General features: G+C 41.6%; 1 protein-coding gene and 1 long non-coding RNA gene across 2 annotated transcripts; both read right to left on the reverse strand.

Moving 5' to 3' along the window:
* Window positions 1–16318: 16318 nt before the first annotated feature.
* On the reverse strand, window positions 16319–22909 carry LOC118939528. Its single transcript, XR_005036515.1, has 2 exons — window positions 17096–22909; window positions 16319–17011 (listed from the first exon to the last, which is right to left on the reverse strand). It is a non-coding gene; the product is annotated as an uncharacterized LOC118939528 (long non-coding RNA).
* Window positions 22910–41465: 18556 nt separating this feature from the next.
* On the reverse strand, window positions 41466–53509 carry LOC110491896 (TAR DNA-binding protein 43). Its single transcript, XM_021565720.2, has 5 exons — window positions 52469–53509; window positions 44639–44802; window positions 44390–44530; window positions 44096–44266; window positions 41466–43992 (listed from the first exon to the last, which is right to left on the reverse strand). Exons 1-5 carry the CDS (start codon window positions 52707–52709, stop codon window positions 43510–43512), a joined length of 1200 nt encoding a protein of 399 aa, XP_021421395.1. The 5' UTR covers window positions 52710–53509; the 3' UTR covers window positions 41466–43509.
* Between the last annotated feature and the right edge of the window lie 18580 nt (window positions 53510–72089).

Here is a 72089-nt window from a genome sequence, read left to right on the forward strand (position 1 = left end):
TATTAGACATGACCAGCTCTCCACACTGGTATCAGTCCCATAGATAACTATTAGACATGACCAGCTCTTCCACACTGGTATCAGTCCCACATAGATAACTATTAGACATGACCAGCTCTTCCACACTGGTATCAGTCCACATAGATAACTATTAGACATGACCAGCTCTTCCACACTGGTATCAGTCCCACATAGATAACTATTAGACATGACCAGCTCTTCCACACTGGTATCAGTCCCACATAGATAACTATTAGACATGACCAGCTCTTCCACACTGGTATCAGTCCCACATAGATAACTATTAGACATGACCAGCTCTTCCACACTGGTATCAGTCCCATAGATAACTATTAGACATGACCAGCTCTTCCACACTGGTATCAGTCCCACATAGATAACTATTAGACATGACCAGCTCTTCCACACTGGTATCAGTCCACATAGATAACTATTAGACATGACCAGCTCTTCCACACTGGTATCAGTCCACATAGATAACTATTAGACATGACCAGCTCTTCCACACTGGTATCAGTCCACATAGATAACTATTAGACATGACCAGCTCTTCCACACTGGTATCAGTCCCATAGATAACTATTAGACATGACCAGCTCTTCCACACTGGTATCAGTCCCACATAGATAACTATTAGACATGACCAGCTCTTCCACACTGGTATCAGTCCCACATAGATAACTATTAGACATGACCAGCTCTTCCACACTGGTATCAGTCCCATAGATAACTATTAGACATGACCAGCTCTTCCACACTGGTATCAGTCCCATAGATAACTATTAGACATGACCAGCTCTTCCACACTGGTATCAGTCCCACATAGATAACTATTAGACATGACCAGCTCTTCCACACTGGTATCAGTCCACATAGATAACTATTAGACATGACCAGCTCTTCCACACTGGTATCAGTCCCACATAGATAACTATTAGACATGACCAGCTCTTCCACACTGGTATCAGTCCCACATAGATAACTATTAGACATGACCAGCTCTTCCACACTGGTATCAGTCCACATAGATAACTATTAGACATGACCAGCTCTTCCACACTGGTATCAGTCCCATAGATAACTATTAGACATGACCAGCTCTTCCACACTGGTATCAGTCCCATAGATAACTATTAGACATGACCAGCTCTTCCACACTGGTATCAGTCCCACATAGATAACTATTAGACATGACCAGCTCTTCCACACTGGTATCAGTCCACATAGATAACTATTAGACATGACCAGCTCTTCCACACTGGTATCAGTCCCATAGATAACTATTAGACATGACCAGCTCTTCCACACTGGTATCAGTCCCATAGATAACTATTAGACATGACCAGCTCTTCCACACTGGTATCAGTCCCACATAGATAACTATTAGACATGACCAGCTCTTCCACACTGGTATCAGTCCCATAGATAACTATTAGACATGACCAGCTCTTCCACACTGGTATCAGTCCACATAGATAACTATTAGACATGACCAGCTCTTCCACACTGGTATCAGTCCCACATAGATAACTATTAGACATGACCAGCTCTTCCACACTGGTATCAGTCCACATAGATAACTATTAGACATGACCAGCTCTTCCACACTGGTATCAGTCCCACATAGATAACTATTAGACATGACCAGCTCTTCCACACTGGTATCAGTCCACATAGATAACTATTAGACATGACCAGCTCTTCCACACTGGTATCAGTCCACATAGATAACTATTAGACATGACCAGCTCTTCCACACTGGTATCAGTCCCATAGATAACTATTAGACATGACCAGCTCTTCCACACTGGTATCAGTCCCACATAGATAACTATTAGACATGACCAGCTCTTCCACACTGGTATCAGTCCCACATAGATAACTATTAGACATGACCAGCTCTTCCACACTGGTATCAGTCCACATAGATAACTATTAGACATGACCAGCTCTTCCACACTGGTATCAGTCCACATAGATAACTATTAGACATGACCAGCTCTTCCACACTGGTATCAGTCCCACATAGATAACTATTAGACATGACCAGCTCTTCCACACTGGTATCAGTCCACATAGATAACTATTAGACATGACCAGCTCTTCCACACTGGTATCAGTCCACATAGATAACTATTAGACATGACCAGCTCTTCCACACTGGTATCAGTCCCCATAGATAACTATTAGACATGACCAGCTCTTCCACACTGGTATCAGTCCCACATAGATAACTATTAGACATGACCAGCTCTTCCACACTGGTATCAGTCCCACATAGATAACTATTAGACATGACCAGCTCTTCCACACTGGTATCAGTCCCACATAGATAACTATTAGACATGACCAGCTCTTCCACACTGGTATCAGTCCACATAGATAACTATTAGACATGACCAGCTCTTCCACACTGGTATCAGTCCCATAGATAACTATTAGACATGACCAGCTCTTCCACACTGGTATCAGTCCCACATAGATAACTATTAGACATGACCAGCTCTTCCACACTGGTATCAGTCCACATAGATAACTATTAGACATGACCAGCTCTTCCACACTGGTATCAGTCCCACATAGATAACTATTAGACATGACCAGCTCTTCCACACTGGTATCAGTCCCATAGATAACTATTAGACATGACCAGCTCTTCCACACTGGTATCAGTCCCACATAGATAACTATTAGACATTACCAGCTCTTCCACACTGGTATCAGTCCCACATAGATAACTATTAGACATGACCAGCTACTTCCACACTGGTATCAGTCCCATAGATAACTATTAGACATGACCAACTATTCCACACTGGTATCAGTCCACATAGATAACTATTAGACATGACCAGCTCTTCCACACTGGTATCAGTCCCATAGATAACTATTAGACATGACCAGCTCTTCCACACTGGTATCAGTCCCACATAGACAACTATTAGACATGACCAGCTCTTCCACACTAATACCAGTCCCACATAGATAACTATTAGACATGACCAGCTCTCCCACACTGGTATCAGTCCCATAGATAACTATTAGACATGACCATCTCCTCCACACTGGTACCAGTCCCATAGATAACTATTAGACATGACCAGCTCTTCCACACTGGTATCAGTCCCACATAGATAACTATTAGACATGACCAGCTCTTCCACACTGGTATCAGTCACATAGATAACTATTAGACATGACCAGCTCTTCCACACTGGTATCAGTCCCACATAGATAACAATTAGACATGACCAGCTCTTCCACACTGGTATCAGTCCCATAGATAACTATTAGACATGACCAGCTCTTCCACACTGGTATCAGTCCCTCATAGATAACTATTAGACATGACCAGCTCTTCCACACTGGTATCAGTCACATAGATAACTATTAGACATGACCAGCTCTTCCACACTGGTATCAGTCCCATAGATAACTATTAGACATGACCAGCTCTTCCACACTGGTATCAGTCACACATAGATAACTATTACACATGACCAGCTCTGCCACACTGGTATCAGTCCCATAGATAACTAGTAGACATGACCAACTCCTCCACACTGATATCAGTCTCATAGATAACTATTAGACATGACCAGCTCTTCACACTGGTATCAGTTCCATAGATAACTATTAGACATGACCAGCTCTTCCACACTGGTATCAGTCCCACATAGATAACTATTAGACATGACCAGCTCTCCCACACTGGTATCAGTCCCACATAGATAACTATTAGACATGACCAGCTCTCCCACACTGGTATCAGTCCCATAGATAACTATTAGACATGACCAACTCCTCCACACTGGTACCAGTCCCATAGATAACTATTAGACATGACCAGCTCTTCCACACTGGTATCAGTCCCACATAGATAACTAGTAGACATGACCAGCTCTTCCACACTGGTATCAGTCACATAGATAACTATTAGACATGACCAGCTCTTCCACACTAATACCAGTCCCACATAGATAACAATTAGACATGACCAGCTCTTCCACACTGGTATCAGTCCCATAGATAACTATTAGACATGACCAGCTCTTCCACACTGGTATCAGTCCCATAGATAACTATTAGACATGACCAACTCCTCCACACTGGTACCAGTCCCATAGATAACTATTAGACATGACCAGCTCTTCCACACTGGTATCAGTCCCACATAGATAACTATTAGACATGACCAGCTCTTCCACACTGGTATCAGTCCCATAGATAACTATTAAACATGACCAGCTCTTCCACACTGGTATCAGTCCCACATAGATAAATATTAGACATTACCAGCTCTTCCACACTGGTATCAGTCCCACATAGATAACTATTAGACATGACCAGCACTTCCACACTGGTATCAGTCACACATAGATAACTATTACACATGACCAGCTCTGCCACACTGGTATCAGTCCCATAGATAACTATTAGACATGACCAACTCCTCCACACTGATATCAGTCTCATAGATAACTATTAGACATGACCAGCTCTTCCACACTGGTATCAGTCCCACATAGATAACTATTAGACATGACCAGCTCTTCCACACTGGTATCAGTCCCACATAGATAACTATTAGACATGACCAGCTCTTCACACTGGTATCAGTCCCATAGATAACTATTAGACATGACCAGCTCTTCCACACTGGTATCAGTCCCACATAGATAACTATTAGACATGACCAGCTCTCCCACACTGGTATCAGTCCCACATAGATAACTATTAGACATGACCAGCTCTTCACACTGGTATCAGTCCCACATAGATAACTATTATACATGACCAGCTCTCCCACACTGGTATCAGTCCCATAGATAACTATTAGACATGACCAGCTCTTCCACACTGGTATCAGTCCCATAGATAGCTATTAGACATGACCAGCTCTTCCACACTGGTATCAGTCCCACATAGATAACTATTAGACATGACCAGCTCTTCCACACTGGTATCAGTCCCACATAGATAACTATTAGACATTACCAGCTCTTCCACACTGGTATCAGTCCCACATAGATAACTATTAGACATGACCAGCTCTCCCACACTGGTATCAGTCCCATAGATAACTATTAGACATGACCAACTCCTCCACACTGGTATCAGTCCCATAGATAACTATTAGACATGACCAGCTCTTCCACACTGGTATCAGTCCCACATAGATAACTATTAGACATGACCAGCTCTTCCACACTGGTATCAGTCCCACATAGATAACTATTAGACATGACCAGCTCTTCACACTGGTATCAGTCCCACATAGATAACTATTAGACATGACCAGCTCTCCCACACTGGTATCAGTCCCATAGATAACTATTAGACATGACCAGCTCTTCCACACTGGTATCAGTCCCATAGATAGCTATTAGACATGACCAGCTCTTCCACACTGGTATCAGTCCCACATAGATAACTATTAGACATGACCAGCTCTTCCACACTGGTATCAGTCCCACATAGATAACTATTAGACATTACCAGCTCTTCCACACTGGTATCAGTCAAACATAGATAACTATTAGACATGACCAGCTCTTCCACACTGGTATCAGTCCCATAGATAACTATTAGACATGAACAACACTTCCACACTGGTATCAGTCCCATAGATAACTATTAGACATGACCAGCTCTTCCACACTGGTATCAGTCCCACATAGACAACTATTAGACATGACCAGCTCTTCCACACTAATACCAGTCCCACATAGATAACTATTAGACATGACCAGCTCTCCCACACTGGTATCAGTCCCATAGATAACTATTAGACATGACCAACTCCTCCACACTGGTACCAGTCCCATAGATAACTATTAGACATGACCAGCTCTTCCACACTGGTATCAGTCCCACATAGATAACTATTAGACATGACCAGCTCTTCCACACTGGTATCAGTCACATAGATAACTATTAGACATGACCAGCTCTTCCACACTGGTATCAGTCCCACATAGATATCAATTAGACATGACCAGCTCTTCCACACTGGTATCAGTCCCATAGATAACTATTAGACATGACCAGCTCTTCCACACTGGTATCAGTCCCACATAGATAACTATTAGACATGACCAGCTCTTCCACACTGGTATCAGTCCCATAGATAACTATTAGACATGACCAGCTCTTCCACACTGGTATCAGTCCCACATAGATAAATATTAGACATTACCAGCTGTTCCACACTGGTATCAGTCCCACATAGATAACTATTAGACATGACCAGCACTTCCACACTGGTATCAGTCCCATAGATAACTAATAGACATGACCAGCTCTTCACACTGGTATCAGTCCCATAGATAACTATTAGACATGACCAGCTCTTCCACACTGGTATCAGTCCGACATAGATAACTATTAGACATGACCAGCTCTTCCACACTGGTATCAGTCCCATAGATAACTATTAAACATGACCAGCTCTTCCACACTGGTATCAGTCCCACATAGATAAATATTAGACATTACCAGCTCTTCCACACTGGTATCAGTCCCACATAGATAACTAATAGACATGACCAGCTCTTCACACTGGTATCAGTCCGATAGATAACTAATAGACATGACCAGCTCTTCACACTGGTATCAGTCCGATAGATAACTATTACACATGACCAGCTCTGCCACACTGGTATCAGTCCCATAGATAACTATTAGACATGACCAACTCCTCCACACTGATATCAGTCTCATAGATAACTATTAGACATGACCAGCTCTTCCACACTGGTATCAGTCCCACATAGATAACTATTAGACATGACCAGCTCTTCCACACTGGTATCAGTCCCACATAGATAACTATTAGACATGACCAGCTCTTCACACTGGTATCAGTCCCATAGATAACTATTAGACATGACCAGCTCTTCCACACTGGTATCAGTCCCACATAGATAACTATTAGACATGACCAGCTCTCCCACACTGGTATCAGTCCCACATAGATAACTATTAGACATGACCAGCTCTCCCACACTGGTATCAGTCCCATAGATAACTATTAGACATGACCAACTCCTCCACACTGGTACCAGTCCCATAGATAACTATTAGACATGACCAGCTCTTCCACACTGGTATCAGTCCCACATAGATAACTATTAGACATGACCAGCTCTTCCACACTGGTATCAGTCCCATAGATAACTATTAGACATGAACAACTATTCCACACTGGTATCAGTCCCACATAGATAACTATTAGAAATAACCAGCTCTTCCACACTGGTATCAGTCCCACATAGATAACTATTAGACATGACCAGCTCTTCCACACTGGTATCAGTCCCATAGATAACTATTAGACATGACCAGCTCTTCCACACTGGTATCAGTCCCACATAGACAACTATTAGACATGACCAGCTCTTCCACACTAATACCAGTCCCACATAGATAACTATTAGACATGACCAGCTCTCCCACACTGGTATCAGTCCCATAGATAACTATTAGACATGACCATCTCCTCCACACTGGTACCAGTCCCATAGATAACTATTAGACATGACCAGCTCTTCCACACTGGTATCAGTCCCACATAGATAACTATTAGACATGACCAGCTCTTCCACACTGGTATCAGTCACATAGATAACTATTAGACATGACCAGCTCTTCCACACTGGTATCAGTCCCACATAGATAACAATTAGACATGACCAGCTCTTCCACACTGGTATCAGTCCCATAGATAACTATTAGACATGACCAGCTCTTCCACACTGGTATCAGTCCCTCATAGATAACTATTAGACATGACCAGCTCTTCCACACTGGTATCATTCACATAGATAACTATTAGACATGACCAGCTCTTCCACACTGGTATCAGTCCCATAGATAACTATTAGACATGACCAGCTCTTCCACACTGGTATCAGTCACACATAGATAACTATTACAAATGACCAGCTCTGCCACACTGGTATCAGTCCCATAGATAACTAGTAGACATGACCAACTCCTCCACACTGATATCAGTCTCATAGATAACTATTAGACATGACCAGCTCTTCACACTGGTATCAGTTCCATAGATAACTATTAGACATTACCAGCTCTTCCACACTGGTATCAGTCCCACATAGATAACTATTAGACATGACCAGCTCTCCCACACTGGTATCAGTCCCACATAGATAACTATTAGACATGACCAGCTCTCCCACACTGGTATCAGTCCCATAGATAACTATTAGACATGACCAACTCCTCCAAACTGGTACCAGTCCCATAGATAACTATTAGACATGACCAGCTCTTCCACACTGGTATCAGTCCCACATAGATAACTAGTAGACATGACCAGCTCTTCCACACTGGTATCAGTCACATAGATAACTATTAGACATGACCAGCTCTTCCACACTGGTATCAGTCCCACATAGATAACTATTAGACATGACCAGCTCTCCCACACTGGTATCAGTCCCACATAGATAACTATTAGACATGACCAGCTCTCCCACACTGGTATCAGTCCCATAGATAACTATTAGACATGACCAACTCCTCCACACTGGTACCAGTCCCATAGATAACTATTAGACATGACCAGCTCTTCCACACTGGTATCAGTCCCACATAGATAACTAGTAGACATGACCAGCTCTTCCACACTGGTATCAGTCACATAGATAACTATTAGACATGACCAGCTCTTCCACACTAATACCAGTCCCACATAGATAACAATTAGACATGACCAGCTCTTCCACACTGGTATCAGTCCCATAGATAACTATTAGACATGACCAGCTCTTCCACACTGGTATCAGTCCCATAGATAACTATTAGACATGACCAACTCCTCCACACTGGTACCAGTCCCATAGATAACTATTAGACATGACCAGCTCTTCCACACTGGTATCAGTCCCACATAGATAACTATTAGACATGACCAGCTCTTCCACACTGGTATCAGTCCCATAGATAACTATTAAACATGACCAGCTCTTCCACACTGGTATCAGTCCCACATAGATAACTATTAGACATGACCAGCATTTCCACACTGGTATCAGTCCCATAGATAACTAATAGACATGACCAGCTCTTCACACTGGTATCAGTCCCATAGATAACTATTAGACATGTCCAGCTCTTCCACACTGGTATCAATTCCATAGATAACTATTAGACATGACCAGCTTTTCCAAACTGGTATCAGTCACACATAGATAACTATTACACATGACCAGCTCTGCCACACTGGTATCAGTCCCATAGATAACTATTAGACATGACCAACTCCTCCACACTGGTACCAGTCCCATAGATAACTATTAGACATTACCAGCTCTTCCACACTGGTATCAGTCCCACATAGATAACTATTAGACATGACCAGCATTTCCACACTGGTATCAGTCCCATAGATAACTAATAGACATGACCAGCTCTTCACACTGGTATCAGTCCCATAGATAACTATTAGACATGTCCAGCTCTTCCACACTGGTATCAGTTCCATAGATAACTATTAGACATGACCAGCTTTTCCAAACTGGTATCAGTCACACATAGATAACTATTACACATGACCAGCTCTGCCACACTGGTATCAGTCCCATAGATAACTATTAGACATGACCAACTCCTCCACACTGGTATCAGTCCCATAGATAACTATTAAACATGACCAGCTCTTCCACACTGGTATCAGTCCCACATAGATAACTATTAGACATGACCAGCATTTCCACACTGGTATCAGTCCCATAGATAACTAATAGACATGACCAGCTCTTCACACTGGTATCAGTCCCATAGATAACTATTAGACATGTCCAGCTCTTCCACACTGGTATCAATTCCATAGATAACTATTAGACATGACCAGCTTTTCCAAACTGGTATCAGTCACACATAGATAACTATTACACATGACCAGCTCTGCCACACTGGTATCAGTCCCATAGATAACTATTAGACATGACCAACTCCTCCACACTGGTACCAGTCCCATAGATAACTATTAGACATTACCAGCTCTTCCACACTGGTATCAGTCCCACATAGATAACTATTAGACATGACCAGCATTTCCACACTGGTATCAGTCCCATAGATAACTAATAGACATGACCAGCTCTTCACACTGGTATCAGTCCCATAGATAACTATTAGACATGTCCAGCTCTTCCACACTGGTATCAGTTCCATAGATAACTATTAGACATGACCAGCTTTTCCAAACTGGTATCAGTCACACATAGATAACTATTACACATGACCAGCTCTGCCACACTGGTATCAGTCCCATAGATAACTATTAGACATGACCAACTCCTCCACACTGATATCAGTCTCATAGATAACTATTAGACATGACCAGCTCTTCCACACTGGTATCAGTCCCACATAGATAACTATTAGACATGACCAGCTCTTCCACACTGGTATCAGTCCCACATAGATAACTATTAGACATGACCAGCTCTTCACACTGGTATCAGTCCCATAGATAACTATTAGACATGACCAGCTCTTCCACACTGGTATCAGTCCCACATAGATAACTATTAGACATGACCAGCTCTCCCACACTGGTATCAGTCCCACATAGATAACTATTAGACATGACCAGCTCTCCCACACTGGTATCAGTCCCATAGATAACTATTAGACATGACCAACTCCTCCACACTGGTACCAGTCCCATAGATAACTATTAGACATGACCAGCTCTTCCACACTGGTATCAGTCCCACATAGATAACTATTAGACATGACCAGCTCTTCCACACTGGTATCAGTCCCATAGATAACTATTAGACATGAACAACTCTTCCACACTGGTATCAGTCCCACATAGATAACTATTAGAAATGACCAGCTCTTCCACACTGGTATCAGTCCCACATAGATAACTATTTGACATGACCAGCTCTTCCACACTGGTATCAGTCCCATAGATAACTATTAGACATGACCAGCTCTTCCACACTGGTATCAGTCCCACATAGACAACTATTAGACATGACCAGCTCTTCCACACTGGTACCAGTCCCATAGATAACTATTAGACATGACCAGCTCTTCCACACTGGTATCAGTCCCACATAGATAACTATTAGACATGACCAGCTCTTCACACTGGTATCAGTTCCATAGATAACTATTAGACATGACCAGCTCTTCCACACTGGTATCAGTCCCTCATAGATAACTATTAGACATGACCAGCTCTTCCACACTGGTATCAGTCACATAGATAACTATTAGACATGACCAGCTCTTCCACACTGGTATCAGTCCCATAGATAACTATTAGACATGACCAGCTCTTCCACACTGGTATCAGTCACACATAGATAACTATTACACATGACCAGCTCTGCCACACTGGTATCAGTCCCATAGATAACTAGTAGACATGACCAACTCCTCCACACTGATATCAGTCTCATAGATAACTATTAGACATGACCAGCTCTTCACACTGGTATCAGTTCCATAGATAACTATTAGACATGACCAGCTCTTCCACACTGGTATCAGTCCCACATAGATAACTATTAGACATGACCAGCTCTCCCACACTGGTATCAGTCCCACATAGATAACTATTAGACATGACCAGCTCTCCCACACTGGTATCAGTCCCATAGATAACTATTAGACATGACCAACTCCTCCACACTGGTACCAGTCCCATAGATAACTATTAGACATGACCAGCTCTTCCACACTGGTATCAGTCCCACATAGATAACTAGTAGACATGACCAGCTCTTCCACACTGGTATCAGTCAAATAGATAACTATTAGACATGACCAGCTCTTCCACACTAATACCAGTCCCACATAGATAACAATTAGACATGACCAGCTCTTCCACACTGGTATCAGTCCCATAGATAACTATTAGACATGACCAGCTCTTCCACACTGGTATCAGTCCCATAGATAACTATTAGACATGACCAGCTCTTCCACACTGGTATCAGTCCCACATAGATAACTATTAGACATGATCAGCTCTTCCACACTGGTATCAGTCCCATAGATAACTATTAAACATGACCAGCTCTTCCACACTGGTATCAGTCCCACATAGATAAATATTAGACATTACCAGCTCTTCCACACTGGTATCAGTCCCACATAGATAACTATTAGACATGACCAGCATTTCCACACTGGTATCAGTCCCATAGATAACTAATAGACATGACCAGCTCTTCACACTGGTATCAGTCCCATAGATAACTATTAGACATGTCCAGCTCTTCCACACTGGTATCAGTTCCATAGATAACTATTAGACATGACCAGCTTTTCCAAACTGGTATCAGTCACACATAGATAACTATTACACATGACCAGCTCTGCCACACTGGTATCAGTCCCATAGATAACTATTAGACATGACCAACTCCTCCACACTGATATCAGTCTCATAGATAACTATTAGACATGACCAGCTCTTCCACACTGGTATCAGTCCCACATAGATAACTATTAGACATGACCAGCTCTTCCACACTGGTATCAGTCCCACATAGATAACTATTAGACATGACCAGCTCTTCACACTGGTATCAGTCCCATAGATAACTATTAGACATGACCAGCTCTTCCACACTGGTATCAGTCCCACATAGATAACTATTAGACATGACCAGCTCTCCCACACTGGTATCAGTCCCACATAGATAACTATTAGACATGACCAGCTCTCCCACACTGGTATCAGTCCCATAGATAACTATTAGACATGACCAACTCCTCCACACTGGTACCAGTCCCATAGATAACTATTAGACATGACCAGCTCTTCCACACTGGTATCAGTCCCACATAGATAACTATTAGACATGACCAGCTCTTCCACACTGGTATCAGTCCCATAGATAACTATTAGACATGAACAACTCTTCCACACTGGTATCAGTCCCACATAGATAACTATTAGAAATGACCAGCTCTTCCACACTGGTATCAGTCCCACATAGATAACTATTTGACATGACCAGCTCTTCCACACTGGTATCAGTCCCATAGATAACTATTAGACATGACCAGCTCTTCCACACTGGTATCAGTCCCACATAGACAACTATTAGACATGACCAGCTCTTCCACACTGGTACCAGTCCCATAGATAACTATTAGACATGACCAGCTCTTCCACACTGGTATCAGTCCCACATAGATAACTATTAGACATGACCAGCTCTTCACACTGGTATCAGTTCCATAGATAACTATTAGACATGACCAGCTCTTCCACACTGGTATCAGTCCCACATAGATAACTATTAGACATGACCAGCTCTCCCACACTGGTATCAGTCCCACATAGATAACTATTAGACATGACCAGCTCTCCCACACTGGTATCAGTCCCATAGATAACTATTAGACATGACCAACTCCTCCACACTGGTACCAGTCCCATAGATAACTATTAGACATGACCAGCTCTTCCACACTGGTATCAGTCCCACATAGATAACTAGTAGACATGACCAGCTCTTCCACACTGGTATCAGTCACATAGATAACTATTAGACATGACCAGCTCTTCCACACTAATACCAGTCCCACATAGATAACAATTAGACATGACCAGCTCTTCCACACTGGTATCAGTTCCATAGATAACTATTAGACATGACCAGCTCTTCCAAACTGGTATCCGTCCCACATAGATAACTATTAGACATGACCAGCTCTCCCACACTGGTATCATTCCCATAGATAACTATTAGACATGACCAACTCCTCCACACTGGTACCAGTCCCATAGATAACTATTAGACATGACCAGCTCTTCCACACTGGTATCAGTCCCACATAGATAACTATTAGACATGACTAGCTCTTCCACACTGGTATCAGTCACATAGATAACTATTAGACATGACCAGCTCTTCCACACTGGTACCAGTCCCATAGATAACTATTAGACATGACCAGCTCTTCCACACTGGTATCAGTCCCACATAGATAACTATTAGACATGACCAGCTCTCCCACACTGGTATCAGTCCCATAGATAACTATTAGACATGACCAACTCCTCCACACTGGTACCAGTCCCATAGATAACTATTAGACATGACCAGCTCTTCCACACTGGTATCAGTCCCACATAGATAACTATTAGACATGACCAGCTCTTCCACACTGGTATCAGTCCCACATAGATAACTATTAAACATGACCAGCTATTCCACACTGGTATCAGTCCCAAAGATATAGCATAGGAGGTTAGCTAGCGCCGTTAGCATTAGCTAGCTAGCAGAGCTAGAGATCAGACTATCTAGCAAGAATGTCGAGGTCAAAAACAAAATAAACTATGTTAAGCCATGCTGATTTAGTCAAATAAGTTCAATAGGACTGAAATAATTAACAGGCTAAACACAAATGTATAAACAGTTTGGGTTTTTGACGGATATTCGCGATTTCACAGACTCCAAATATCTGTCATGATGTTGGAAAAATTGCACACAACATTGCACAGGACATTAATTCCCTTTCCAATTGTACAGACCAAGGTGATGTACGAATTTACGTGAGTTTACGTTAGTCCGTGGACATCCTTAACCTTGTTTGAGTCAAGTAGGTCACATGACCAAGGAGCTATTGAAATTCGAATGTAAAAAAAGTTTGTACTAACTAATTAAACTAGGAACACAAAATGCTGCTCCATTTCAACAATGTTGTATTCCTAGTTGAATTAGTTAGGGATCGTAAACAAAGTACAGTTTTTTATATTCGAATGTCTTTCCAACAGAATCAATAACATGAGCTCCACGCTGCACGTTTCTGCATAATTCAAGCAGGCAATGAGCCCTTTTTGAAAAATGGTGGATGGGGAAGCGAAACTAATGCGTGATAGTGAGAAGGAGAGATGTCATGTGGTAAAATTGCTTTTTTTCACTCGATCTGTCCAACTTATCACCTTATCGCCTCTAAAATGTAAATAAAACACTATAAAGAGTTTATATAATGTGTAATTACATACCTATTTGAAGGTTTGTGTCGAATTTGAATCGGGTTTTTAGGGCGGTGCTAAAGTGATCTTAGAAGTAAACAGCGGCTTTGAGAATGATGATAGCATGCAATGATGACGCAAAAAATGACTAGGTATCCCCCCCTTACCCCCGTCACTGTCCATTTCTTGTTTTTTAAGGATGAGAGAAGTGCTACACCTGGTGGAGAGAGATTGTAAGACAGAAATAGTTTCTTTATGCGTGCTGTACGTTACGACATGACACGCCACGATGCAACGGAGGGTCCGTTTTTTCACACCCCTGATTTTGAAGTCAACACAGTCGTTACAGTCCCATTAGTTTTCTTTGTAGCCTCGTTTGAGTGTTGCGGTTGCGCATATTTGTACGAAATGGGGTGAGTTTACGTTACCCTTCCATATTGCACACTCTTGTTTGTGTACTGTAAAATCACGCAGTGTAAGATACATTTTTCATAGTTTTAAATTTCAACAGCTCCTTGGTCATGTCAATTACACACATAAGAAGCATACAGTGGATATTCACCCATATGGCATAACCTCTAGTCATGTATCTTCTATATTGTTGTACATTATTATTAGTTTGACAATTAGGGGGTTCAGTTCAGTGTTGTGTTAACCCTTTTCTTTGATATTTATCTATAATAATTGGTAGTTCTAAGTACTTGTTTTCCCTGTTTTTTATTTTGCCACTGTATTTGACAGCGGTACACAATAGTAGAGAGACAGATAATATCTCCTTTCATTGTTAATATCAACCATAAAGGAAAAGGGCACGAGAGTCATGTTATTAATTGTCCAAATCAGGGATGGAGAGTGAGGTAGGCTGCAGTGAGTTTGCTGGACAATACATATACTGAACATGGATGGAGAGTGAGCTGGTGAGGTAGGCTGCAGTGAGTTTGCTGGACAATACATATACTGAACATGGATGGAGAGTGAGCTAGTGAGGTAGGCTGCAGTGAGTTTGCTGGACAATACATATTCTGAACATGGATGGAGAGTGAGCTAGTGAGGTAGGCTGCAGTGGGTTTGATGGACAATACATATACTGAACATGGATGGAGAGTGAGCTGGTGAGGTAGGCTGCAGTGGGTTTGATGGACAATACATATACTGAACATGGATGGAGAGTGAGCTAATGAGGTAGGCTGCAGTGGGTTTGATGGACAATACATATACTGAATATGTAACCACAGTAATGGTGGCCAGTAAATCAATGAATAAAAATGGAATATTGACAAATTAAACAAATTGTAGACCTTTAATCTTTTCCAACATGTCAACAGACACTTCAAATAAGTACAAAACATTTCACAGTGTTAACTTTCTCTTTATCCCTGGTTGATGTACATTACACAGTGTTAACTTTCTCTTTATCCCTGGTTGATGTACATTTCAGAGCTTCTTCAGTGTGGATGGGGAATAGCATACATTTTCAACAACAAAGACAGCACTTCCAGTTTGTGTTCTTTACTCTGTTGAACTCTTTTGTTTTCATTCCTAGACACAGCACATGGAACCACCGTTGGCATGCAAAACATTCAATCAAAACAAAGCCTAACATGTTATATATAATAGCAAATATCAATGCAGTATTACAAATTAGCCATCCATTGTGTTATATCATAAATTGTCTGACATGCCGTCTCTGTTGTCAAAAGATTATAAACAGGTTAAATAAAGTTACTAACCCATTCAGTCTTTGGGCTGCATTCAGGTTCTTTATCAGTGGCACACATGAAGCAGTTGTTGGCTTTGTTGAACTCATAGGCATGAACTGAACATATGGCTGTCCCACACAACTGCATAAAAATAAAGAATTGACATTTACTTTGAATTAAATGTCATTACATACCAGACATTTTTAGTAAATCCTCAGCCATTTCTTTTTGCAGTTGCTGCATGTGTTTTAGTGAAGGTTCTATATCCATTTGGGAGGGGACGTTGGGCAACTTCCTTGGCCATCTACACCAAAAAATAAAATAGAGTTTTTGACCTAATTGTCACATAACAGTTAACCATTCATTATTGAAAATATAACTATCAAACCTGCATTACAAAGACCCCACAGCTGAAGGTGTCCTGCTGCATGGTGGGAGTTATTTCCCCTCCTTTACACTTTATGTCCAACCAGTCGTCTTTTCCATGGCAGGATCTTCTCATTTTGAAGTATTCTCTTTTATGTAAACATAATGGAATTCTGATTATTTATAGGCAAATGAATACACAAGCCAAAACTGTGTGCTGTTTTCCTTATCACTATAATCTGGTAGTAGAGGTAATTTCCTTTATGCCCCATTCTACACACAGCCTAAATGATTGGCACTGAACCATTTACAGGAGAATAATAAAAGTAGCATATAGTATCCAACCCTATCACAGAGTGAATAAATGTTGAGCGTTTGTAGACTTTAAGAAAAAAATATTAAGTGACAGTTTCATCTGTACGTGCTTAAAGAAAGTCATATCACAGATGACAGTGCCCACCAAATCTATGACGATAGAGAATGAATTGTAAGAACCAAAGTGTGTTAAAGTGTGTTTGTCAAAATGATAACTGAAAATGTCAGTTGTTGAACTTAATACTTCTATTTGCAATAGCAATTTATGATATATGCAGTTGATGAATATTCCATGTTAGGACGTAAATAAAACACATACAGTACACACATACAGTAAACACATACAGTATACACATACAGTATACTCCTACAGTATACACATACAGTATACACATACAGTATACTCATACATAAAACACATACAGTATACACATACAGTATACACATACATAAAACACATACAGTATACACATACAGTATACACATACAGTATACACATACAGTAAACACATACAGTAAACACATACAAAGGCATTTTTCAGCTATGATTTTACCAGTCAGAATCCAGAATGGATATGACAATGGGACCAGCACAGGACGTACTACACCCTTACAACAATCTACTTTTTGATCTTCTTGACTTCTTATCTGGTAAACTGCTACTGTGTGTCAATAAAAAAGCCCCAATTAGGGGTTAGTGTACTCCAGTAAAGAAGGGCTGGTTTAGATTAAAAACTATTGCCCTGTGTCCCCGTTCATAGGGGAATGAGAGACTAGTCAGTGGTAGAATTGAGTTGGCACTTTATTGGCCCAAACACCCACAGACACACAAGGTTGAGGTTACTCGTGGACAGTAATTAGTAATACATTTTTTTTGTTGCATTGATGCATTGTGTCTAACTGTCCAAGAATAGGATCCAAAGTGTTAGGAAATATTTGTTCCCATAAATACAAAGGAGGATGTCTCTCCTCATACCTCTGGCAATTTAGTCAGACTGACAGACTGTGCACCACAGAGCCAATCAGGAGAGAATACGTACAGGTCAACAGTGCCAATTGAAAGTCAAGGGTTTTGTCTGTGCCTTTTGGATTACTCTCTCTTTACAGAGAACCCCTGTGGTTCAAGTCAAGAGCTACCCTTCCCCTTTCAGTCTGCTCTGCGCATGTCTGAAAGTGATAGAGCCAGCAGCCAAGAGTTTTTCACAGTATGTCCTAAAAAATTATTACACTTATGAATGTATGTAAAATGCTAATATGTATTAGATCCAGTACAATGGTCAACTGACTATAAGGGTAGTCAGTGGACATTCTGAACCTTGCTTGAAGTCAGTAGGTCATATGACTAAAGAGCTATTGAAATTCAAACATTTTTAACAGTTTTCCATGAACATAGTCAAAAATCATGTTTGACGCAATTTGAAAGCAAAATCTTGTACATTACTGGTAGGAGAGATGATAAGGACACCATGAGCCAATTTATAGCATGCTGCAACTGTGAAATATAGTTTTAAACAGTTTTCCATGAACACAATAATTTAAAATAGTGCGAGATGTAAATCGACAAAAAAAAGTATGTGCAATGTGTGTCGATGCCATTGGGTTAGCTGCAACCAGTTTCAAACGTTTTAGGGGTAATGGTTAAAGAGCTATTGACATTTGAAAAAATGGATTTGTCACTATGTTGACGGTCCCTAACTGCTGTTGGTGGACATAAGGAAAACTACAGGCGAATATCCGTTGAATATCCAACCTGAAACTGTCTTTACCTCGGTAGGCTGAAAGTACATTTCTGTGACACACTATCTAGCTTGCTAACTCAGTGGCTGCGTTTCAAAGTCATAAAAGACACACCCTGGTCCTCGCCTTATGTCCTTTTGGGAATCACCGCGGCCATATTTGTTGTCAGTCCAATTGATGAGCCAAGCAAGGGAAGTTTGCAACGTAAGCCCCTCAGCCCTTGTTTTAAATGTGGAGTTTGCGAGTGTACAATTATGTTCACTTCGGAGCCTGAAATGCCCCAACTTTTCAATTAGCGATGATTGTATATCCGCTAATAAAAGTCCACTAAAACTTAAAACCTAAACATGGAGTCAACATAAAAGTGTAAGTAAAAACGAATGTAAATAAGTTAGGAAGTGTGCTACTACTACACAAACACATCTTGTAAAAATAATTATATTTTTGTTTGATCAGCTTTTGGAAATTGTAGAAATGTTCCTTCTTCAGAAGTAGCTAGGCAGACTAACGATAGTTAGCTAATTAATTTGCTAGCTGTCATACACTAGTAGGCTGGACACATTACATTTTTAACAACGCCACGGCATCCGCCGTGAAGCCCAGTTTCATAATATGACCATATTTCCCAACTGCTTGCCGTCGTTTTGAAGTAATCACGAAAAAACAGGCCTTCTTTTAGTGCATTTTTCACCTTGCCAGCTCCTATTAGTTCTATTGAGTACCGTGGCACCAACTCGCCTTCCGATCGTTCCATTCCCAGCCCATTGTTCTAGTTCCCAATACCTGCTTCGCTATTGCTGGCAATGAGACCTGCTCACATTGTTTATAGTTCAAATGTAAATAACGACAAAAATCTACTGATGGAACTCTGAGGTCGGCCTATTGTTTCCTATTGGGCAAATATTGGCATGTCTGTCTATTTCGCCAAATATCTCGCAATGTGTATATTTGGATTTTTCAGATGCCATTTTAATCATGATAATCCTATCTTTCTAATTATGTAAGTCTGGTGAGTGAGCTTAGATGTCATCAAATGTTAGCCCCAAAATACCTTTTGCCCTTGGAACGCTGAGCTCCCCCCCATTGTTTTCCTATTGAGAGGCATGCCGGTCTATTTCGCCAAGTATCTCACAATGTGTATATTTAGATTTTTTCAAGTCAGACACTATTTTAATCAGGAGAATCTCCTCTTTGTAATTATGTAAGTCTGGGAAGCGAGCTCGTTTTCTATCGATCACTAGACCAGAAATAGTTTTCATTTTTCCCTACTGTCTCATTATGCAGACATAACCCCTGTTGACAATATTGAGGTGCGGATGTTACTTTGATACAAGCATCACGATGTTGTATCGAATCAGTAGTGCTTTGAAAACTGTGTCGGAGCTCTGATATCAGTCGTCCCATCACTAGTAATGGCTTTCCTTATATTTATCATGCAACAAATACGTACCATATGAGGATGATCCATGAGAACAGAAAAACAACTATGTGCTTGTAATATACCCATCCTCTGGCTGTGGTTCAATGTGGAGTAATACTCTTGAAGCAGGACTTTCATACCATAATAGCAGCTTGACATGTAACAGTCGCGTTTCCTTCACTTTTTCTTCAATTTCTTGAGGATTAATGATTAACCAGTGGAAGCATTGTAGAACAATTAAAACCACTGTTCTGAACTATATAAATACCAAACGTTTTAGGGTCCATACACAGATTGGCTATACACATCCATACAGGTCTTTTTATCCTCCACCACTACACAATAAGCAATAAAAGCGTTTGCTACGTTACTTCAGCTGAATTGCATGGCAAATATCTTCAATCTCTAACATTAGCGTTACTACAATAAAGAACAATGACAAGTGGAAATATTTTTGGACTATTGCAGCAGACAACCACTCCCATCAGCTAACAACAAGAAGAAGGGGCACCAGTGGGCATGCCATCACCAAGACTGGACCAAGACTGGAAAAACATCGCCTGGTCTGACAAATCCCGGTTCCTGTTGTGTCAGGACTTGGCGTATGCAGTCCATTTTTCTGTTTTCTTTAACCTTTATTTTGACAGGGAAATATTACTGACACTAGGGTCTCTTTTACAAACACAATTACAAAACATATTCAGAAAACCAGACACATTTACCAACAGAGGTCTCTGATCATTACTCTGAACTGATCAAGGGGGACCAGAACACCTCATCAGAGTTGTTCCACATAAAGGGTGCAAAAAAACTAAAAGCAGCTTTACCCAACTCTGGAGACCAAAGGGGCCTCCAGTGTTATCCAAGCCTGAGACCGGGTTGGATCATTTCTTATGTCTAAATTTAATTAATGATGATAGATGCAAAGGAAGTTTCTGCATGAGTGCTTTGTAGATAAACACAAGAAAATGCTGCTCTCTCCTTATATACAAAGAGGCCCAACCCACCTGGCCACGTCATGCCTGGTGTCAACGTTACAGGCTGGTGGCGGTGGTGTAATGGATGTAAAAAATGTTCTGTGTTTATGAAAAGAAAATGTTTCTCCTTGCCAATGTGAACAAACTGAATGTAAGCATGCAGGGGAAATACAAAACAATTCTACAGATGACTGACTGAATCGGCAAAATACTTTTGACTGTGATCCTGGCTAAGTTGACATGCTGGAAAGTGAAATTGAACAGCTGATTGAGCTGTTCGAATGCTGCAGACAACCAGTGGTGACCCGTCGTTCAGGGCAGGTGGGGCTTTTGTTTCGCATGTTATTTGCATGTTATTTTGGCATTAATACATGTCACATATCAGTTTGAATTTTTACAAATATATATAATTTGAGGTAATAAAGCCGCATAAAAACATGGTCTCTTTTTTTCTATTCTTGAGTAAGGCAGCTCCAAAATGCAGCTGTTTCAGCCTAGCTCAGTGCTTTCTGTGGTGGTGGGGCAAGCCAGCGGAAAATACAGAGCATTGCGCCGTGATTGGCTCAGTGTTCTGTCACTCATGGGGACACTACGTCACATCCAAGTCTAAGGGTAGAGCTAGAAAATGCCATAGACTTACATTAGAAGTGCCCATCCAAGAAGGCTCAAGGTCATTGGCAACAGATAAAATTACATCCAATCACACATCTACATTGTTGCTAACTGCAAGCATTGCAAAGCAATCATTAGCCTGCTATTCAGTGGAGTGGCTGTGTGGTCCCAAGTCTAAGATTAAGGGTCTCTTTTCATTGTTAAAAATTATAACATTCAACATTGGCCATGCTGTTAATGAAGCATGATTTGTGCCGTGCTCAAAACAATCGTTAACTCGGAACTGCAAAATCTGACTTTAGTGAGTTCAAGACAACTGGGAACTCGGGAAAAACGAGCTGCGACTAGGAAGAAATGTTTTGAACTTTCATCCAACTCGGAATTGTAAATTCGGAACTTGGGCCTCTTTCTAGAGCTACTACCTGAAGATCACTGACGTCATCACGAGTCAATCTTTTTTTCAGTTTCCAGTTGTCTTGAAAGCACCATCAATCCAGACAATGCCAGTCTTTGATGACAAAGTTTGCCCACAAAAATGTACTATATGCTGCTGCATAAATGATGTAATATGCCAGGGAGATATGTATACTGTAGCTAAGAAAGTAATACTAAGTGTATGTTGAGTTGTACGCTGTTAGTATCCCATGTGACTCGCCATAATAATTTGGTCTATTTTCACCTATTAATTTCGACTACTGTTCTGACTTGGTAGTGCACATGTAGCCTATAACCTGTTTTTGAGAAATGTAATCATCAAATATTTTAAGAGCTTTCATTGTCTGCTTATATGCCCCCTTTATTTATCCTACGGTTCTGACTTGTTGTACAGGGAGAACACTGTAAGAACTGCCCATGTTCTGAATTCTGTTGCTGTACATTTCAAAAGTGCTGAACAAATAGTTATATTGACTACGTCTGTCCTAACTCTCTCATTAATGTCTTAATCGAAATTACAGAATGCCTCTTATCCGGTTGTCGTCCCCTTATGCCATAGTTTGTACATCTCAATTGTGAGTACAAACCACATTTGTTTAAGCAAGTCAGCTATATCAGCTATGTTTTTTTAAAGGCATTCTAAAATGTATTAAATAGTTCCCCCCCTCATCAATCTACACAAAATACCCCATAATGACAAAGCAAAAAAAGGTTTTTAGAAATGTTTGCAAATGAATAAAAAAACAAACGGGAATACCTTATTTACATAAGTATTTAGACCATTTGCTATGAGACTTGAAATTGAGCTCAGGTGCATCCTGTTTCCATTGATCATCCTTGAGATGTTTCTTCAACTTGGAGTCCACCTTTGGTAAATTCAATTGATTGGACATGATTTGTAAAGGCACACACCTGTCTATATAAGTTCCCACAGTTGACAGTGCATGTCACAGCAAAAACCAAGCCATGAGGTCGAAGGAATTGTCCGTCGAGCGCCGAGACAAGATTGTGTCGAGGCACAGATTTGGGGACGGGTACCAAAAAATGTCGGCAGCATTGAAAGTCCCCAAGAACACAGTGGCCTCCCTCATTCTTAAATGGAAGAGGTTTGGAACCATCAAGACTCTTCCTAGAACTGGCCACCCAGACAAACTGAGTAATCGGGACAGAAGGGCCTTGGTCAGGGAGGCTACCAAGAACCCGATGGTCACTCTGGCAGAGCTCTGGAGTTCCTCTGTGGAGATGGTTGTCCTTCTGGAAGGTTCTCCCATCTCTGCAGCATTCCACCAATCAGGCCTTTATGGTAGAGGGGCCTGACGTAAGCCACTCCTCAGCACTCTAAGGCACATGACAGCCCACTTGGAGTTTGCCAAAAGGATGTTTTTTTAGTGTCAGGGACTGGGAGACTAGTTAGGATCGAGGGAAAGATGAACGGAGAGATCCTTGATGAAAACCTGCTCCAGAGCGCTCAGGACCTCCGATTGGGGCAAAGGTTCACCTTCCAACAGGACGACCCTAAGCACACAGCCAAGACAACGCAGGAGTGGCTTTGGGACAAGTCAAATCAAATGTATTTATATAGCCCTTCGTACATCAGCTGATATGTCAAAGTGCTGTACAGAAACCCAGCCTAAAACCCCAAACAGCAAGCAATGCAGGTGTAGAAGCACGATGGCTAGGAAAAACAACCTAGAAAGGCCAAAACCTAGGATGAAACCTAGAGAGGAACCAGGCTATGAGGGGTGGCCAGTCCTCTTCTGGCTGTGCCGGTTGGAGATTATAACAGAACATGGCCAAGATGTTCAAATGTTCATAAATGACCAGAATGGTCAAATAATAATAATCACAGTAGTTGTCGAGGGTGCAGCAAGTCAGCACCTCAGGAGTAAATGTCAGTTGGCTTTTCATAGCCGATCATTAAGAGTATCTCTACCACTCCTGCGGTCTCTAGAGATTTGAAAACAGCAGGTCTGGGACAGGTAGCACATCCGTGGAACAGGTCAAGATTCCATAGCCGCAGGTACAACAGTTAAAACTGGAGCAGCAGCATGGCCAGGTGGACGGGGGGCAGCAAGGAGTCATCCTGCCAGGTAGTCCTGAGGCATGGTCCTAGGGCTCAGGTCCTCCGAGAGAGAGAAAGAAAGAGAGAATTAGAGAGAGCATACTTAAATTCAGACAGGACACCGGATAAGACAGGAGAAGTACTCCAGATATAACAAACTGACCCTAGCCCCCCGACACATAAACTACTGCAGCATAAATACTGGAGGCTGAGACAGGAGGGGTCAGGAGACACTGTGGCCCCATCCGATGATACCCCCGGACAAGGCCAAACAGGAAGGATATAATCCCACCCACTTTGCCAAAGCACAGCCCCCACACCACTAGAGGGATATCTTCAACCACCAACTTACCATCCTGAGACAAGGCCGAGTATAGCCCACAAAGATCTCTGCCACGGCACAAGCCAAGGGGGGGGGGGGGGGGGGCGCCAACCCAGACAGGAAGGATCAGGTCAGTGACTCAACCCACTCAAGTGACGCATCCCTCCTAGGGACGGCATGAAAGAGTCTCTGAACGTCCTTGAGTGGCCGAGCCAGAGCCCAGACTTGAACCAGATCGAACATCTCTGAAGAAAGACCTGAAAATATCTGTGCAGCAACTCTCTCATCCAACCTGACAGAGCTTGAGAGGATCTGCAGAGAAGAATGGGAGAAACTCCTCAAATACATGTCTGCCAAAATTGTAGCGTCATACACAAGAAGACTCTATGCTGTAATTGCTACCAAAGGTGCTTCAACAAAGTACTGAGAAAAGAGTCTGAATACTTAGTGGGGAGAACAAGTATTTGATACACTGCCGATTTTGCAGGTTTTCCCACTTACAAAACATGTAAAGGTCTGTAATTTTTTAATCATAAGTACACTTCAACTGTGAGAGACAAAAATCCAGAAAATCACATTGTATGATTTTAGGTAATTAATTTGCATGTTATTGCATGACATTAGTATTTGATACATCAGAAAAGCAGAACTTAATATTTGGTACAGAAACATTTGTTTGCAATTACAGAGATCATACGTTTCCTGTAGTTCTTGACCAGGTTTGCACACACTGCAGCAGGGATTTTGGCCCACTCCTCCATACAGACCTTCTCCAGATCCTTCAGGTTTCGGGGCTGTCGCTGGGCAATACGGACTTTCAGCTACCTATTTTCTATTGGGTTCAGGTCTGGAGACTGGCTAGACCACTCCAGGACCTTGAGATGCTTCTTACGGAGCCACTCCTTAGTTGCCCTGGCTGTGTGTTTCGGGTAGTTGTCATGCTGGAAGACCCAGCCACGACCCATCTTCAATGCTCTTACTGAGGGAAGGAGGTTGTTGGCCAAGATCTCGTGATACATGGCCCCATCCATCTTCCCCTCAATATGGTGCAGTCGTCCTGTCCCCTTTGCAGAAAAGCATCCCCAAAGAATGATGTTTCCACCTCCATGCTTCACGGTTAGGATGGTGTTCTTGGGGTTGTACTCATCCTTCTTCTTCCTCCAAAGACGGTGAGTGGAATTTAAACCAAAAAGCTATATTTTTGTCTCATCAGACCACATGACCTTCTCTCATTCCTCCTCTGGATCATCCAGATGGTCATTGGCAAACTTCGAATGGGCCTGGACATGCGCTGGCTTGAGCAGGGGGACCTTGCGTGCGCTGCAGGATTTTAATCCATGACGGCGTAATGGTTTTCTTTGAGACTGTGGTCCCAGCTCTCTTCAGGTCATTGACCAGGTCCTGTCGTGTAGTTCTGAGCTGATTCCTCATCTTCCTCATGATCATTGATGCCCCACGAGGTGAGATCTCGCATGGAGCCCCAGACCGAGGGTGATTGACCGTCATCTTGAACTTCTTCCATTTTCTAATAATTGTGCCAACAGATGTTGCCTTCTCACCAAGCTGCTTGCCTATTGGTCCTGTCGCCCATCCCAGCCGTGTGCAGGTCTACAATTTTATCCCTGATGTCCTTGCACAGCTCTCTGGTCTTGGCCATTGTGGAGAGGTTGGAGTCTGTTTGATTGAGTGTGTGGACAGGTGTCTTGTATACAGGTAACGAGTTCAAACAGGTGCAGTTAATACAGGTAATGAGTGGAGAACAGAAGGGCTTCTTAAAGAAAAACTAACTGGTCTGTGAGAGACGGAATTCTTACTGGTTGGTAGGTGATCAAATACTTATGTCATGCAATAAAATGCAAATTAATTACTTAAAAATCATACAATGTGATTTCCTGGATTTTTGTTTTAGATTCCGTCTCTCACAGTTGAAGTGTACCTATGATAACAATTACAGACCTCTACATGCTTTGTAAGTAGGAAAACCTGCAAAATAGGCAGTGTATCAAATACTTGTTCTCCCCACTGTACATATTCTCATTTACCCCTTTAGATTTGTGTGTATTAGGTAGTTGGGGAATTTTTAGATTACTTGTTAGATATTACTGCACTGTCGGAAACTAGAAGCACAAGCATTTCGCTGCACTTATTTAGTTAGCTAATCCAAGTTGATCATTTTAAAAGGCTAATTGATCATTATAAAACCATTTTGCAGTTATGTTAGCACAGATGAAAACTGTAGTTCTGATTAAAGAAGCAATAAAACTGGCCTTCTTTAAACTAGTTGAGTATCTGGAGCATCAGCATTTGTGGGTTCGATTACAGGCTCAAAATGGCCAAAAACAAAGAACTTTCTTCTGAAACTCATCAGTCTATTCTTGTTCTGAAAACTTAAGGCTATTTCATGCGAGAAATTTCCAACATTTTAAATCGCAAACTGGCACTAACCAGAATAGCAAGAGGGGTGGGAGACCCCGGTGCACAACTGAGCAAGAGGACAAGTACAGTTGAAGTCAGAAGATTACATACACCTTAGCTAAATACATTTAAACTCAGTTTTTCACAATTCCTAACATTTTATCCTAGTAAAAAGTCCCTGTTTTAGGTCAGTTAGGATCACCACTCCATTTTAAGAATGTGAGATGTCAGAATAACGGTAGAGAGAATTATTTATTTCAGCTTGTATTTCTTTCATCACATTCCCAGTGGGTCAGAAGTTTACATACACTCAATTAGTATTCGGTAGCATTGCCTTTAAATTGTTTAACTTGGGTCAAATGTTTCGGTTGGCCTTCCACAAGCTTCCCACAATAAGTTGGGTGAATTTTGATCCAATCCTCCTGACAGAGCTGGTGTCATTGAGTCAGGTTTGTAAGGCCTCCTTGCTCGCACACACTTTTTCAGTTCTGCCCACAAATGTTCTGTAGGTTTGAGGTCAGGGCTTTGTGATGGCCACTCCAATACCTTCACTTTGTTGTCCTTAAGTCATTTTGCCACAACTTTGGAAGTATGTTTGGGGTCATTGTCGATTTAGAAGACCCATTTGCGACCAAGTTTTAACTTCCTGGATGTCTTGAGATGTTGCAGCAATATTTCCAAATAATTTGTCCCTCATGATGCCATCTATTTTGTGAAGTGCACCAGTCCCTCCTGCAGCAAAGCACCCCCACAACTTGATGCTGCCACCCCCACAACTTGATGCTGCCCACCCCCTTGCTTCACGGTTGGGATGGTGTTCTTCATCTCTAGGAGACAGAACGCGTCTCCTTCTTGAGCGGTATGATGGCTGCGTGGTCCCATGGTGTTTATACTTACGTACTATTGTTTGTACAGATGAACGTGGTACCTTCAGGCATTTTTGCTCCCAAGGATGAACCAGACTTGTGGAGGTCTACACTTTTTTCCTGAGGTCTTGGCTGATTTCTTTGGATTTTCCCATGATGTCAAGCAAAGAGGCACTGAGTTTGAAGGTAGGCCTTGAAATACATCCACAGGTACACCTCCAATTGACTCAAATGATGTCAGTTAGCCTATCAGAAGCTTCTAAAGCATGACATTTTATGTAATTTTCCAAGCTGTTTAAAGGCACAGTCAACTTAGTAAACTTCTGACCCACTGGAAATATGATATTATACTTCAGTAATCCACAATGACCTGGTGACGTAACAGTCTAATAATTACATTGTCTTCCATATTCCTACAGACACCTTGTAACTGGAGATCCCTTCAAAAACGATTGCCTACAATTACCGTGTAGGGGGCACTGCAAGGTTGGGTGACCAGGGCCATCTAGCACTGCCTCCTGGGGGAATTCAGGCATGTGAAGGCTACCTGTGTCCTGATTAACTTCATGAGGATGGACACGAGGACCAGGAGGGGATCTGCACCTCTCCATCGTGTGCCAGAGGAGAAGTCTGCTGCTCTGCAGGACGTTTCAAGGATAGGGTCCATTTTTTGGAACAATTAGACACCCTATAACCCACACACTCGTGTATCAATTTGATTGATGGATTGTGTTGTGCCATGAGCAGGCTCAGGTTTATAACTGTGGCTCCCTCCACCTATAAAAAATAAGCAAGAGGGCCAACCATAGAGAAGAGTAAGACACTTCATTATTTCCACAACTACGCTATATTGTTTGTCCTCGTGTGTCCGTTCAGATCCCTGTTGAACAGTCTCTTTAACTACCTTATTTTCTCAGTAACAGTCTCTCTCTCTCCTTCACTTCATCCCTCTCTCCCCTTCTCCCTAAATCCTCTCGGTTACATCAGCTGTGTCGGTGAACCCCTCCCGCATCTGAAATGACTACATAGAGGGCACAGCATGATCAGAGGTGAGAGGTCACTTGGTCAGGTCACCAGGAAGTATTATTAAAGAGATGCTTTATATTGAAATACAGATAGAGATGTAGTAGTCCCAGAGTTAATGATCCAAGGTCAGTTTTGCATTTCACCTCCTGATGATTGAGTGTTAGAATAGAAAAAACAACAACACTTAAACATGCTCTCTCTCGTCTGCAGGTATGTTTTGTTGTGAGAGAGGATGCCAAACCCCAGTCCTGTCATCGCCACCTCACCCACTCTTAAGATAACCTTCGGGCCGACTGGGAGCCCAAGGTTGGCTAGGAGACACCATTATGTAATTGTGATGAACAGAGAGAGTATTCATCCATCATATGCTGTATTCCCTGCTCCTCTGTTCTTACCTCTTTCCCTTTTATACGTCTCTCGTCACCTCATTGATTCCCGTTTTTATAAGGCACACCAGATGTGCATTGAAGTACAGATTGAACTTGTACAGTGGGGCAAAAAAGTATTTAATCAGCCACCAATTGTGCAAGTTCTCCCACTTAAAAAGATGAGAGAGGCCTGTAATTTTCATCATATGTACACTTCAACTATGACAGACAAAATAAAAAATCCTTTGCAAATCACATTGCAAATAAATTCATTAAAATCCTACAAATGATGGTGAAAAATAAGTATTTGGTCAATAACAAAAGTTTCTCAATACTTTGTTATATACCCTTTGTTGTCAATGACAGAGGTCAAACGTTTTCTGTAAGTCTTCACAAGGTTTTCACACACTGTTGCTGGTATTTTGGCCCATTCCTCCATGCAGATCTCCTCTAGAGCAGTGATGTTTTGGGGCTGTTGCTGGGCAACACAGACTTTCAACTCCCTCCAAAGATTTTCTATGGGGTTGAGATCTGGAGACTGGCTAGGCCACTCCAGGACCTTGAAATGCTTCTTACGAAGCCACTCCTTCGTTGCCCGGGCGGTGTGTTTGGGATCATTGTCATGCTGAAAGACCCAGCCACGTTTCATCTTCAATGCCCTTGCTAATGGAAGGAGGTTTTCACTCAAAATCTCACGATACATGGCCCCATTCATTCTTTCCTTTACACGGATCAGTCGTCCTGGTCCCTTGGCAGAAAAACAGCCCCAAAGCATGATGTTTCCACACCCATGCTTCACAGTAGGTATTATGTTCTTTGGATGCAACTCAGCATTCTTTGTCCTCCAAACCCAACGAGTTGAGTTTTTACCAAAAAGTTATATTTTGGTTTCATCTGACCATATGACATTCTCCCAATCTTCTTCTGGATAATCCAAATGCTCTCTAGCAAACTTCAGACGGGTCTGGACATGTACTGGCACTGCAGGATTTGAGTCCCTAGTGTGTTACCGATGGTAGACTTTGTTACTTTGGTCCCAGCTCTCTGCAGGTCATTCACTAGGTCCCCCCCATGTGGTTCTGGGATTTTTGCTCACCGTTCTTGTGATCATTTTGACCCCACGGGGTGAGATCTTGCGTGGAGCCCCAGATCGAGGGAGATTATCAGTGTCAGGTCTTGTATGTCTTCCATTTCCTAATAATTGCTCCCACAGTTGATTTTTTCAAACCAAGCTGCTTACCTATTGCAGATCCAGTCTTCCCAGCCTGGTGCAGGTCTACAATTTTGTTTCTGGTGTCCTTTGACAGCTCTTTGGTCTTGGCCATAATGGTTTGGAGTGTGACTGTTTGAATTTGTGGACAGGTGTCTTTTATACTGATAACAAGTTCAAACAGGTGCCATTAATACAGGTAACGAGTGGAGGACAGAGGAGCCTCTTAAAAGAAGTTGCAGGTATGTGAGAGCCAGAAATCTTGCTTGTTTGTAGGTGACCAAATACTTCTTTTCCACCATAATTGGCAAATAAATTAATAAAAAATCCTACTATGTGATTTTCTGGATTTTTTTTTCTCATTTTGTCTGTCATAGTTGAAGTGTACCCATGATGAAAATACAGGCCTCTCATCTTTTTAAGTGGGAGAACTTGCACAATTGGTGGCTGACTAAATACTTTTTTGCCCCACTGTATGTAATATGTATTTATAACTCTTGGATAATGATTTTTTTTCAATAAAGCGTTTCACATTATCTACTGGTTGAAATTAAGTCTCATTTGATGAAATACTACACCTGTCCTGTGTTTATCAGATCAATGCAGATGAAGGGCATTAGATTTTGAGATGAACCGGTTTCAGAGTATTTACATGATGCATAGGAAGTGCAGTTTACTGTTTAATTCTATTTCTGTATATATGAATTACAGGTCAGCCTTTAACTAGTTAAATCATGTTGTTTCTAGTCTATTGCATAGTTACAAGGGTTAATCATTGATGTCCCAGGAGCAGTAAACACTGTTGAAGTGTATAATTGTAATACCTACATGCAGACACAGCATCATTCAAATAATGGAGTTTGATACACCTGGTATTGGAAATGACTGAAAAAGAATGTCTCAGAGATTCATACCTGAACCACACCTTTATTTGCCAAGGAAGCATACATAATCAGTGAATATATTCAATGTACAGACTCTCATTCGTGGTAATAACTACATCTATATGCCCTAGTAGGAAGACCACTTTGTGCAGCTTACCCTGCACTATCGAGTCTACTTCTGATAAGCTTCCCAGTAAAACAACCAAGCCACCCAGAAAAGTGCAAAAAAAAATTGCCCATATTAGCAGCATGAGAAACAAGGTTCATGAAGTCAATAACTTGCTTGTAACAGACGACATTCATATTCTGAAACTCACTTAGTGGTAGAAATACATGGTTATAACATTTACAGAAAAGATGAGTGCCAACTGGGGAGGTGTTGCGGTCTATATTCAAAACCACATTCCAGTAAAGCATAGAGAAGATCTAAAGTTGAAGTAATATGGCTACAGGTTCATCTGCCTCACCTAAAGCCCATTCTGGTGGGAAGCTGCTATAGACCACCAAGTCCTAACAGTCAGTATCTGGATAACATGTGAAATTCTCTGTAATGTACGTGATATCAGAGAAGTACATTTTCTGTGTGATTTAAATAATGACTAGCTCTCATCTAGCTGCCCACTCAAGAAAATGCTTCAAACTGTAACCAGTGCCTGCAACCTGGTTCAGGTTGTCAGTCAACCTAGCAGGGTATTTACAATACACAATTTCATTCCTGTGTTTGTATGTATTGATCACATCATTACTAATGCTGCAGAAATTTGCTTTAAAGCAGTATCCAAATCCATATATATAATATAATAGCCATATCTAGGAAAACCGAAATTAAAGAGGTGGAAGAGGTGGCAATACTGTCTATCATACCCCGGTGGCTTGTCATTGTTGATAATCTGGATGGAAAATCACTGAATAATAGCGGACGATATTGCCACATCTTCAATTTAAGCCTACTAAAGTGTGCACCCTCAGGCCTGGAGGGAAGCTAAAGTCATTCCGCTACCAAAGAATAGTAAAGTCCCCTTTACTGGCTGAAATAGCCGACTAATCAGCCTGTTACCAACCATTAGTAAATTTCTTAATAAAATTGTGTTTGACCAGAAACAATGCCATTTCACAGAAAACAACAACAACAAGCAACAAGCACGGACAGCACTTACACAAATGACTGATTGGCTGAGAGAAATTGATGATACAATTATTGTGGGGGCTGTCTAATTAGACTTTAGTGCAGCTTCAATCATAGTCTGCTGCTGGAAAACCATGTGTGTTATGGCTTTAGACCCCCTGCTATAATGTGGACAAAGAGTTAGACAAGTAATAGAACACACAGGGTCTTCTTAAATAGAAGCATTTCAAACATAATCCAGGTAGAAGCAGGAATTCCCCAGGGTAGCTGTTTAGGCCCCTTGCTTTTTTCAATCTTCACTAAAGACATGCCACTAGCTTATGTAGAATGGCGCCGGATAGGATGACTGATGTTTTACATGCTCCAAACCAACTGTTTTTCGTTCCTTTTTTTGAGTTGTTTGTAATGTTGCTGCTACCGTCTCTTATGACAGAAAATAACTTCTGGACATCAGAACAGCGATTACTCACCACGAACTGGAAGAAGATGTTTCCTTTAACGAGTCCGACGTGAAGGATATACTGCTTTCCCGGGAACAGGCCTAAAACCCGTCATTTGAGTGAAGAGAAGGCGGAGAAAAAGGGGGCGGAATTTAGGCTGCCTTCTGAGAATTCGTAGGCGAAAGATTAAACCCCCACTGCAATCCGTTCTATTGGCCAACAAAATCGATGACCTACGAGCAAGATTAAACTAACAACAGGACATTAAAAACGAATATCTTATGTTCCACCAAGTCGTGGCTGAATGACGACATGAATAGCATACAGCTGGTGGGTTATACACTGTTTCGGCAGGATAGAACAGCAGCCTCTGGTAAGACAAGGGGTGGCGGTCTATGTATATTTGTAACAACAGCTGGTGCACGATATCTAAGGTTTTGCTCACCTGAGGTAGTATCTCATGACTAGCTGTAGACCACACTATATACAGTGCCTTGTGAAAGTATTCGGCCCCCTTGAACCTTGCGACCTTTTGCCACATTTCAGGCTTCAAACATAAAGATATAAAACTGTATTTTTTTGTGAAGAATCAACAACAAGTGGGACACAATCATGAAGTGGAACGACATTTATTGGATATTTCAAACTTTTTTAACAAATCAAAAACTGAAAAATTGGGCGTGCAAAATTATTCAGCCCCCTTAAGTTAATACTTTGTAGCGCCACCTTTTGCTGCGATTACAGCTGTAAGTCACTTGGGGTATGTCTCTATCAGTTTTGCACATCGAGAGACTGACATTTTTTTTCCATTCCTCCTTGCAAAACAGCTCGAGCTCAGTGAGGTTGGATGGAGAGCATTTGTGAACAGCAGTTTTCAGTTCTTTCCACAGATTCTCGATTGGATTCAGGTCTGGACTTTGACTTGGCCATTCTAACACCTGGATATGTTTATTTTTGAACCATTCCATTGTAGATTTTGCTTTATGTTTTGGATCATTGTCTTGTTGGAAGACAAATCTCCGTCCCAGTCTCAGGTCTTTTGCAGACTCCATCAGGTTTTCTTCCAGAATGGTCCTGTATTTGGCTCCATCCATCTTCCCATCAATTTTAACCATCTTCCCTGTCCCTGCTGAAGAAAAGCAGGCCCAAACCATGATGCTGCCACCACCATGTTTGACAGTGGGGATGGTGTGTTCAGCTGTGTTGCTTTTACGCCAAACATAACGTTTTGCATTGTTGCCAAAAAGTTCAATTTTGGTTTCATCTGACCAGAGCACCTTCTTCCACATGTTTGGTGTGTCTCCCAGGTGGCTTGTGGCAAACATTAAACGACACTTTTTATGGATATCTTTAAGAAATGGCTTTCTTCTTGCCACTCTTCCATAAAGGCCAGATTTGTGCAATATACGACTGATTGTTGTCCTATGGACAGAGTCTCCCACCTCAGCTGTAGATCTCTGCAGTTCATCCAGAGTGATCATGGGCCTCTTGGCTGCATCTCTGATCAGTCTTCTCCTTGTATGAGCTGAAAGTTTAGAGGGACTGCCAGGTCTTGGTAGATTTGCAGTGGTCTGATACTCCTTCCATTTCAATATTATCGCTTGCACAGTGCTCCTTGGGATGTTTAAAGCTTGTGAAATCTTTTTGTATCCAAATCCGGCTTTAAACTTCTTCGCAACAGTATCTCGGACCTGCCTGGTGTGTTCCTTGTTCTTCATGATGCTCTCTGCGCTTTTAACGGACCTCTGAGACTATCACAGTGCAGGTGCATTTATACGGAGACTTGATTACACACAGGTGGATTATATTTATCATCATTAGTCATTTAGGTCAACATTGGATCATTCAGAGATCCTCACTGAACTTCTGGAGAGTTTGCTGCACTGAAAGTAAAGGGGCTGAATAATTTTGCACGCCCAATTTTTCAGTTTATGATTTGTTAAAAAAGTTTGAAATATCCAATAAATGTCGTTCCACTTCATGATTGTGTCCCACTTGTTGTTGATTCTTCACAAAAAAATACAGTTTTATATCTTTATGTTTGAAGCCTGAAATGTGGCAAAAGGTCGCAAAGTTCAAGGGGGCCGAAGGCACTGTACCTAGAGAGTTTATCTGTGTTTTTCGTAGCTGTCTACATACCACCACAGACCGATGCTGGCACTAAGACCACACTCAATGAGTTGTATACCGCCATAAGAAAACAGGAAAACGCTCATCCAGGGGCAGCGCTCCTAATGGCCTGAGACTTTAATGCAGGGAAACAAATCTGTTTTTACCAGCATGTTAAAATGTGCAACCCGAGGGGTGTGAAAAAAAAGAAAAAAAAGACCAGCTTTACTCCACACACACAGACGCTTACAAAGCGCTCCCTCGCCCTCCATTTGCCCCCCAAATCTGACCATAAGTCTATCCACCTGATTCTTGCTTACAAGCTAAAATTAAAGCTGGAAGCACCGGTGATTGCTAACACAGACTGGAATATGTCCCACAGATTGGAATATTCTTCCGATGGCATTGAGGAGTACACTAGAGGTCGACCGATTATGATTTTTCAACGCCGATACCGATTATTGGAGGACCAAAAAATCCAATAACGATTTTTTAATGTATTTGTAATGACAATAATACTGAATGAACACTTATTTTATCTTAATATAATACATCAATAAAATCAATTTAGCCTCAAATAAATAATTAAACATGTTCAATTTGGTTTAAACAACGCAAAAACAATGTGTTGGAGAACAAAGTAAAAGTGCAATATGTGCCATGTAAGAAAGCTAACGTTTAAGTTCCTTGCTCAGAACATGAGAACATATGAAAGCTGGTGGTTCCTATTAACATGAGTCTTCAATATTCCCAGGTAAGAAGTTTTAGGTTGTAGTTATTGTAGGAATTATAGGAACTATACCATTGTACTTCATTAACCTTTGACTATTGGATGTTCTTATAGGCACTTTAGTATTGCCAGTGTAACAGTATAGCTTCCGTCCCTCTCCTCGCTCCTACCTAGGCTCGAAGCAACGTTACCCATGCAGAGCAAGGGGAACAATCACTCAAAGTCTCAGAGCGAGTGACATTTAAAACGCTATTAGCGCGCACCCCGCTAACTAGCTAGCCATTTCACATCAGTTACACCAGCCTAATCTCGGGAGTTGATAGGCTTGAAGTCATAAACTACCACAGCTCAGTTCAGAATGCTCTATCAAATCATAGACTTAGTTATATAACAACACACAGAAATACGAGCCTTAGGTCATATGGTCGAATCCGGAAACTATCATCTCGAAAACAAGACGTTTATTCTTTGAGTGAAATACAGAACCATTCCATATTTTATCTAACGGGTGGCATCCATAAGTCTAAATATTGCTGTTACATTGCACAACCTTCAATGTTATGTCATAATTACGCAAAATTCTGGCAAATTAGGCGGCCCAAACTGTTGCATATACACTGACTCTGCGTGCAATGAAAGCAAGAGAAGGGACACAATTTCACCTGGTTAATATTGCCTGCTAGCCTGGATTTCTTTTAGCGAAATAGCAGGTTTAAAAATATATACTTCTGTGTATTGATTTTAAGAAAGGCATTGATGTTTATGGTTAGGTACACATTGGAGCAACGATACGCATCAATTATATGCAATGCAGGACACGCTAGATAAACTAGTAATATCAACCACCATGTGTAGTTAACTAGTGATTATGATTGATTTATTGTTTTTTATTAGATAAGTTTAATGCTAGCTGGCTTACTGCATTCGCGTAACAGGCAGGCTCCTCGTGGAGTGCAATGAGAGGCAGGTGGTTAGAGCGTGGACTAATTAACTGTAAGGTTGCAAGATTGAATCGCTGAGCTGACAAGGTAAAAATCTGTCGTTCTGCCCCTGAACAAGGCAGTTAACCCACCGTTCCTAGGCCATCATTGAAAATAAGAATGCGTTCTTAACTGACTTGCCTAGTTAAATAAAGATTAAATAAAAGGTGTAAAAAATAAAATAAAAAAAGAATAAAAAAAAGAATCGGCCAAATCTTTCTCCAAAAATACCGATTGAAAACTTGAAATCGGCCCTAATTAAATCGGCCATTCCGATTAATCGGTTGACCTCTAGAGTACACCACATCAGTCACTGGCTTCATCAATACGTGCATCGATGACTTTGTCCCCAAGTGACTGTATGCACATACCCCAACCAGAAGCCATGGATTACAGGCAACATCCGCACTGAGCTAAAGGGTAGAGCTGCCGCTTTCAAGGAGCGGGACTAACCCGGAAGCTAATAAAAAAAATCCGCTATGCCCTCCGACGAATCATCAAACAGGCAAAGCGTCAATACAGGACTAAGATCTAATCGTACTACACCGGCTGTGGCAGGGCTTGCAAACTATTACAAACTACAAAGGGAAGCACAGGGAAGCTGCAGCCCATGTGAGTAAGACCCTTAAACAGGTCAACATACACAAGGCCAGACGGATTACCAGGATGTGTACTCCGAGCATGCGCTGACCAACTGGCAAGTGTCTTCACTGACATTTTTTACCTCTCCCTGTCGGAGTCAGTAACACCAACATGTTTCAAGCAGACCACCATAGTCCCTGTGCCCAAGAACACTAAGGTAACCTGCCTAAATGACTACCAACCCGTAGCACTCACATCTCTAGCCATGAAATGCTTTGAAAGGCTGGTCATGGCTCACATCAACACCATTATCCCAGAAACCCTAGACCCACTGCAATTTGCATACCACCCCAACAGATCCAATCGCTATTGCACTCCACACTGTCCTTTCCCACCTGGAAAAAAGGAACACCTATGTGAGAATGCTATTCATTGACTACAGCTCAGCGTTCAACACAATAGTGCCCTCAAATCTTATCACTAAACTAAGGACCCTGGGACTAAACACCTCCCTCTGCAACTGGATCCTGGACTTCCTAATGGCCGACCCCAGGTGGTAAGGGTAGGTAACACTTCTGCCACGCTGACAGGGGCCCCGCAGGGGTGCGTGCGCAGTCCCCTCCTGTACTCCCTGTTCAGTCATGACTGCACGGCCAGGCACGACTCCATCACCATCATTAAGTTTGCCAATGACACAACAGTGCTAGGCCTGATCACCGACAGCGATCAGACAGCCTATAGGAAGGAGGTTAGAGATCTGACCGCGTGGTGCAAGGACAACAACCCCTCCCTCAATGCGATCAAGACAAAGGAGATGATTGGGGACTACAGGAGAAGGAGGACCCGAGCACGCCCCCATTCTCATCGACGGGGCTGTAGTGGAGCAGGTTGAGAGCTTCCAAGTTACTTGGCGTCCACATCACTAACAAACTAACATGGTCCAAGTACACCAAGACTATAGTGCATAGGAAGTTGTTCCATAGCGACTGAAAAATCAAAAAGGTATGCACAAACTAATACTTTTTTTTAAATATTAAGCATATACCTTACTGTACCCTTGGTAAACTGTGATAGAGACACTGTCCTACAGATAAGTTACTATTTTTCTTCGAATCACTGGTGTTCAACAAACAAATTACTATCGACAGTGTTCCAACTACACTAGGTTTCCTTGATAACGGTTTCCAACATGATGGGCAGAACCTCATTGAAGAGCAAGAACATTTCTGTATTATTATTTATATTATTGAACGTGCTGTAATTTGAACTTTACACTTCAAGCAGTTCAGGGACAAGCCCGCCTTCCTCATCAGTACAGCTAGAAATCAAGGAATATCATCCTCAATGATACCATTTCTATCAGCTCTGGAGACGGTTCATCAGCCAGGAGCGCAAATTATGCAAAAAGGTTAGCATGGATGGAAACCTAAAACACAGATCATCAATGTACAATACATGTTAAGTGCACTAGTCACAATTCAATTTACATATCCTTCAGTTATCGTTCACAATAACTATGCTCTGATTTAGTGCATGTTGTCATAACCAATGCTTCCTTCACTCAATTTATCCAAGTGCAGTCTTATTGAGTAGTTATAGCACAAGTAGGGATGACAATGTTCACTGTTTCCCATTAGGCAAGAAAGAGGTACACTGAACTAGACTAACAAATTCACTGCTCTTTACTCCATGAAAGGAGAGGGGGTTAGGAGATCAGGGCATCTTTCAGCCATGTTGGTGCCCCTCCAGCTCTTCCAATATATACAAAGCTTTAGGCAAATGCAGTGGAGGTTATTTTACCAACCTAGAAAACCCTTTAGGCAGCCATTAGAGTGAAAGTAACAATACAATATTTTTTTAAAGGTATTTAGGCATACTTAAAAATCTGTTGAGTGTAGGGGGCAGTATTTTGATGTTTGGATGAAAAACATACCCAAATGAAACTGCCTATTTCTCAGGCCCAGAAGCTAGAATATGCATAGATAGAAAACACTCTAAAGTTTCCAAAAAGGTCCAAATATTGTCTGTGAGTATAACAGAACTGATATTGCAGGCGAAAACCTGAGGAAAATCCAACTAGGAAGTGCCTTTTATTTTGAAACCTCCCTGTTCCATTGCATGCCTTCCCTCCATTTAAAGGGATATCAACCAGATTCCTTTCCCTATGGCTTCCACATGGTGTGAACAGTCTTTAGACATAGTTTCAGCCATTTATTCTGAAAAATGACCGAGAACAATCACATCGCATCAGTGGATGGCTGGGTGCCAGCAGTTTTGAATGCGCAACAGCTTGGAGCAGACATTTTCTCTCTCTCTCTCTGCTATTGAAAAAGCAACGGTCCTGTTGAAATGTTATCGATTATTTATTGTCAAAACAACCTGAGGATTATAAAAAACATTTGACATGTTTCTAAAAACTTTACGGATACTATTTGGAATTTTCGTCTGCCCTGTTGTGACCGCTCGAGCCTGTGGATTACTGAACATAACAAGCCAACCAAATGGAGGTATTTTGGATATAAAAATAATCTTTATGGAACAAAAGGAAGATTTGTGTAACTGGGAGTCTCGTGAGTGCAAACATCTGAAGATCAAAGGTAAGCGATTCATTTTTATTGCTTTTGACTTTCATGACCAATCTACTTTGCTGCTAGCTGTTTGAAATGTTGTCTGCTGAGAGAGATGTCCTTACATAAACGCTTGGTTTGCTTTTGCTGTAAAGCTTTTTTGAAATCTGACACGCCAGGTGGAATAACAAGCTAAGCTGTGTTTTGCTATATTGCACTTGTGATTTCATGAAAATTAAATATTTGTAGTAATTTAATTTAACGCTCTGCAATTCAGCGGATGTTGACGAAAATAATCCCGCTAACGGGATGGGTGCGCCAAGTAGTTAAATCATAATACCAGTAGTGATAGAATCATTTGGTTGTAAGCCTGTTAAAACAATTCCTGGGCAGCTAAATTTAGACAAGTGTCTATCAAATGTACCCATTACATTAAATAAACACCGCCTTTAGCATGATACTCAGTTTGGCAATTGGGTTTTTGTGGACATCGGCCAAAATGGAAATTAAATCAGCAACTTGAATCAACCATGGGCAATTATAGTAATAAACCATGTGTCAGTTACTGCTTTTTGAAATGATTTATCCACCATATTTAGCAACTTTTGAAACATATTTCAATATGATTTATGCATGTTCAAAAGTTCTATGAAAATCTATTAAATGAATGATCCTCTGGGGCCACATGAAGTTGTGCCCCTAGAGCCTTATATTCTATCAGGGTCTTCTATTATGATTTGGCACCCCCTGGAGGTTAAAATGTTATGTTGGCTGTATGAAAGAAGTTATTGGGTACGATGCTGTGAGCCAGTTAATAAGCAAGTTGCTCCCAATCTAAAAGGAGAGAATTGGAGTGTGACAGCAAGGCTAAGGATTCAAGCACGATTGACATGTAAAGGTAATTTCCGATTGAGATGATTTATGTAGTGTTTACCATGAACGCAGTCGCTGCGAACGCGAGAACGTTGCCTTTAAATTGCAATCGCACTTAACTTCCACGATATGGATTGAGTCGAGCCCAAATCTAAATTCAACAAATTGCGAAGTTGATCTATAAAAGATGTTGATCTAATATTGGCATAAGGTTGCCACACTGACTCAACATAAAATGTAAACATGGCAACAGTAATTTCTGACCAGACACTAAATATGGTGCTGGCTGCTGATAAACTTTTAAAGCTTGTCTAAAGGGACAAATACAACAAATGATTCAAAATGTTAAACTTTATTTTACATTTTAGAGAACTAAAAATAAAGAGGTCAATATCAGTACACAAGTGATATGATTCCCGCTGGCGAGTTCAATCATAAATGATCCAAAACCCCGTAGAATTGACTCAAGTCAAACAAGTCATTCCCCTTTACGGCGTAAAATAATTCAGGAATATTCTGTCAATCCGACTGAAATTTTACATTTTAAAGCAAATCAAAAAGAAATCTACAGAATACTTGAAATATAAGCCTTTACTTAAATCTTTGCACTTTCATTTACCATAACCAATGGCTGTATTGAGACAAAGCATAATTTGACCAAACTAATCTTTCAAAAGCCAGATTTAATTATTATTTTTAAAATATAAAATCAGGCCATGTCTTCAAAAAACGGACTGAAATAAAACAAAAACATGATTGTCACTTAATTGCAGGCAATTAGTTAAATAGATAACATTTTAGCACTGCTTTTAAGATTGACTAATTTGACGGTATAAACCGAATACCTCTGCCCAATTGAGAATGGTCTGTTTTAAATTTCAATGGGGTGGTCCAAAGGGTCTTGTTAGTGGGGCAAAGAAGTCCCTTTTCAAACATAAGGCATTCTGCAGCATCTCCACTATTGGCTTGTTGCCTGCCCCCAACCAACAGTGCATCAAACTCCAGTCTTCAGCTTCCCGAAAATTGAATTCACTCTGGGGTTTTGATGTAAACCTGAGCCGGCAGTGTCCAAGGTTCCTATACATGCGAATTAAAGTGTTCGCAGTTCAATTAATGTTAACAGTCCAAAATGTTTAAACTAAATTACTGTCAGGTAGGCAACATACCTGGTCAAATTTTGTTTTATTTGAGAATTCCCTTTGATTCACAAAACATATAAAATGCATTCAAAAACACTATAACACAAAATGTCAATAGCTCGTCTAACGCTTGCCACTTCACCCTCTTAAGACACACCGAGTTCACAATCCTCCAAGCTCCCCCAGTCCTCTCAACACAGACAATCACCAACAGCAGGTCACATTTTCACACGGAAAGGGGTAGGAACAAGAAGAAAATGAAGCACACACACCATACAGCATCCACATCAAATCAGACAGCAAGAAAGGATACAAATATTCATAGCGCTAAACATTCCATTGTGTTCAAGATTAAGCTTGATAGAAATAGAGAAAGGAGACCTTCGGGATCTCAAGATACGATGAATGTCCTTTTGATGGTCATATGGAACACACTCGCACAAAGCCACAGGTTCTTCTCAACTCTCGCAGACATCTGTCTCTTCAGCATCGCACAACCAGTCCTTTACACACTGCTTTTCCCACTCAGTCTCTCACTCTTTGGCCACTACCAATCACTTTGTTCTCAAGTGATAAAGCAGACAAGATGTTTTGATCCATAAAAAGGGGAGATAAAGACAACACCCACCGTCTAACACAGTATATGCAGAGTGAAGCTGTGTCTTTCGATGGCAAAGCATTTACACATGGGAAGAGGGGTACTGATACTGAGTTTGGTCGAACATTGCTGCCAATGAGGGGCTTCTTTCCAGGAAATTCAACAAAAAAAATGAAAGAAGAAGAGTTAACTGTTGAAGAGATTTTCATGAAGGCTTTCCATAAAACGGCAAACAAAAAAGACAATCAACTGCATACAGAGATTAAACCTCAAGCCCAATTCAAGACCATATACAGGTGGTTTAGGGGGGCTTTCTTGATACTCGTGCATCTCAGAAATATCTACTTAGCATGCAGAGTCATCATGTCACGTCTTAAACTAAATAACTTTTTCTCAAGGAAAAAAAAAGACATGTAGTGTAGCAGTTTACCCCTAAAGAACTATACACTTCAACCACTCTGTGCACTCATTTCCTACAGAATTAGTCACACACACAAACATATGAATAGTCAAATGTCTTCTTTAACAAAATGAAAGGCAATATAGTTTTAAATAGCAGGGACATAAGATATGACTAACTCTTTCTTGCCCCTCAAAATACTTACCAGATTAATCTAGAAATAGGACTTTAAATCAAAGTTTTCTACATTCCCCAACCTGATGATTTTGACTCCATAGAGGTGCCAAATCCGGAGCTGAACCCACTGCCGGAGGCAGAGTTGGTGCCTGCAGCCCACCCTAGGCTAGCTGAGCTGGGGCTGCTGTAACTGGTGCTATTAGAACTATAGGCCTGGCTCTGATCTCGGGTGGCACTGGTCTGCCCGGCAGCGGCGGTGCCTGCCGAATTGGTCTGACCCTGCTGGTTAGCAAGCATACCCATCATGCCCCAGCTGCTCTGCAGAGCGGCGGCCATCATGGCTGGGTTAAGGCTAAGCCCCCCGAAATTCACCCCGCTACTGCCACTGCTCCCTATCCCTCCACGACCACCGCCATAGCCCTGGCCCCCGAACGCACCAGCCCCACGATCCATCATTTGCCTACTATTATTGTGCTTAGGCTCAGCGTTAGAGATGTGCACGCTGACACCCTTGATGATCAGGTCCTCTCCGCACAGGGCTGAAGCAACCTAGACAGAGAGGGGGGTGGGTGTAGGAGATGATTCAACAAGCAAACCAACCAGAATATAATCTGCGCACCACAGGTTGAGCAACAGCCATCGAAAAACATACCTGGTCATCTGCGAAAGTCACAAAGGCGAAAGCCCGGAAGGGTTTGGGAATGAAGACATCAGTGACCTCGCCATACTGCATGAAGAACTGCCGGAGCTCATCAGTGGTTATGTCCTCTGTGCAGCGGCCAACAAAGATTTTACGGCTGCGCATGGGCTCATCGGGACCTGCCTAACATGACAATAAAAGAGTGAAAGCACTTAAATATTTTACCTGAACTGGGAATAGAACACAATTGAGACTTTAGAGGAAAGGATTTAAATAAGCAGGTACTCCTAAACATTGATTAAATACCTTAGAGTTGGGTAGTTTGCAGTCACACCATCTTCCGTCAATCATGTGTCGCTGAGAAATCACTTTGGATTGAGTCTCGTACTCAGTGAACCGAACAAAACCAAAACCCTTTGAGTTCCCAGTCTTAACATCTCTTTTGACCTGCAGAGAGAGACAGAGAGAGCGAGAGAGAGGTATGATTATTGACATGCATGCTACCTCCATGAAGTACATCAACCATTCAACAAAATGTTGATTAGTTTGGGTTACCTGCACCATGATGACTTCTCCAAAAGTGGCGAAGTAGTCTTTCAAATCTTGCTCAGACGTTTTCCAAGGCAAACCAAGGATAATGAGGTCTGATGTTTTCTCGATACTCCTCTTCATTTTAACCGCAGAGGCAGCATCCATTTCATCCATTTTCCTTTTGTTATCTGACACAGGAATGCAAAATGTTGTATGACATTATGATAAGGTGATAAGACAAAATCAGGAGGAGGAACAATGTTAAAATACTTGGTCATTGGCCTAAACAAACTAACTAGCTAAGAAATATAAATGTTAGGTAGATCTAGCTAGTATACCCTATGGAGACAAACCCTACGGAGCTACGCCTAACGCGTAGCAATGTCGCTGTAGTGCGCTCCGACATTCTACGTACTCACATACCACATGAAAATTGTAAAATCTCATTCCTTGCGTAGCCATGGCAGTATTGTGTAGGCAATGAAGCTCACTTGGTTCCTTGATCTGACCTATAGGCTATGCATCAGAGTAAACTATTTTGCGTTGATAAATACATTTTATCTCACTGACTGTTCAAACAATAAACCAAACATTGTAGCCTTATTTAGAATCCCTCCAAAAGTACTAAAAAAGTACACTATAGATTCCAGGCTATTGGTAAAAACAGCTTGCGCTTTCTCTGCAACCAAATCATGAGAATATTCTATTTTAGCTGATGGGGGGGATATATTGAAGCAGCTTATCAAATTGGGATAATGTTGTAGATTACACCGGCAAGTATATGAATATTTGCCAGGGCATATTATTTCATTATAAATCTGAATACTTCAAATGGCGATGTGGGAAGCTAATCAACTTCAAAATCACAGACTTCAAGATTGCTGTCTCGGTTTAGCTTGGCATTAAATAATATTTAATACTTTTTTGGCATTGCTATAATATATAAAATCGCATTGCTATAATATATAAAATCTCAGTGACTGTTCAAACAAACCAAACATTATAACCTTATTTTTGGCTGTCTTTACCCCTTTTTCTCCCCAATTTCGTGATATCCAAAAAGGTAGTTACAGTCATGTCCCATTGCTGCAACTCCCGTATGGACTTGGGAGAGGCGAAGGTCGAGAGCCATGCGTCCTCCGAAACACAACTCTGCCAAGGTGCACTGCTTGCTTAACACGGAAGCCAGCCGTTGATGACCGAACTCAGCTTGCAGGCGACCAAGCCTGCCACAAGGAGCCGTTCAAGGGCGATGGGACAAGAAAATCCGGCTGGCCAAACCCTCCCCTAACCCAGACGAAGCTGGGCCAATTGTGCGCTGCCTCATGGGATTGAATCTGGGTCTATAGCGACGCCAGAAGCTCCGCATTAGACCGCTGCGCTACTCGGGAGGCCCCAAAAACATTTTGACTGATATGTTTAGATACTCCAAGAAAACCAGTGGTCCAAATCTAATTTTTACCCATGTAGGATGGCCACAATTAGGGTGACTAAATCAACGGGAGGCCGAAAAATCTGGAAAATAGCATTGCGTCAGCTAGGCTGAAAGCTGTGCGAGAATTAAGGCAAAACTAACAGAAATCACAGTTGAACTCATCCTTCTTCAAGGCCATAAAACAGAGGTAAGATAGACATTTTCATATTTTAGTATACACTTCATATAGTGCAAAATTCCTATTATTTTTTTAAGAAGATCTCACATAAACAAGCATATCTCTGAAATGTCAACAGAGCACACTGCAAGCTTTTTTATTTTCAAAGCCTTTTATATTTAATTCAGCTCGTGTCGTGTGAATGTAGCTTTTTGAGACCCGCTTTAACAACTTTGCTGATGACCACCATAACATGTCAAATCCTCAAGTGTGAGAAAGCAGCACCGCTGTCAAGAGAGCTTGGTGCTTATTATCAGATGCATTAGGTTACGAAATCTAACTTTTTGATATGTTAGAGAAAGATCCAACTGAACGATTCAGAACATTAAGAATCACATTTTTCTTAGTAAAATGTACTTTATAACATAAGTGAAATGTCATCACCAAAGCCCATTTTCACCCACTGTGTATCCCCTAAAAAGTTTACTTTATTTAATTTTTTTTTACAAGTGATCATGTTATTCTAGGCTATTTGTAGGGTGGTAGGTGATGCGACATACAATGGACACTATATGAGAAACCTACAAAAATCAGCAGTAAACAAATCGATTTTCCATGTCTAAAAATCACAATACCGTAAGTATACGCGATATGAGCCAAAATGTAAAGCAAGTGCCGTGCTCAGAGCATTCAACTCCGTGGGACAGCCTTTTTTGTGAAAACCGGGAAAATAGGAGTCTTCATATTTGCTTTTGACAGAAGACATTCCTCCTACCAGAGTAAGATCGATGTGACATTGAATTGCTTATATGTATTTCAGCGGCATATGAAAATGTCGAGGGGTTCCGCTAGCGGAATGTGTGTCCTAGAAAGGTTAATTAACTTAACCAGGTGAAATTGTGTCACTTCTCTTGCGTTCATTGCACGCAGAGTCAGGGTATATGCAACAGTTTGGGCCGCCTAATTTGCCAGAATTTGACGTAATTATGACATAACATTGAAGGCTGTGCAATGTAACAGCAATTTTTAGACTTAGGGATGCCATCCGTTAGATAAAATACAGAACGGTTCCATATTTCACTGAAAGAATAAACGTCTTGTTTTCGAAATTATAGTTTCCGGATTCAACCATATTAATGACCTAAGGCTCATATTTCTGTGTGTTATTATGTTATAATTAAGTCTATGATTTGATAGAGCAGTCTGACCGAGCGATTGTAGGCACCAGCAGGCTCGTAAGCATTCATTCAAACAGCACTTCCGTGCGTTTTGCCAGCAGCTCTACAAACATTAGGCTTGAAGTCATAAACAGCGCATCAACTCCCAAGATTAGGCTGGTGTAACCGATGTGAAATGGGTAGCTAGTTAGCGGGGTGTGCGCTAATAGTGTTCCAAACTATTTTTGCTCTGAGACTTTGGAGTAGTTGTTCCCCTTGCTCTGCATGGGTAACGCTGATTCGAGGGTGGCTGTTGTCGATGTGTTCCTGGTTCGAGCCCAGGTAGCGGCGAGGAAAGGGATGGAAGCTATACTGTTACACTGGCAACACTAAAGTGCCTATAAGAACATCCAATAGTCACCAAGGTATATATGAAATACAAATCGTATAGAGAGAAATAGTCCTATAACTCCTATAATAACTACAACCTAAAACTTCTTACCTGGGAATATTGAAGACTCATGTTAAAAGGAACCACCAGCTTTCTTATGTTCTCATGTTCTGAGCAAGGAACTTAAACATTAGCTTTCTTACCTGGGACATATTGCACTTTTACTTTGTTCTCCAACACATTGTTTTTGCATTATTTAAACCAAATTGAACATTTCATTATTTATTTGAGGCTAAATTGATTTTTTTGATATATTATATTAAGTTAAAAGTGTTCATTCAGTATTGTTGTAATTGTCATTACAAAAAAATATATATATATATAGAAAAATAATACTTTTTTCTTTTTATGGCTGATTAACCGGTATCGGCTTATTTTGGTCCTCCAATAATTGGTATCGGCGTTGAAAAAAAATCATAATTGGTCGACCTCTATTCTCTACCATAAGCCACCTCCAATGTAATTTGATAGAATTTGGCAGTACACCCAACCCGCTTCACAACCGCAGACATGTATGGCATTGTGTGGACGAGCAGCTTGCTGACTTCAACGTTGTGAAAAGAGTGCCCCACGGTGGCGGTGGGATTATGGTAGGGGCAGGCATAAGATAGACATCACACAATTGCACTTTATTGATGGCAATTTGAATGCACAGAGATACCGTGACGGGATCCTGAGGCCCATTGTCGTGCCATTCATCTGCCACCATCACCTCATGTTTCAGCATGATAATGCCCGGCCCAATGTCACAAGGATCTGAACACAATTTCTGGAAACTGAAACTATCCCAGTTCTTCCATGGCCTGCATACACACCAGACATGTCACCCATTGAGCATGTTTGGGATGCTCTGTATCGATGCACACGGCAGCGTGTTCCAATTCCCGGAAATATCCCAAAAATTTGCATAGTCATTGAAGGAGTGGGACAACGTTCCACAATCAACAGTCTGATCAACTCTATGCGAAGGAGATTTGTCACACTGCATGAGGAAAATGGTGTTCACACCAGACACTGACAGGTTTTCTGATCCACGCACCTACATTTTTTAAAGGTATCTGTGACCAACAGATCCATGTGTGTAATCCCAGTCAAGTGAAATCTATAGATTAGGGACTAATTAATTTACTTCAATTGACTGACTTCCTTATATGAACTGTGACTGAAATTGTTATGCCCCCCCCCTCCTCCGTGGCTAAAAATGGACACTATCTGATATGCGAAAACATTGCAGCATATCAAATCGGGATAACAGTTACACAGGCAAGTATAAAAAATTGGCAGGGCATTTATTTCATTATAAATCAGATTATTTCACACGGTAATGTGGGAAGCTAATAGACTAGTGTTTAGCCAACTTTCTAGCAAGGGAAGACGAGACTAGACTTACTTTCACAATTAAAAGTCAAGAATAAATAAATCAGGGTCAGGGAACTGACCAAGAACCCGACGGTCACTCTTGACAGAGCTCCGGAGTTCCTTTGCGGAGATGGGAGAACCTTTCAGAAGGACAACCATTTCGGCAGCACTCCACCAATCAGGCCTTTAAAGGACATTATCTTTCATTATTACAAAAGTTACAGAAAAGATTTTGAAAACGTTAAATTGATACACCTTTATAGGGTTTGCGTTACATGTTAACCATACCAGACACGTTGCAAAATACATTTACATAAACCAAAAAAAAGAAATGTCCTCTCACTGTCAACTGCATTTATTTCCAGCTGATTTAACGTGTAAATATTTGTATAAACATAACATTCAACAACTGAGACATAAACTGAACAAGTTCCACAGACATGTGACTAACAAAAATTTAATAATGTGTCCCTGAACAATGATGGTGGCATTGTAATGCTGAAGGGTCATGTCAGGATGAGCCTGCAGGAAGGGTACCACATGAGGGAGGATGTCGTCCCTGTAACGCACAGCGTTGAGACTGCCTGCAATGACAACAAGCTTAGTCCGATGATGCTGTGACACACTGTGCGAGACGGACCCTCCACCTCCAAATCCATCTCGCTCCAGAGTACAGGCCTCGGTGTAACGCTCATTCCATCAACGATAAACGCGAATACGACCATCACACCTGGTGAGACAAAACCGCGACTCGTCAGTGAAGAGCACTTTTTGCCAGTCCTGTCTGGTCCGGTGACGTTGTGTTTATGCCCATAGGCGACGTTGTTGCCGGTGATGTCTGGTGAGGACCTGCCTTACAACAGGCCTACAAGCCCTCAGTCCAGCCTCTCTCAGCCTACTGCGGACAGTCTGAGCACTGATGGGAGGGATTGTGCGTTCCCGGTGTAACTCAGGCAGTTGTTGTTGCCATCCTGTACCTGTCCCGCAGGTGTGATGTTCGGATGTACCGATTCTGTGCAGGTGTTGTTACACGTGGTCTGCCACTGCGAGGACGATCAGCTATCCATCCTGTCTCAGGCGTCTCACAGTACGGACATTGCAATTTATTACCCTGGCCACATCTGCAGTCCTCATGCCTCCTTGCAGCATTCCTAAGGCACGTTCAGGAAGATGAGCAGGGACCCTGGGCATCTTTCTTTTGGTGTTTTCCAGAGTCAGTAGAATGGCCTCTTTAGTGTCTTAAGTTTTCATAACTGTGACCTTAATTGCCTACTGTCTGTAAGCTGTTGGTACCTTAACGACTTTCCACAGGTGCATGTTCATTAATTGTTCATGGTTCCTTCCCTTCTTTGGACACTGTTAACAACCCTCCAGACGAGCTTCAATGCCATTACAACTCTCCTTCCGTGGCCTCCAACTGGTCTTAAACACAAGTAAAACCAAATACATGCTCTTCAACCGATCGCTGCCTGCACCTGCCTGCATCACTACTCTGGACGGTTCTGACTTAGAATATGTGGACAACTACAAATACCTAGGTGTCTGGTTAGACTGTAAACTCTCCTAGACTAACATCAAACATCTCCAAACCAAAATTAAATCTAGAATTGGCTTCCTATTTGGCAACAAAATATCCTTCACTCATGCTGCCAAATATACCCTCGAAAAACTGACCATCCTACCGATCCTCGACTTCGGCGATGTCATTTAGAAAATAGCCTCCAATTCCCTACTCAATAAATTGGATGCAGTCTATCACAGTAACATATAGCCCTATATACTACCCACCACTGCGACCTGTATGCTCTCGTTGGCTGGCCCTCGCTTCATATTTGTCGCCAAACCCACTGGCTTCAGGTCATCTGCAAGACCCCGCTAGGTAAAGTCCCCCCTTATCTCAGCTCGCTGGTCACCATAGCAGCACCCACCTGTGGCACTCACTCCAGCAGGTATAGCTCTCTGGTCACCCCCAAAACCAATTCTTCCAGTGGCCGCCTCTCCTTCCAGTTCTCTGCTGCCAATGACTGGAACGAACTACAAAAATCTCAAACTGGAAACACTTCTCCCTCACTAGCTTTAAGCACCAGCTGTCAGAGCAGCTCACATATTACTGCACCTGTACATAGCCCATCTATAATTTAGCCCAAACAACTACCTCTTCCCCTACTGTATTTATTTATTTATTTTGCTCCATTATTTCTATTTCTACTTCACACATTCTTCCACTGCAAATCTACTGTTCCAGTGTTTTACTTGTTGTATTGTATTTACTTCACCACCATGGCCTTTTTTTATTTATTTTTTTACCTTTACCTCCCTTATCTCACCTCACTTGCTCACATTGTATATAGACTTATTTTTCTACTGTATTATTGACTGTATGTTTGTTTTACGCCATGTGTAACTCTGTGTTGTTGTATGTGTCGAACTGCTTTACTTTATCTTGGTCAGGTCGTAATTGTAAATGAGAACTTGTTCTCAACTTGCCTACGTGGTTAAATAAAGGTAAAATAAAAAATACAAATAAATTGAACAAGCATGGGAAACAGTGTTTAAACCCTTTACAACGAAGATCTGTGAAGTTATTTGTATTTTTACAAAGTATCTTTTAAAGACAGGGTCCAGAAAAGGGGAGTCTTTTTTTTTTCTTTCACTCCAGTCAGTTGTGGCATTTCAGGCAAACTAACAACCCAATATGTTTTATCCCAGGACAAATTAGCCACCAACAGCAAGCTAAATAGACATAAATGTTTAATGCTTTTCGACCTGGCGCCAAATTAATATAATTGGTTCAAATCAACATGCGAGTGTTCCAACATGGCCATGTTCCATTACAGCGCGTGTTACGGAAGACCGAACATAGCGGGACCACCTGTGCCAATTGGCTACCTAGCATTCCAAATACCTGCGTGTCAAGGAAGGACGACGCCATAAACGTGTTGTCACTGAAAAATACTGTCGGGTACAATTGTGATAAATCCAGTTATGAGTGTGTATTTTGCTTTTGTAAAATTAAAGTAAAGGGCTTTGTATTTCTAGAACCGTATCACAATTGAGAATCGACTCATGTAGATGTATTTGGCTGCCAGATCGAGTCTACCTCTGAAAATAACAAGGTCAGTGGACCAAGGGAGTAAAGTTAGACTCCTTACGAGTACATATTGGTCTAGTTGCTAGCTAACATTAGCAAGTAACGTTAACTAGCTAGATAGTACGGGTACCAGCAACCATGCAGCTACATTTGGCGAGCTAACGTTAACTACCAACGTTGCCTCTAAACGAAAACACACCTTACCTTTTGGGTAGTTGACGACGTACACCAGGCTACCCCAGTCATTCTCAGGTGCATGCAAGATACCCTCAACTAGACGGACGCCTCGCATGCACTGAGACACAGGGTTCCTGTAACGTAGGCCGCACGCTCCGGGAAACTGGGCTGCAACCGTTGACAGCAAAACAGTCCCATCATCCTCCGATGGGATCTCCATTGGCTCTTCGTTTTCGTCCTCTGCCACGCGAATGTACAACTCTGCCATGGTCTCGAAGTTAGATTAGGAAGTAGTTAGCAAACTAGCTAATTCACAGCTAATGGCGCACGCGGGGTTCTGTCGATTAGCTAGCAAAACTAGCTAGCAAAGCGATATTCCAAGGAGTCTCTAATCTAATTTGGGTAATACAAATTGGGTGAAAGATAAAATTTTTGCTAATTTGTGCGTTCACGGGGCAGACAGCTGTTTAAAAAAAATCGATAGATGGTGGCCATGAGCTGAAAAGGCCCTGTGGTCCTGGCTAATAAACACCGCACACGCTTGCAACATGAATGGTTAGCAGGATCTCGCACGAATATGATACACAAAATATTGTCCTATCTTCTTTACGGTTTTAAAAACGAGGTCGACCCTGTTCGCAAAATAAATTATACTTGATCAATTATAAGAACCAGTGTAATTACACCTCCAATTTGTGAGGGTAAGGTAAAAAAAAAAACAATACGAAAGGCGTCAGCTAATCTCCCTAGACGTCTAACAAAATGGCCGCTTCTTCGGTGGGGTTCATCGGTGGTTGGCGTCCAACGGTATGGTGCATTACCGCACCCTCCTGTACTGGAGTGTGGGCCAGAGACCGGGATGAACTAAATCCTGTCTGCCAGCGCCGTTTCTCTTTAAAAATATTACATATTTTAGCCTGTATCTAATTACGTTCTGCTTAATATACTCTTTAAACGAATATCCTGTATCTCCCCAACAACGAGAAATCGGCCAGGAATCAAAATGAATGACTGACCAGAATCGGCCCGGAATCAAAATGAGTGACTGACCAGAATCGGCACAAGTACCTCAGACCGTTTCAGTCTACCGGAATTCAGCAGACTTTGCCGGCATTTTACCAGAATCCCCCCATAAGCGCCCGATGCATTTTTAAATAAAAGTATACAAAGTTACATACAATTTTGTATACATTCATTTACATTTTGTATACATTTTATTACATACAAATTATACCAATCCACATTTTTTTTTAAATAATTGAATTTATCTTTTTGACACCCTTTTTGTCATATCCAAATTGTCTTGTCCCATCGCTGCAACTCCCGTCTGCGGTCCAAACACTTAAAAGACACCCTTGTCCACTTACCCTCGCCTTATGCCCTTGGGGGAATCCCCGTCGCCATCATGGAGGGTGGTCCAAATGATTAGCTAAGCAAGGGAAGTTTGCAAAGTAAGCCCCTCAGCCCTTGTTTTTAGTTGAGTTTGCGAGTGTACAATAATGTCCACTCCGGGTCCTGAAACTATCCATAATTCAATTTGTGACGATTGTAACATCCGCCAAGAAAAGTCTGCGAAAACGTAAAAACAACTTTAAAACATCAACTTCAATATTTTTATATTTTACATTTTTAAATTTCACCTTTATTTAACCAGGTAGGCTAGTTGAGAACAAGTTCCCATTTACAACTGCGACCTGGCCAAGATAAAGCAAAGCAGTACAACACAAACAACAACACAGAGTTACACATGGAATAAACAAACATACAGTCAATAATAAAAATAAAATATTTTTTAAAAGTCTATAGACAGTGTGTGCAAATGAGGTAGGATAAGGAAGATAAGGCAATAAATAGGCCATTTTGGCGAAATAATTACTAATTTAATTATTAATTTAGCAATTAAACACTGGAGTGATAGATGCAGAAGATGAATGTGCAAGTAGAAATACTGGGGTTCAAAGGAGCAAAATAAATAACAGTATGGTGATAATGTAGTTAGCTGGGCTATTTACAGATGGGTTATGTACAGGTGCAGTGATCTGTGAGCTGCTCTAACAGCTGGTGCTTAAAGTTAGTGAGGGAGATGAGTCTCCAGCTTCAGTGATTTTTGCAGTTTGTTCCAGTCATTGTAGTCAACAAACAAGTGCAAGTAAAAATGAATGTAAATAAGTTAGAAATTGTGCTACTAATGCACAGACACATCTCATAAAAATAATGTTTTTGTTTGTTTAGCTTTTGGAAATTGTAGAAATAAAACATTTTCCTTCTTCAGAAGTAGCTAGGCAGGCTAATGTTAGTTAACGAATTAATTTGCTACCTATCATACAGTATGTGTATATGAATAATTATATAGTTAATATAAGTAAACATGCAATCATGATTGACTGTAGCACACATAAAGCACCCGGTGGCTGAAAACACAATTATCAACGAGTGATGAATTTCCGGGCAAGGAAATTTCATTCCTTCCTCCCTCACCCTGCAAGTGTAAACTTGTCAGATGTCATGATACATCATCAGAAGTATCCACTTAATTTGAGGGCTGAAGGTGTGTCTTTCAAGTGTCTGGAATGCAGCCTTTGTGACCGTGTCGGCGTGCGCCTGGCCCACCACAGGAGCTGCTCCGGCAGCGTGATGGGACAGGGACATCCTGCCCGGCAGGGCTCTCCCCTAACCCGGACAATGCTGGGCCAATTGTGCGTCTCCTGGTCACGGCTGGCACAGGTATCGAACCAGCATCTGTAGCAACTCAGTTTGCTGCAGTGTCTTAGACCGCTGCGCCACTCCGGAGGCCCTATTTTTAATGCTTATCAATATGCACAAAGTATCAAAATACTAAAATACTACTTAAACAGGACTCTTAAATAAAGAAATATCACAGAAACAATGAGAAAATATGGGAAAATAAATAAATAAATGTTAATTATATCAAGCAACCCGTGTAATCATCTGCCAGAGATTAGCCACAATCAGCCCGAGCCCCAAGTAATACATTTGGGCCAGATAACTCACAACAGAATCGTCCTGAGCCCCAAGTAATACATTTGGGCCAGATAACTCACAACAGAATCGTCCCGAGCCCCAAGTAATACAATGGGCCAGATAACTCACAACAGAATCGTCCCGAGCCCCAAGTAATGCATTTGGGCCAGATAACTCACAACAGAATCGTCCCAAGCTCAATCCCCACATCCTAGCCATAAGTAGTACTGCTGAAGGCGGCCCAGACTCGGGCTACATGACGTTGACCGAGTCTGACTCTCAGCTGAGTGCCCTGACTCTCAGCCGGAATCGGCCCAGATCCACTGTGCTAGCTGTGTCCTTCTCTCTCATGATCTCAGCCTCACTGTTGGGAAAATAATTAGATGACATCTTGTGGTCTTAATGTGAATTACAGGGGAGGCAGGGGCTATTTACCCCTAGTACCCTACAACAACTGCCTCGTTCTCCTCCACCTTCCCCTCAACCGCCACAAATCTTATCTGTATACCCATCTGTCTAATCCTGCCATGAGTTTGTAGTACATCATAAATCAGATAAAATGTCAATTTTGCTTGCCTTCTTCTTCCAAAGCTGCCATTGGTAGACTACACCCAAAAAGGTGTATTGCCGCCACCTACTGAGCGGGATGAAAACAAAAATATCCCCAAAAGGAACATTGTGGGTGGGGGTAAAAATATCCATACAGACTGCCAGTGAGTGGTTTAGTGGAATTTTTTTGTAGGTGAGGGAGTTCAAAAAACGATGTTTCCTCAATTAAAGTTTGTACCGTAAATTGAATTCAGCCCACAGTGGATGAGTCTTAATACCCATCAAACCCAGTAGTCAAACACAGAAATGGCTCAAATGTTTTTTCCAACATTCATTTTTCCCATAGGGGAAGATCTGTGTTTATGTAGGAGTGACGTCTTGATAACCGTGTAAATCTCTCTGTCAAAATTACTTTTATTCCTGTATTCGGCTTAATTTACTCTCATATTAGAAAAGTAGATATCATGCAAGACTTCACATCCCTGCAAAATCCTGCACGTCATCTCTACCCAGGTAGCACAAACGTCTTGCCCACATCTGGCCTGATTCTAGCATGCCAGGTCTAAACTGCTGACCCAGGTCTGGCAGCCTGATCCGACCAAAAACCAAAATGAATGACTGTATAGACTAGGCCCGAGTCATTTGGCCTTGATAAGGCAGCCTGAACTGAGCCAAAGCTGCCATTTTAGGGCCATAATCATCCCAGCAATGGCCCAAATCCACTCGATTCTACTTTTCCAACCAGACATGCTTTATCTACTCATTTGCTGGATGCAGAGTTCAACAGAGTTCTAGTGAAGGTCAAGCAAATCATAGAGAAAGCAGACTGTATTGCAATCATCTCTGATGGGTGGTTGAATGTTTGTGGGCAAGGAATAATTAACTACATCATCTCCACCCCCCAACCAGTATTCTACAAGAGCACAGACACAAAGGACAACAGACACACCAGTCTCTACATTGCAGATGAGCTGAAGGCAGTAAATGACCTTGGACCACAGAAGGTCTATGCACTGGTGACAGACAATGTTGCGAACATGAAGGCTGCTTGGTCGAAAGTGGAGGTGTCCTACCCTCACATCACACCCATTGGCTGTGCTGCTCATGCATTGAATCTGCTCCTCAAGGACATCATGGCACTGAAAACAATGGATACACTCTACAAGAGAGCCAAGGAAATGGTTAGGTATGTGAAGGGTCATCAAGTTATAGCAGCAATCTACCTCACCAAGCAAAGTGAGAAGAATAAGAGCACCACATTTAAGCTGCCCAGCAACACCTGTTGGGGTGGTGTTGTGATCATGTTTGACAGTCTCCTGGAGGGGAAGGAGTCTCTCCAAGAAATGTCCATATAACAGTCTGCCGATATGGACAGCCCCATCAAGAGGATCCTCCTGGATGATGTATTTTGGGGGAGAGTGGTGTGGTACCTTGGGAGGTCTTCCCCGGGGGGTGGTAATAGAGGGGAAGTACGTACTGCAACATTGGCTCCCTCTACTGGGAGTACATGAGCTGGGCACCCCGACACGGATGGCTCCAAGTGGAGGTAATTAGGGGAAAGTGCCACATCAAAGGAGCACTGTGGCACACCGTGGGAGAGAACCGGGCGAGAACGACACAGAGCTAACGCTGAAAAGAACGACTGAGTCAAACCTACGTGATTTTCTTTGTAATGTTTATTTTATGGCCAAGTAAAGTCGTGTTTGCTGACTAAAACCTCCCAGTGTCTGTAGTAATCTCTGCACGCTCAACCCAGCACCAAAACGGTTTACCACAGTGGTAAGCAGCCTGAAACTCATGAAACCTATAGCAGTAGCCATTGCACGGATTGAGGGAGACCATGTCACCCTGTCTGATGTTCAGACTCTGCTTGCAGATGTAAGAGAAGAAACCCGTACTGCCCTGCCCACTTCACTGTTGCTCCAAGCAGAGGAAACTGCAGTTCTGAAATACATCAAAAAGCGTGAAGACTTCTTCCTGAAGCCCATACACACCACAGCGTACATGTTGGACCCCAAGTATGCTGGCAAGAGCATCCTGTCTGGTGCAGAGATCAACAAGACCTATGGTGTCATCACTACCGTGTCTCGCCACCTTGGCCTGGATGAGGGCAAGGTGTTCTTGGCAGTCTGGCGAAGTACACTTCCAAGCAAGGGCTTTGAGATGGAAATGCAATATTCCCACTTCACTAAGGCGTGCCAACATATCTCATCAGCCACCTGGTGGAAGGGACTTTGTGGATCTGAGGCTCTTTCCCCTGTTGCCTCCATCATCCTCCAAATCCCACCAACATCAGCCACCTCAGCCACTGGTCCTTGTTTGGAAACACACACACCAAAGCACACAACAGACTGGCCAAGGGTTGAAAAATGGGTGGCCATCCGGGCAAAATTGAGGCTTTTTGAGCCTGACAACAAGCCATCCTCAGCAAGTGAAAATGAGGGCTCAGAGTCTGATGTTCAAGAGCTGCACATTGAGGAGGTCCAGGGAGAAGACATGGAAGCTTGAGAGGAAGACAATCAATGCTTTAGTTTCTAGACTATCATTTTACAGATGTATGTTGAAAATGTTTTTGGGAGATGTGATGGCTCATTCAATGTTCCCTTTCTTTTGTTGTTCAGCAAAATCATCCCATGTGAAGAGTCAGCTCATTTAATTAAAGTAAAATTCTTAACTACATTTGTATTTCTATTGGAAGGATTTAATCAATCATTTGCAATTATGTCTACTTATAAGGTAAAAGGTTTGTTTCTGTCTCCATATGATATGGTAAATACAGTGGGGCAAAAAAGTATTTAGTCAGCCACCAATTGTGCAAGTTCTCCTACTTAAAAAGATGAGAGAGGCCTGTAATTTTCATCATAGGTACACTTCAACTATGACAGACAAAATGAGAAAAAAAATCCAGAAAATCACATTGTAGGATTTTTAATGAATTTATTTGCAAATAGAATGAACAACAAGTCTGCTTCTCTAGAAACCTAACTGATGGAACTAACAACCAGGTTTAGTGGAAGGATGAAATAGTATGAATTTACTTATCAAAATAAACATCTCAATGACAACTTCATTTTTACCAGTGTGTGCTTGTTTTCTTCAAGAAGCAATGGGTATACAGTGCCTAGTTAAAATCTACACACCCTTGAACAGTTTTCACATTTGAGATGGACTCCTTTACTGTCCAGCCACACCAGCTCAGGCTCAGGGTGCCAGCCTTCAAATTCACATTTTGGGTATTGGGCGCACGGTGGTGGAAGGTGGAGACAGTCCATCAGAGAGGCTGAGAGTGGAAAGACATAATCTGCTGGCAGGAAGACAAACAAGACATGTACTGTCGAACACATCGCTTTACATGAGGTTCAAGTGATGAATGGGATCAGCTGGAAACACTAAATCATTCAACCTGTAGAATGTTGTTTAACATAATTATTATTATTTATTTTTTTAAATGTTAATTTTTTAAAACCTCTTAAATCTACCCCCCCCTTTTTTGAAAATTCTGTTAAAAATCGCGCAACTTTTCAGCGTCCTGCTACTCATGCCAGGAATATAGTATATGCATATGATTAGTATGTGTGGATAGAAAACACTCTGAAGTTTATAAAACTGGTTAAATCACGGCTGTGACTATAACAGAGCGTGTGTTTCATTGAAAAACGCAAGAAAAACTGCTCTCTGAAAGCAAAAAATAATTTCCATAAGTCACTTCCACCAGTTGTTAAAGGAGAACAGAATTTAATGGGAATTTGCCTGCACCGTCTACAAATTCCGCACGATGGCGCCATTGTACTAATTTTCAATCGAATTAATTGTTGGAAAATCCATCCGTCTGACCCCAAGTTCTCCAGTCTTCACCCGGATGCAGTTTAAGGAGAGATCAGATTGCATTGTTTTTCAAGTGAGGACCTATTGAAGAGACATCGCCCTGTAATCGTTTTGATAGATTATAAACGTTTACTAATACCTAAAGTTGGATTACAAAAGGATTTCGAAGTGTTTTGTGAAAGTTTATCGTCGACTTTTTTAATTTTAAAAAATTACGCAGCGTTTAAAAACGATGAATTTTTCTGAATGACACTACTTCTATACAAAGCTATTTTGGGTATATATGGACCGATTTAAACGAAAAAAAGACCCAATAGTGATGTTTATGGGGCATATAGGAGTGCCAAGAAAGAAGCTCGTCTAAGGTAATGAATGTTTTATATTTTATTTCTGCGTTTTGGGTAGCGCCGTCTATCGCAAAATCTGTTGTTTACGTGTCGAGCTGGCATTTTGGGGGGTGCATGCTATCAGATAATAGCTTCTGATGCTTTCGCCGAAAAGCATTTTAAAAATCTGACTTGCTGGCTAGGTTCACAACGAGTGTAGCTTTAATTTAATACCCTGCTTGTGAATTTTGATCAAGGTTTGAGTTTTAACGAGTACATTTAGCATTTAGCGTAGCGCATTTGCATTTCCAGGTGCCTACTTGGGACATGTGCGTCTCAAGTAGATTCAAGAAGTTAAATTAAGTTTTCTTGTTTTTCAATCAACCAACAAAACACATTCCACATTCACAGATGTGACAGACTTAAAAACATATTTTTTAAATAACTAACAATAATAATAAAAATGAAAAAAAAACATGAAAAATTATTATCACAAAATTAAAAATTAAATATATATCTAAAAACTTGCAGCAGCACTTTCAAGGTTCTTATTAGCTATTTCCAGCCTTAGCTGAGACGACGAGCAAATAATTAGTGTTTACAGCACCTTACACAACATGTATCTGCTCATTTCCCTAATCACCCCATTCACTATGTCCAGTTTGAAATATAGTTGAATAGTGGAGACCAGCGTCTATCAAACCTGGGCTGTCTCTTGTGGAGGTCATAGGTGAGCTTTTCAAGAGGGAGAAGGTCAATCTGGTCAAATCACATTTTAAATGTAGGAGAAGTATTAGAGGCCACAATAGAAGAATACATTTCTTAGTAAAGTATGTAATAGTCATAAACACATTTTCTCTGTCAGGATCAAGAACAAAGTCCTGCTGGGCATTAAGAAGTTAGATACACGGGGTCATATCAAACTGTACATCTAGTATTTTCTGTGCAGCAGTATGTATAGATCTCTCTACAGCTCCAAAATACATGCATATAGGTTCCACTTTCAGAGGTACATCTTTTACAGTTAGGAGACATGTCTGTTTTCATTCTATGGAGTCTCATTGGAGTGTAATAACATTTGTACAAAAATGTGTAATTAGATTCTTTCATTTTTACATTAGTAGAGGAGCAGTATACCCTGTCGCAAACCTCCGCCCATAACTCATCACTGATAGTCAGACCAAGGTCCTTTTCCCAAATTATTTTTAAAGGAGTAAAGGAGGAGCCTCCTTTCTCAGAAAGGAGTCTATAGATATAAGATATTTTGCCTTTAATGGATTGTGCTGTGACAAGCAGGGTTTCAACTTCATTCAACTGAGTTCTAAACCTCCTCTTGGAAGTAAATGAGGAAATGATATATCTAATTTGAAGATATATTTGAATTCACTGCAGTGCTCTTGAAAGGATTTCTGTGTAGTGGTGTTCTGATGAAATAGGTCTGAAACGGTCCTGATTCCTAGAGTATGCCAAAGAGAAAAGTTGCTTTTGGCAAGTCTGGGTTGCATACTATAGGCGAGTGAGAACATATTTGGGAGGAAATACCCAGGTATTTCTTACAGTCCCTCCACGTTAGTAGGGTGCTGTAAATCACAAAGGTTTTGGCTATGTTGCCCACTTCACTAAAGTTATTAATGAATATAATTGAGCTATGGGGCAATGAACCACAGGATTGGGCTTCTTTCTGAATCCACGTTGACTCTTGTCTGTTTGTGATCCATGTTAGCATGTTGCGGATTTGGGCAGACCAGTAATACAATTGAAGGGAGGGAAGGGCAAGACCACCCTTAGATTCAGGTTTCGATAGAGTGGAAAACTTGATCCTAGGTTTTTTATTGCCCCATATACATTTGGTGATGCTTTGGTTAGTTGTTTTGCAAAAAGAAACTGGGAGATAGCATGGGAGCATCTGAAATAAATAGTTCAATCTAGGGAGGATGTTCATACGGGTGACATAAATTCTTCCTACTAAGCTAATTGGGAGGGAGATCCAGGTTTGGAGATCGTTCTTTATTCGATCCAGGAGTGGAAGATAATTTTCCTTGAAAAGGCTATTCAGATCTGGTGTTACGAAGATCCCAAGGTATTGAAACCCCTGTGTCTTCCATTGGAACATACATAGTGTCTTCATAGAGCTGGTGAGTGATTGAGAGGGCAAACAGTGGATTTGTTAACATTTATCTTATATCCTGAAAACTTGCCATACTGAGCAATTGTGTCTAAAATGGGAGGGATTTCTCAGGGTTGGATATGTAGAGCAAGACATAATCTGCGTAGTGCAAAATCTTGTGCTGCAGGCCGCCGGCAGAAACACCCATAATACTTGGATTGCTCCTTATCAACTCTACCAGAGGCTCCACCCCCAACAAGTAGAGCAGGGGGGACAGCGAGCACCCTTGTCTTGTGCCCCGTCCCAAAGGGAATCTATCAGAGTTCAGTCTGTTAGTAGTCACCATGGCATTTGGATGAGAGTATAGGGACGTAATCCATTTAATAAAGTTTGGGCCCATATTGAACTTTTCTAAGACTGAGAACAGAAAGCTCCACTCCATCCTGTTGAACGCCTTTTCAGCATCCAGTAAAGCCAGCAGGACAGGGGTCTTCTGTGCGTTTACTTGATCAATAATATCAAAAAGCCGGTGAATGTTATCAGAAGAGTACCTGTCCCTAATAAACCCAGTTTGGTCCGCTTTTATTATTTTGGGAAGAAGAGTGTTTAGTCTTTTAGCAAGCAATTTGGTAATTATTTTGTAGTCGAAATCCAACAAGCTTATGGGCCGGAAGGACGAGCAGGATAGAGGGTCCTTGTCTTTTTTGAGCAACACTGTAATGCGAGCTGTGTACATTAAGTCTGGAAGAACTCAGTTTTTGCTAAAATCCTCCAGCATTGGCATGAAAATAGGGCTAAGCTGTGGCCAAAAAGCTTTGTAGAACTCTCTGAATCCATCTGGGCCTGGGGACTTACTAGGTGGCATGGAGGTATTTGCCTCCAGGATCTCCTCAGGAGTGAAGGGGGAGTTGAGATCATCTTGGTCGGCCTCTGATAGTTTAGTTAGCGAGATTCCCTCTAGGAAGGAATGGAGTTCTGCCTCCATGTGTTTTCTCTCAGAGGTATATAGTTTGCAGTAAAAATAATGAAAAGTAAAATTTATCTTTTTTGGGTCATATGTGACCTCGTCCTCTGCTGTTCGGAGAGCCATGATTTTACGCTCTGACTGCTCTTTTTTTAATTGGTAAGCAAGCAATCTACTAGGCCTATTGCTATACTCATGGTATTTCTGGTTAGTAAAGAAACTTTTTTTTTATCTCCCGAGTATAGTGCAAGTTCAGCTTTGGCTGCTTTAAGATGACTCCAGGAGGTGCTGTCTGGGGATTGTTTATGTACTTTTTCACAGCATTCCAGCTTCCTTTCAAGATCTAGCCTGGGTGCTAACATTGCTTTTTTCTTAGAGGAAGCATATGCAATTAGATGACCTCTTAGTGTGGCTTTGGCAGCGTCCCACATTGTGGCCGGAGAAACAGGAGAATCTTTGTTATCTTGTGTGTAGTTGTCTATCCATGTAGTTACCAATGTATGGAACACTTCGTTTGATAACATGGAGGTGTTGAATTTCCAGCTCTTTGACCTCGGGATGTTTTTGCAGAGGTCAAAGCGAAGGTGGACAAAGGCGTGATCTGAAAGTGCTATGGGTCCGATTGTACATGTGGCTGAATTTATGAAAATCTTTGTGATAAAAATGTAATCTATACGAGAGTAGGTGTTATGGACATTAGATTAGTATGTATAGTCCATAGATGAGCTATTAGTCTCTCTCCAGATATCTATCAGTCCCATCTCTTTAGTAAGAGAGTTCAACATCTTTGCAGATCTAGGATTTGTGGTGGGGACTTGAGATGATTTGTCTAGGGTTGGGTTGAGGGTACAATTAAAATCGCCAGCCAGTACTCCAAAGGAAACACAATGCTCATTGAACAGGGTTATCATTTTTGACATGAAAGCAGGAGTATCTGTGTTAGGGGCGTATATGTTAAAGATAGTAATTGGTTTCCCATACAGTGACCCAGTTATCAAAATAAATCTCCCCTCCAGATCAGATATGTTTTTGTCAATTATGAATGGAACATGCTTATGGATAAGTATGGCTGTACCTCTACTGTTTGATTTGAAAGATGAGAAATACACCTGTCCCACCCAAGCTCTGGGGAGTCTGGCATGTTCGGCATCACAGAGGTGTGTCTTGTTCCTTTTTTAGAGCACATAGTATCTTTTTCTGGTTTTTTGCATGACCTAGACCATGGCAGTTCCATGTCAATAGATTTTAGGTACTAGTCATTGTCATCGAACAGTAATCAAACTTTAGTGCAAGTCATCTCTGGGTAAAGGTAGATAATAGTTGCAGCTGCGTTCACATAAAAGGAAAATAAATGGTGTACATAAAATAACAATCTCTGAACACCCCAGCCGAGTTCCCAAACAACTCAACATATCCCATTGGATCTATTACCCCCCCCCCCTCAGTCTGCGTTCAATTCTGCCTTCCGAAAAAGAAAAAACAAACGGGAACAGTTAGCAACGCACGTTTCCCTCTCCCCACCAAAGAAATGCCGCATCCTCTCCTCTCTGCCCCCCATTGAGTAAATGTCAACGTAGCCCCTGTCCAGACCACATTAAAAGAGGCAGAAAATAAAATCAATAGCCCAGCCTACAAATACCTCCCCCAAGGGACATTGGGAACCACAAGTTATTAATATCAACACAAAAAGAGGGAAATAAAAGTAGGCTAAAACCTTAATAGACCTAGGTTAGGTTATAGAGCCGATCCCTCTCAGCTAAAGGAAAATAAATATAGATTAGACGGCTATATTGACATTTAGCGGGGCGGGTGGGTCTTTGGATGTCGGCTATATGTTGTCTTACCTACTTTAGTAATAACAGTAATCGCATTTAGTCATTGGTCCATTTCTCATTGACCAGGATTGTTTTTCAAAAAAATTTTTGCCTCTTCGGGAGTTTTGAAGAGTCGCAGGGCTCCTTGGTGAAGAATCCAGAGCTCGTTTGGGTATTTTAATCCCCTGAAGAAGCCTCGGTTAATGAAGTGTTTCCTCACCTCGTCAAACTCTCGGCGTATTCCAGCTGACAGGTCCTGGTGTAAAGTGAGTTTGGCGTTTCCCACTGTGATGGTGTTGTTTTTCACCGCCTGTAGGACTCGTTCCTTGTTGGTGAATCTCAGGAAACGTATGGTGATTGGGTGCGGTGGTTGTCTGGCTGCTGGTGGGGGCTTCAGTGCTCAGTGGGCTCTCTCGAGTTCTATGGGCCTGTCGACGGACAGGTGGAGCCACTCGGGAAGTTTGTCTTGCAGGTAGCGGATCAGTGGCATGTTTCCCTCTTCTTTTTCACCCAGATTTAATGGAACACAATTATTACTTCATCCCCTGTTTTCCAGGTCCTCTGTTTTCTCTTCCAGATGCTCTATTTTCTTTTTAGCATATGCTATTGTTTCCATGGCGTCTGTCAGTAAGTTTTCCATGGATAGGATTCGCCCCTCTGCCTCATCCAGGCGCCCCGCGTTTATGGTTATCTTGTTGTTGATGTCAGGCAAATCGTTTTCCAGAATTGTCACCTTGCCCCCTATCGCACTGAGCTGAGAGTTAATGGCATCTAATTTAGTGTTGAGTTCCATACGTTGGGATCTCAGCTCAGAAAGGATGTCTTCGACAGAGTGCGAGGTTGGCATTTGTTGGGCCTCGGAGGGGGACGGGTCATCTTGCTCCTGGCTAATGGCGCTAGCTTTCTCTGAAGCTAGCTGCTTCTTGGGGGCTTTTTCCGCAGCTAGTGCTCAAGTCTGGGTAAAAATGTCACCTGTAATGTTGCCTTTTGTAGCCGCCATGACCTTTTGACTAAAGCTAAAGGAGTTTAAACTTGTGTTTTATTTTTTATAATATGTTTATTATTTTACAATAAAAAATCAAATAAAAAAGACAGCAATACTAACAATGACATTCATTGTACTGTTGAATGGGATGGCCAATTTAGAGGACAAAACTTAACTCACACATACACAAAATAAAACAAAATCCTATTAGGTGGTACATGTATAAGAAGACAGCATCTAATCATTACAAGCAGTGTAGTTAAGCCAAAAATAAATATTGAGTGGAGTACAGCACAGAGTAGCAGCAGATCGTCAACCCAGTTATGAAGCGGGACTAGACCATTTATCCAGTATCGGCTGCCATATTTTGTAAAACATTGGACTTCTATTGGAGGTATTGTATCGAATCTTTTCCATATGTATTACATTCCCTAAATCCCGTAACCACATTTCAAAGGTAGGTACAGTCTCCAGTTTCCAAAATTGCAATATGAGCCTTTTTGCTAATAGAGTACAAAGAGAGATAACCCTTCGTGGTTATTCCCATCAACTGTACCAAACAGAGCGGTCAATGGGTCTGGGGCTAGAACTCTATCAAAGGCTCTAGATAAGTAATCAAAAATGAGAGCCCAGTAAACATGTAACTTAGGACATGTCCAGAATAAGTAGGTCAACGTCCCCTCATCCTGCTTGCACCTCTCACACAGTGGTGAGGTGTCTGGGAATATTTTATGCAGTTTTACTTTTGAGTAATGTAACCTGTGTATCACCTTAAACTGTACAAGGTTGTGTCTGGCATTCACTGAACTGTGGTTTATATTCCTGAGAGCTTCTACCCAGTCTTCATCTGAGATTTCTGACCCAAGTTCTTGTTCCCAAGCCTTTTTAATGGTGTCTGTGGATACCTCTATGTGGGCCTGTAGCACATCATACAGTCTAGAGACCGACCCTTTTGAATGGGGTTTGACAAGGATCAAACTATCTAATGTAGGACTATTTGGCTTCATGCCATACTGTGGGACATGTGTCCTTACGAAATTCCTGATTTGGAGGTATCTGAAAAAATGTGTTGTTGGCATGTTGAACTTTCCCTGTAATTGTTGAAATGAAGCTAACTGACCATCTACAGTGCCTTGCGAAAGTATTCGGCCCCCTTGAACTTTGCGACCTTTTGCCACATTTCAGGCTTCAAACATAAAGATATAAAACTGTATTTTTTTGTGAAGAATCAACAACAAGTGGGACACAATCATGAAGTGGAACGACATTTATTGGATATTTCAAACTTTTTTAACAAATCAAAAACTGAAAAATTGGGCGTGCAAAATTATTCAGCCCCCTTAAGTTAATACTTTGTAGCGCCACCTTTTGCTGCGATTACAGCTGTAAGTCGCTTGGGGTATGTCTCTATCAGTTTTGCACATCGAGAGACTGACATTTTTTCCCATTCCTCCTTGCAAAACAGCTCGAGCTCAGTGAGGTTGGATGGAGAGTATTTGTGAACAGCAGTTTTCAGTTCTTTCCACAGATTCTCGATTGGATTCAGGTCTGGACTTTGACTTGGCCATTCTAACACCTGGATATGTTTATTTTTGAACCATTCCATTGTAGATTTTGCTTTATGTTTTGGATCATTGTCTTGTTGGAAGACAAATCTCCGTCCCAGTCTCAGGTCTTTTGCAGACTCCATCAGGTTTTCTTCCAGAATGGTCCTGTATTTGGCTCCATCCATCTTCCCATCAATTTTAACCATCTTCCCTGTCCCTGCTGAAGAAAAGCAGGCCCAAACCATGATGCTGCCACCACCATGTTTGACAGTGGGGATGGTGTGTTCAGCTGTGTTGCTTTTACGCCAAACATAACGTTTTGCATTGTTGCCAAAAAGTTCAATTTTGGTTTCATCTGACCAGAGCACCTTCTTCCACATGTTTGGTGTGTCTCCCAGGTGGCTTGTGGCAAACTTTAAACGACACTTTTTATGGATATCTTGAAGAAATGTCTTTCTTCTTGCCAATCTTCCATAAAGGCCAGATTTGTGCAATATACGACTGATTGTTGTCCTATGGACAGAGTCTCCCACCTCAGCTGTAGATCTCTGCAGTTCATCCAGAGTGATCATGGGCCTCTTGGCTGCATCTCTGATCAGTCTTCTCCTTGTATGAGCTGAAAGTTTAGAGGGACGGCCAGGTCTTGGTAGATTTGCAGTGGTCTGATACTCCTTCCATTTTCAATATTATCGCTTGCACAGTGCTCCTTGGGATGTTTAAAGCTTGGGAAATCTTTTTGTATCCAAATCCGGCTTTAAACTTCTTCACAACAGTATCTCGGACCTGGCTGGTGTGTTCCTTGTTCTTCATGATGCCCTCTGCGCTTTTAACGGACCTCTGAGACTATCACAGTGCAGGTGCATTTATACGGAGACTTGATTACACACAGGTGGATTGTATTTATCATCATTAGTCATTTAGGTCAACATTGGATCATTCAGATATCCTCACTGAACTTCTGGAGAGAGTTTGCTGCACTGAAAGTAAAGGGGCTGAATAATTTTGCACGCCCAATTTTTCAGTTTTTGATTTGTTAAAAAAGTTTGAAATATCCAATAAATGTCGTTCCACTTCATAATTGTGTCCCACTTGTTGTTGATTCTTCACAAAAAAATACAGTTTTATATCTTTATGTTTGAAGCCTGAAATGTGGCAAAAGGTCGCAAAGTTCAAGGGGGCCGAATACTTTCGCAAGGCACTGTATGTATAGATTACCAATTGTTGTGAGCCCCTTCTCCCTCCACTATGAAAACACCACATCATCCAATGCGGGGTGGAAAGCATGATTCAGGCAAATCGGGCTGTCAATGTATACAGTGGTTATGTTAAGAAAATACCTAATCTGTTTCCAGATCCTAAGCATATGACAAATGACTGGGTTAGAGTCATAAGTAGATTTTTTCACATATGGTGGCCTATTAACAAGTGCAGGGAGTGAGGAACGTTGACAGGAGGCCTGCTCAATCAAAAGCCATGCAGGCATATCCTTCTGTCTCATCTCAGGTAAACTTTCCCTCCAGAAAGACACAATGTTCAGATTAGCAGCCCAATAATACAGTTTAAAGTGAGGAAGGCCAAAGCCCCCCTCTATTTTGTTCTTGCATAAATGCTTCTTTGAAATTCTGACTGCCTTGTTATCCCATAAAAATTGAGTTACTATTGAATCCAGTTTCTTAAAACAGCTTTGTGGTATGAAATTGGGTAGACATTGGAAGAGGTAAAGAAACCTGGGTAGGACAACCATTTTAATAGCGTTTATACGACCAACCAAGGAGATAGGCAGAGTTTTCCAAAAATCTATATTTTGTTTAAGCTGATATATTTTCATGTCCCAATTCGATTTCAATAGCTGATCAAGGTCTCTTGTCACTACAATGCCAAGGCTTGTGAACTTGTCCATCACTGTTCTAAATGGGGTAGATTGCAGAAATTGCATATCCACAGGCCGTGATATTGGCATCAACTCACTTTTTGGACAGTTTATCTTGTTGCCAGAGAAGGAGCCAAATGTGTTGATCAAGTTAAGTAAGGGTGGAATAGAAGTTTTAAAAGAACATCGTCTGCATATAGGGACATTTTGTGCTGTGTGTCCTTTATTTTAACAGAAGCTATATCGGCACATGCCCAAATGCGAGTAGCAAGGGGTTCCATGGCTATAGCGAAGAGAGCAGGCGAAATAGGGCACCCCTGTCGGCACCCCTTGAACAAGCGGAATGACTGCGACATTTCTTGATTGGTTACCACGGACGCCATTGGGTGTGCATAAATAATTCTTATCCAATTAATAAATTCCTTTCCGAACCCGAAGTGCTCCAGAACCGACATCATATACTTACACTCAATCCGGTCAAACGCCTTCTCTGCATCAAGAGCTATTACCACTGCCTCAACCTTATGATCGTGATACATTACGTTGAAAAGGCGTCTCAAATTGTAGTATATATGTCGGCCCGGGATAAAACCTGTCTGGTCAGGGTGTATGATGTCGGAAATGAATGTTTTCAATCGGTTTGCCAATATCTTTGTCAACACCTTGTTTTCTATGGGGAGTAACGACACGGGGCGATAAGACGACATCTCCATGGAATCTCTATCTTTTTTCAAGATCAGTGCTATTGTAGCCTCATACAGTGTTAGCGGGAGTTTGGCATTTTCTCTGGATTGTTTAAACATTCGCAACATAAGTGGAGATAGACTGGCGCAGTACTTCTTATAGAATTCTATTACATATCCATCGGGCCCAGGGGCCTTGCTGTTTGGAAATTGTGCCGTCGCTGTGTTAATTTCCTCTAAAGTTATCCCTGCATCAAGTGCAGCAGCTGCCCCACTGTCTAGTTTAGGAAGTTCACATTCAGCGAGAAAGCGTTCCATAGTTTGTGGATCAGTAGCATCGCATTTTGATTGGTATAGCTCTGAGTAAAACTGCGCAAAGCATTTACTAATATCCTGCGGATCTGTTACTATTTTACCCTTCTTGTCTTTTATTTTGTGAATAGTTCTAGATGCCTGTACATGCCTTAATTAACTGTCTTGCTAATAATTTATGTGGTTTGTCACCCAGTTCAAAATAACTTTTTTTGCATTCTAGCAAGTAAAGAGCCCACCCGTTTCGAAAGGATGGTATTGTATTCATATTTTAACTTTGTGATCTTCTTAGGAATTCGTCCTAAAAACGTTCTCCTGTTCCCCTAACTCTCTTTCAATTTCTCTCAGCCTAGTATTGGCGCGTTTCTTCCTCTCTGATGTATAAGAAATAATGTAACCTCTAATCACAGCCTTTAGAGATTCCCAAAGGGTGGAGTCGTCAACATCCCCCGTGTCGTTAGTTCCGAGGAAAAAGGCAATCTGCTCCTTCAAATACTGACAAAAAGCCTCATCTTTCAGCAGGTATGCGTCTAAGCGCCACGGTCGCCGACCTATCGACATATTGTCGAGTTTCAGCACCATGGATACAGGAGAGTGGTCCGTAATTAGAATAGGGTGATAGGTAACAGACTCAGCTGCTGAAATTAGTTTGGAGTCCAACAAAAATAGTAAATTCTGGAATATGATTTATGAACTGATGAAAAGAAAGAGTAATCCCTGTCTGTTGGGTGCGTCAGTCTCCAAATACCGACAATGTTAAGGTTTGTCATCAATGTATTTAGACAGACACTGGCATTTGATTGTTGAAGTGATCTTGATAGCTGTTTATCTAAAAGAGGATCTAACGTACAGTTAAAGTCCCCTCCAACAGTAACACTTGTATCCGAGATATTTGGTATGTCCTTAAAAACCCTTTGAAAAAATAATGGATCATCGAAGTTGGGTCCATATAAATTGACCAAGGTTACTGGTTTCGAATTCAGTGTACCAGCCACAATAATATACGGACCATTAGGATCTGAAATCGAGGATGAGTAAACAAAAGGAATGTTTTTCCTTAATCAGGATTGCTACCCCTCTCGCTTTTGCATCAAAGTTAGACTGGTATATCTGACCGATCCAGCCGACTCGTAGCTTGGCCTGAGCGGAGCGTTTAATATGAGTTTCTTGAAGAAACACTATGTCAGCACCCAGTGATTTAAGATGAGAAAAAACCTTAGCTCGTTTCACCACATGCCCTAAGCCATTACAGTTCCAGCTGACTATCTTTATTCCACCTGGTCTACTCTGTGCTCTGTCACTATGTGGCATTTCTTATTTTAGAGCAAATTGTTGCTGTCATACAAAACTCAGAAGAAAAACGTCCCGCCGCGCGGGAGCTTGTCATGCCACCTGTACTAATAATAAACGTGAACATAAAACACATACCCCATCCCCCCTCCCGTCCCTTTACTGAGTGACTTCCCCAAACGAAACACTTCTTGACTAACACACAAACCTTAGGGTGTCTAGACATACAGCTTGAACTAACTCGTCGTCTATAGATGCTCCGCATACACGCTAATATTAAATAACACTTAACACTTATCTCTCACGTTAGGGGTGAGTGGCACTAAAACATGATGTGCCAAACAATGCTATATTAGCCACAACATCTCACCAATCGTAAGTCCCAATTTCTGAT

Source organism: Oncorhynchus mykiss, chromosome 16 (genome assembly GCF_013265735.2).
Source record: "Oncorhynchus mykiss isolate Arlee chromosome 16, USDA_OmykA_1.1, whole genome shotgun sequence".
Taxonomy (NCBI): Eukaryota; Metazoa; Chordata; class Actinopteri; order Salmoniformes; family Salmonidae; genus Oncorhynchus; species Oncorhynchus mykiss.

Coding starts and splice junctions, on each gene's coding strand:
- LOC110491896 (XM_021565720.2), bottom strand. CDS start 52,709: ATGGCAGAGTTGTACATTCGCGTGGCAGAGGACGAAAACGAAGAGCCA. Junction 44,531..44,638: donor GAGAAGTCATCATGGTGCAG/GTAACCCAAACT, acceptor CTCTCTCTGCAG/GTCAAAAGAGATGTTAAGAC. Junction 43,993..44,095: donor TGACTTTCGCAGATGACCAG/GTATGTTTTTCG, acceptor CTCTCTGTCTAG/GTTGCTTCAGCCCTGTGCGG.